Source organism: Eumetopias jubatus, unplaced genomic scaffold (assembly GCF_037043125.1).
Source record: "Eumetopias jubatus isolate StellerSeaLion01/CBP00866 unplaced genomic scaffold, mEumJub1_p1.0 scaffold_17, whole genome shotgun sequence".
Lineage (NCBI taxonomy): Eukaryota > Metazoa > Chordata > Mammalia > Carnivora > Otariidae > Eumetopias > Eumetopias jubatus.
The window spans coordinates 69,527,396-69,599,484 of record NW_028274823.1 but is presented as its reverse complement, the minus strand read 5'-3'; the positions used below and the strand labels follow the sequence as shown (position 1 = coordinate 69,599,484).

The window sequence follows — 72,089 nt, the reverse complement described above, 5'->3', positions numbered from 1 at the left end:
ACATTCTTTTCCTTTTGAAGCTTTTGTGATACATTGTTTTCATCAGGCAACTTTTTCCTCTTGAACAAACAACTCAAATTGTCCATCAGGACACACAGTGTCAAGTTAGTTCTTTGGCTTTGGTGGAACTTGGGGGCAGGTATGGGATAGAGTGTTCTTTTAGCCTCTGAGTTTCCTGGACAGACATTTTGACCTCGCTACCTCCATCAGCCTTCTTGTTAACTGTCTACAGACACCCAGAACGACAGACCCTCTCCTATCCCTGCCTGTAAAACTCTCCCAGGTAAGATGATCTGGAGAGCCCTGTCAGAAACCATGCCAATGTTGGCATCATCACCAGACTTGAAGACTTTGTGCCTCTTCCAGCTTCTGACCAGGTCAACCTTCTTCTTGCGAAGAACCATGGCTGTGAAGCCCCAGGGCTTACCCAGTTCTGATTTGGCTTGTTTGGTGCAGGGTTGTCACCTGCGCAGAAAAGCTGGCAGCTTCCATGGGAGAAGAGGTCATTCTTGCTGCAACAAGTATGCCTGATGGACATGTTTTTGATGTTGAAGCCCACATTATCATGAGGCTGAACTTTGCTTCAAGTGAAACATTTTGATGGACTCCTTGGTTGTGATTTTGACTGAGTAAAGGTGACCGCCACGTGTGGAATGTCAGTCTCCACTTGACCCACAGCGACAGCACCAATTGCCCTGGAGGAACAGACAGAGGCCCTGCCAGTAGGAGGAGGTCAGTAGTCAGCCCTGGTGGCCATTCTCACAGTGACATCCAATCCCTGATAGGACCTGGCTCCCACACGTTGTCACCTGAAAGTAACATAAATGCTAGTGGATCTGGGTTGTAGCAATTTTTGTAAATGTACATCTGATTTCTTTAGTGACTTCCTCATATTCTGCTTACTCTCCCCTCATGTCACTAGCCACATATTCATCACCCTCAGGCAACAATCAGGAGAGTCAACCTGAGATGTGGATATGACTGTGTTTTTGGTAAAGTGTTCTGAAGTGTGGTAGGTCAAATAATGGCTCCCGAAGATGTCCATGTCCTAATCCCTGCACCTGTGAATGTGTTACATTAAAAACAGAGAACCCAGGGGAAGTGGGTAGCAGGGCGATGGGGTCACTGGGTGATGGCATTAAGAAGGGCACTTGATGTAATGAGCTCAGGGTGTTATATGCAACTGATGAATCACTAAATTCTACCCCTAAGACTAATAATACACTGTATGTTAACAAACTTGAATTAAAAAAAAAAAGGTAGAGAACCCAGCAGATGTCAGAGAGATGGGAAGATGGCAAAAGAGGCAGGAGAGGTTGGAAGACTGAGAGAAACTTAGCCCATCATTACTGGCTTGAAGATGGAAGAAGGAGGCCATGAACCAGGAAGTGCAGGGAGCTTCTCAGTTCTGGGATTGGCTCTCAGCAGACAGCCAGCAAGGAAATGGGAACCTGGGTGCTACAATCCCAGGGAACTAAATTCTGCTAAGGACTTTAATGCTCAAGGAAATGGATTTTTCCTCAAGCCTCCAGAAAAATAAAGCAACCCTGTTGACACCTTGGTTTTAGCCCAGTGAGACCTATGTAGAACACATTTAAAATAATGCATTTGTGCTGTGTTCAGCCCCTAAGTTTGTGGTTATTTGTTATAGCAGCAAGAGGAAATGCATACTGACTTGTCGACGTGGTCACATTGTACTTGCTGGTTTCAAACTTCCACAAGGATTCATCAGTGGGGATTTGTGTTCCTACTTAGTTTTTAGTTTGTTTATGACCTGGTTGTGTTTGAAGAAGCCCCTTGCATATCCCTGGCCTTCCCACTTTCTTACTGATTCCACTACATTTGAGATCAGGCAGACAGCAGAGGTTGACTTGCCTCAATGTATGGGTACAAGGATTTGGAAGCTGATGTGCCTCCTTTTCCTTTGAGTTTGGGCTTAGTGATGGTTTTCATACCTTTATTCTAATAACAAGCAAAAACATTTGTTTTAATTGGTATTTCTGCTACTATATTTTTTTTAATTTTCAAGAGATTTCTTTCTTTTTCTCCAAAGTTGCGTGTGTGTGTGTGTTTATTGGCATACTGTTCTTGTTTCATAGATACAAAATCCTCTTATCTCTTGATTTTTCTTTTCTTCCAGCATTGTCTCTTGTTTCCTCTAACATTCCTTTTTTTTCCATCTGTTTTGTTTCTTGCCTCTCATGATAAAAACTTTCTTGAGGTGTCTGGTGACATCTCTTTTTGCTTGAAGTGAGATATTAAAAAGTTGATGGGAGCTAGCACCTGGTAGACTCTACCACCCAGGGTGGTGGTCAGCCTGCCCCTTTGTTCCCTTGAGAAACCTTCATGTTCTCCTACGTCTACATCCCTGTCTTGGGCTAAGAGAGACAAAAGTCATATACACTTGCAGAGCAGATTAACAGCAGGTCCAGTTGGCTTTGAAACTGCATATTTCATGTCTCAGTTTTTTTATTAATCAAAGTGTCAAAAGGGCTTTTCTGCTTCCTCTCATCTCCCCAGCTGCTGCGGGCACATTGCGATCACTGAGTCACACGAACAGGTAGGGTCCAGGGAAGGGAATGTGTGGGACCCACCTCAGAAGATGGGTGGGTCAGGCCTTTCTCAATTCAGGAGCAGAGAGCAATTCTCCAAGACCCACAACATCTCAGGGGGTTGGGGATCAACACCCCACACGCCTTCCTTATAGCTTTTTATCAACAAGTTAAATGAAGGGCACCTGGGTAGCTCAGTCGGTTGGGCATCTGTCTCTTGATTTTGGCTCAGGTCATGATCTCAGAGTTGTGAGATTTAGCCCCATGTAGGGCTCCCCGCTGAGCGGGAAGTCTGCTCGAGATTCTGTCTGCCCCTACCCACCCCACCCCCACTTGTTCACATACTCTTTCTCAAATAAGTAAATACATCTTTTTTTAAAAAAGTTAAATGAAATAATTTATATGAATATGCTCTCTCTCTTTTGGTGGGAGGTTATTTCCTTTTTGAAACTTTTGGAAGTGCAAACTATTCACAAAAATGTACACAGCTTGCAGTGAGCTAATTCAAAGTGAATTAGCTCATGTAACCATCGCCCAGCATCAGAAAAAGACCACCACCAGCCCCCCAGAGGCCCCCTGCATTCCCTCCTCCCATCATGATGCCCAGTGAAAACCACTCTCTGGTCTTCTAACAAAGTAATTATGCAGTAATTATCATATAAGTAATTATTATGTGAATAAATCATACAGTATATAATCCTCTGGGTCTAGATTATATTTGTGAGACCCACCCACACTGTCATGTATAGCTGTCATTCTGAATGTTTTTAAACTGCACAGCAATAGTTACATTTGGTTTTAGCTGTACCATTCAAATGTCATTTTTTTTAAGATTTTATTTATTTATGTGACAGAGACACAGCAAGAGAGGGAACACAAGCAGGGGGAGTGAGAGAGGGAGAAGCAGGCTCCCTGATGACCTGAGCCGAAGGCAGACGCTTAACGACTGAGCCACCCAGGCGCCCCTTCAAATGCCATTTAAAACAATCATTTCTTCTACTTGTCTTAAAAGCTACCAGCAGGAGCAAAGATTTATTTTTTAAACATATTCATACAATGGTTCTAAAATTCTTTCCTTTATGAAAAAGAAGTGGCAAAGGAGCCACGATTTGTCCTTCTCCTCAGAGCGTGTCAAATTCTCCAAGTGCCTAGTGGGTTTTGTCTGAGCATCTTCTTGCCTGCTCCATTCCCTCAAGTCCCCAAGAGGGCCCTCTTTCTGGAGGCAGACCCTCCCCCCAGAGAAGCATCCTCTGATTACCCTAAGAACTGAGAAGAGAACAATGACAGGAACTGATCTTAAATGCTGGGTTTTTTAAATCTATATGTATGTAGTAATGTAAATTAGCAGGCCCTGCTGTCTATCTCCGGGGGAAATATAAAAGATGAAAATGAATGGGCACAGCCTAACTACATGCTTATACCAGAGTCTACCATCCGGTACAGAGATCACTAAAATTAATGAAACTTTTATTTAGCTAATGAAATAGGCTGTGGCCAGATCAAATACCGGCAAAATTCATTAACTTCTAATTGAGGATGGAGGAAAGCCAAATTGCATTTTATAGGCTAACATTTTCTCAAACAAAGCAAAATTAAGCCACAGCCAAAAGAAACAGGAGATGTTGGAAACTTAACAGCAAGCTGCTGATACTTCCTTTCTTTTTACCTCCGTGTTACACGCTGTGCTTCGCCGTTGTACGAAATCCTATTCTCCCTTTGCAAAGGGACCCCACAGATGCTATAAAAATCTCTGTAAAGAGGGGCGCCTGGCTGGCCCAGTCAGAAGAGAGTGCGACTCCATCTCAGGGCTGTGAGTTTGAGCTCCATGTTGGGTGTAGAGATCACAAAAAAAAAAGAACCTCCGTAAACAAGTAAAGTACCTAGAACAGTGATATGGTTATTACCTAAATAGCACTTCATAAAACAGCAGACAGGGGAGCAAGATGGCAGAGGAGTAGGAGACCTAGATTTCGTCTGCTCTCAGGAATTCAGCTGAATAGGGATCAAACCATTCTGAACACCTACGAACTCAAAAGGAGATCAAAGAGGAGAGTAGCAACAACTATCTGAACAGAGAAGCGACCACTTACTGGAAGGTAGGGCGTGTGGAGAAGTGAATCCGAGGCGATATTCGGGAGGATAGACGGCGGGGGAGGGGCCTCCGCCGGCTGCTTCTGGCAAGTGATAGAGTCACGGAGCACAAAATCGGAACTGTTAGAAGTTGGCTCCGCTGAGGAACGTCGCTGCAGTGGCTAAGCAGGGGGTGGAATCCTCCCGGGACAGTGTGGTCTCAGGACCCTTGGGGTCACAGAAAGACCAGGGGAGCCTGAGTGCGCCAGAGCTCCCAGGGATCGGAGCAGGGAAGCCGGCTGCAGAGACGGAGCTGAGGCGCGGGCTCTCAGCTTGGGGTTGCCATAAACCGTGATCCGCGGCCCAGTCGGGCCACTGCTCCTGCAGCAGGGACCCAACAACCGGCAGATCGGGGAGACTCCCCTTCCTTCCCGGGGAGGAGCGGCGCGGGAGCGCACCACAGGGATCTGCTGGGTTTGGGACACTCCACACGGGGTCGGGTGCCAGAGATAGCAACGCTCGGTCACAGGCCGGGTGAGCACGGAGTGCGGCCGGAGACCGGGGACAAGGGAGTGACTGCTTTTCTCTGGGGGCACACTGAGGAGCGGGGCCCCGAGTTCTCAGCTCCTCCGGGTGGAGATTGGGAGGCCACCATTTTTGCCCTGGTCCTCCAAGGCTGTACGGAGAGCTTGCAGGGAACAAAAGCTCCTGAGATCAAACCCGAGCAGCTTGCTTAGCCCGGTCTGACAAGGGCGGGGCAATTCCGCCTCTGGCAAAGACATTTGGAAACCACAGCAACAGGCCCCTCCCCCAGAAGATCAGCAAGAACAGCCAGCAAGCCAAGACCAAGTTTACCCATCAAGGAGAATGGGAGAACTCCAGCGCTAGGGTAATACTGCACATAGAATTCATGGCTTTTTTTTTACCATGATTCATTAGTTCATCAAAGTTAATTTTTGTTAACTGTTTTTTTTTTCTTTTTCCCTTTTTCAACCAACATCTTATCAATCTCTTTAAAAAAAAACATTTTTTATTTTTCATTTTTAGAGTCATATTTTATCCCTTCATAGTAGTTACCCTTATTTTTGGCATACATATATGTTGTTCTCTCTTTAAAATTTTGAGATACAGTTTCTTCTAACAGATAAAAAAATATACCCTAAATCACTAGTGTATGGCTCTGTTCTAGTCTCCTGCCTGATCACATTCTCTCCCTTTTTTCTTTTTCTTTTTTTAAATCCTCTTTCTTTTTTCAAACAACTTCTTATCTTATCAAGTCCTTTTATAAAATCTTTAATAATTTTCATCTTTACAGTCATCTTCTATCCCTTCATTGTATCAACCCTTATTTTGTACATATATGTCTTTCTTCCTTTAAAATTTTAGGAGGCACTTTTTTCTAACAGACCAAAATACGCCCAAAATCTAATGTGTGGCACTGATCTATGCACTAGCCTGATCATATTTGATCACATTCTGCTTTTCTTGTATTGTTCTGTTTTTGTTTTTATCTTTTTTCTTTTTTTTTTTTTGCTTTCTTTTTTCTTTCTTTTCCTTTCTTTTCCCCTGGTTTCAGGTCTTTTCCCATTTGTATACAGTATATTTGCTGGGGACATTGTAAACCTGTTAGCATTTTGTTCTCTCATTCATCTATTCTCCTCTGGACAAAATGACAAGACGAAAAAAAATCACCTCAGCAAAAAGAACAAGAGGTAGTACCGTCAGGCAGGGACGTACTCAATACGGACATTAGTACGATGTCGGACCTAGAGTTCAGAATCATGACTTTAAAGATACTAGCTGGGCTTGAAAAAGGGGTGGAAGTTATTAGAGAAAACTTTTCTGGAGAAATAAAAGAACTAAAATCTAACCAAGTCGAAATCAAAAAGGCTATTGATGAGGTGCAATCAAAAATGGGGGCACTAACTGCTAGGATAAATGAGGCAGAAGAGAGAATCAGTGATATAGAAGACCAAATGATGGAAAATAAAAAGGCTGAGAAAAAGAGGGAGAAACAACTACAGGATCACGAGGGCAGAATTCGAGAGATAAGTGATACGATAAAACGAAACATTAGAATAATTGGGATCCCAGAAGAAGAAGAAAGAGAGAGGGGGGCAGAAGGTATATTGGAGCAAATAATAGCAGAGAACTTCCCTAATGTGAGGAAGGAAACAGGCATCAAAAACCAGGAGGCACAGAGAACCTCTCTCAAAATCAATAATAATATGTCAACACCCCGACATCTAATAGTAAAACTTACGAGTTTCAGAGACAAAGAGAAAATCCTGAAAGCAGCTCAGGAAAAGAGATATGTAACCTACAATGGTAAAAATATTAGACTGGCAACAGACCTATCCACAGAGACCTGGCAGGCCAGAAAGGACTGGCAAGATATCTTCAGAGCACTAAACGAGAAAATTATGCAGCCAAGAATACTATATCCAGTTAGGCTGTCATTGAAAATAGAAGGAGAGATAAAAAGCTTCCAGAACAAACAAAACTAAAGGAATTTGCAAACACGAAACCAGCCCTCCAAGAAATATTGAAAGGGGTCCTATAAGCAAAGAGAGAGCCTAAAAGCAGCAAAGATCAGAAACGAACACAGACAAAATACAGTAACAGTCACCTCACAGGCAATACAATGGCACTAAATTCATACCTTTCAATAGTTACCCTGAATGTAAATGGGCTCAATGCCCCAATCAAAAGACACAGGCTATCAGATTGGATTAAAAAACAAGACCCATCAATATGCTGTCTGCAAGAGACTCATTTTAGACCCAAAGACACCCCCAGATTGAAAGTGAGGGCATGGAAAACCATTTACCATGCTAATGGACACCAAAAGAAAGCTGGGGTGGCAATCCTGATATCAGACAAACTAGATTTTAAAACAAAGACTGTAATAAGAGATGAGGAAGGACACTATATCCTACTTAAAGGGTCTATCCAACAAGAAGATCTAACAATTGTAAATATCTATGCCCCGAACATGGGAGCAGCCAATTATATAAGGCAATTAATAACAAAAGCAAAGAAACACATTGACAACAATACAATAATAGTGGGGGACTTTAACAACCCCCTGACTGAAATGGACAGATCATCTAAGCAAAAGATCAACAAGGAAATAAAGACTTTAAATGACACACTGCACCAAATGGACTTCACAGACATATTCAGAACGTTACATCGCATTCTTCTCTAGTGCCCATGGAACATTCTCCAGAATTGATCACATCCTAGGTCACAAATCAGGTCTCAACCGGTACCAAAAGATTGGGATCATTCCCTGCATATTTTCAGACCACAATGCTTTGAAAATAGAACTCAATCACAAGAGGAAAGTCGGAAAGAACTCAAATACATGGAGGCTAAAGAGCATCCTACTAAAGAATGAATGGGTCAACCAGGAAATTAAAGAAGAATTAAAAAAAATTCATGGAAACCAATGAAAATGAAAACACAACTGTCCAAAATCTTTGGGATACAGCAAAGGCAGTCCTAGGAGGAAAGTATATAGCAATAGAAGCCTTTCTCAAGAATCAAGAAAGGTCTCAAATACACAATCTAACCCTACACCTAAAGGAGCTGGAGAAAGAACAGCAAATAAAGCCTAAACCCAGCAGAAGAGAAATCATAAAGATCAGAGCAGAAATCAATGAACTAGAAACCAAAAGAACAGTAGAACAGATCAACGAAACTAGGAGCTGGTTCTTTGAAAGAATTAACAAGATTGATAAACCCCTGGCCAGACTGATCAAAAAGAAAAGAGAAATGACCCAAATCAACAAAATCATGAATGAAAGAGGAGAGATCACAACCAACACCAAAGAAATACAAGCAATTATAAGAACATATTATGAGCAACTCTATGCCAGCAAATTAGATAACCTGGAAGAAATGGGTGCATTCCTAGAGATGTATCAACTCCCAAAACTGAACCAGGAAGAAATAGAAAACCTGAACAGACCTATAACCACGAAGGAAATTGAAGCAGTCATCAAAAATCTCCCAAGAAACAAAAGCCCAGGGCCAGATGGCTTCCCAGGGGAATTCTATCAGACATTTAAGAAGAATTAATACCTATTCTCCTGAAACTGTTCCAAAAAATAGAAATGGAAGGAAAACTTCCAAATTCCTTTTATGAGGCCACCATTACCTTGATCCCAAAACCAGACAAAGATCCCATCAAAAAGGAGAATTACAGACCAATATCCTTGATGAACATGGATGCAAAAATTCTCACCAAAATACTAGCCAAGAGGATGCAACAGTAAAATAAAAGGATTATTCACCACGACCAAGTGGGATTTATCCCTGGGCTGCAAGGCTGGTTCAACATCCGCAAATCAATCAATGTGATACAATACATTAACAAAAGAAAGAACAAGAATCATATGATCCTCTCAATAGATGCAGAAAAAGCATTTGACAAAGTACAGCATCCTTTCTTGATCAAAACTCTTCAGAGTATAGGGACAGAGGGTACATACCTCAATATCATAAAAGCCATCTACGAAAAACCTACAGCGAATATCATTCTCAATGGGGAAAAGCTGAGAGCTTTTCCCCTAAGGTCAGGAAGGCGGCAGGGATGTCCACTCTCACCACTGCTATTCAACATAGTATTAGAAGTCCTAGCCACAGCAATCAGACAACAAAAAAAATCAAAGGCCTCCAAATCGGCAAAGAGGAAGTCAAACTCTCACTCTTTGCAGATGATATGATACTTTATGTGGAAAACCCAAAAGACTCCACCCCAAAACTGCTAGAACTCACACAGGAATTCAGTCAAGTAGCAGGCTATAAAATCAATGCACAGAAATCAGTGGCATTCCTATACACCAACAACAAGACAGAAGAGAGACAAATCAAGGAGTCGATCCCATTCACAATTGCACCCAAAACCACAAGATACCTAGGAATAAATTTAACCAAAGAGGCAAAGGATCTGTACTCAGAAAACTATAAAATACTCAGGAAAGAAATTGAAGAAGACACAAAGAAATGGAAAAACGTTCCATGCTCATGGATTGGGAGAACCAACATTGTGAAGATGTCAATGCTACCTAGAGCAATCTACACATTCAATGCAATCCCCATCAAAACACCATCCACTTTTTTCAAAGAAATGGAACAAATAATCCTAAAATTTGTATGGAACCAGAAGAGACCCCGAATAGCCAGAGGAATATTGAAAAAGAAAAGCAAAGCTGGCGGCATCACATTCCGGACTTCCAGCTCTATTACAAAGCTGTCATCATAAAGACAGTATGGTACTGGCACAAAAACAGACACATAGATCCATGGAACAGAATCGAGAGCCCAGAAATGGACCCTCAACTCTATGGTCAACTTATCTTTGACAAAGCAGGAAAGAATGTCCAATGGCAAAAAGACAGTCTCTTCAACAAATGGTGTTGGGAAAATTGGACAGCCACATGCAGAAGAATGACACTGGACCATTGCCTTACACCACACACAAAAATAGACTCCAGATGGTTGAAAGACCTAAATGTGAGACAGGAGTCCATCAAAATCCTAAAGGAGAACACAGGTAGCACCCACTTCGACCTCAGCCGCAGCAACTTCTTCCTAGAAACATCGCCAAAGGCACGGGAAGCCAGGGCAAAAATGAACTATTGGGATTTCATCAAGATACAAAGCTTTTGCACAGCAAAAGAAACAGTCCACAAAACCAAAAGACAACCGACAGAATGGGAGAAAATATTTGCAAATGACATATCAGATAAAGGGCTAGTATCCAAAATCTATAAAGAACTTATCAAACTCAACACCCAAAGAACAAATAATCCAATCAAGAAATGGGCAGAAGACATGAACAGACATTTCTGCAAAGAAGACATCCAAATCGCCAACAGGCACATGAAAAAGTGCTCAACATCGCTCGGCATCAGGGAAATCCAAATCAAAACCTCAATGAGATACCACCTCACACCCATCAGAATGGCTAAAATTAACAAGTCAGGGAACGACAGATGTTGGCGGGGATGTGGAGAAAGGGGAACCCTCCTACACTGTTGGTGGGAATGCAAGCTGGTGCAACCCCTCTGGAAAACAGTATGGAGGTTCCTCAAACAGTTGAAATTAGAGCTACTATTCGATCCAGCAATTGCACTACTGGGTATTTACCCCAAAGATACAAATGTAGGGACCCGAAGGGGTACGTGCACCCCAATGTTTATAGCAGCAATGTCCACAATAGCCAAACTGTGCAAAGAGCCAAGATGTCCATCGACAGATGAATGGATAAAGAAGAGGTGGTATATATACACAATGGAATATTATGCCGCCATCAAAAGGAATGAGATCTTGCCATTTGCAACGACGTGGATGGAACTGGAGGGTGTTATACTCAGTGAAATAAGTCAATCAGAGAAAGACATGTATCATATGACCTCACTGATATGAGGAATTCTTAATCTCGGGAACAAACTGAGGGTTGCTGGAGTGGTCGGGGGTGGGAGGGATGGGGTAGCTGGGTGATAGACATTGGGGAGGGTATGTGCTACGGTGAGCGCTGTGAATTGTGTAAGACTGTTGAATCACAGATCTGTACTTCTGAAACAAATAACGCAACATATTTTAAGAAAAAGTAAAAGAAGAAGATAGCAGGAGAGGAAGAATGAAGGGGAGTATGTCAGAGGGGGAGACGAACCATGAGAGATGATGGACTCTGAAAAACAAACTGAGGTTTCTAGAGGGGGGCGGGTAGGCGGATGGGTTAGCCTGGTGATGGGTATTAAAGAGGGCACATTCTGCACGGAGCACTGGGTGTTATGAACAAACAATGAATCATGGAACACTACACCAAAATAAATGATGTAATATATGGTGATTAACATAATAAAAAATTAAAAAAAAACAGCAGTTTTTTTTCTGCAGAGCAGAGGCAACTGGCTGAGCCCAATTCTCAGATGCCCTGTGCCACACCTACGAGGAATCTCCAGGGCAGTCACCGCCTCTCCCTCAAGCACTCGTCCCTTTATTGCCCCATTCCCGCTCGCCTTTTACAGTATGTGCTGTCGAAGTGGACTGCACCCTTCTGGCAAAGAAACCAACTCAAGGGCTTTCCTTCCTGAAACAGAAATACCAACCAGTGGCAGCACTGGGGGAAATGTGGGGACCCTGATGAGGAGTTCAAGCTGGAAAACAGGAGATTCTCGGGGGCATAGCAAGTGCACGCTGCCACTGGCTGGCCCCACAAACTGGGATTAGCCCAGCAGATGCAGCAAGGCCCTTTGTAAACATGGAATTGCTTGGTCTTGGCTCCTCGCCCAGCAGCTAATTCATCAAAGGCGGAAGTGACCCTGTGAACCACTCTTCTGCCACTTTGAGGGCAGGAGAAGCGAAAATAAGGATGATACACTGCTTCGGGAAAAGTCAGATGAGAAAGCGAGAACATAGCTAACCTGAAGCAGTTTCCTAGAAGCAAGCATCTCAGTGTAGACCTCTGGGAAATCGCTTTCTCACGTATCTCAAGAACAGAAAATACACAATATGATACATACATTCCGGAATTAAAGCTGACAACTTTCACCTCACACCTTTGAACTTCCTTTTATTGTTTTCTACTCCAAAACGCTCATGGTAATTTGAATGACCACAGGTAATATCTCCCAGATTCTGATCTCTAACCAGACTGTGGGCCGCGATTCTTCCTGAGCACCGTCATGGGATTCATCTGCCCAGAGCAAGGCAACCTCCCTTCAATATTCCCTCAGTGGTTCTCTCTACTCAGCAAGTGCAAAAGCTCCTCCACTGAGCACACAGGGCCCTTCACAGTCCGACAGCACACCTGCCTCGACCTCACCCCCACCACTTCCCAGCAAAGCCTTCCAGTCCAGCCTGCCTGGGTCCCTGCAGCAGCCCCTGCAGAGCGTGCTTGGTCCCGGCTTTATTCAAGTCTACTCTCCTCCCCGGCCTCAGTTCTTTTGAATTCCAGTGGCTTGTCATGCTGCAACCCAGATATTATTATCTCTGCCCGTGGGCTCCTGGGCCGGGCATGCTTGGCAGGAGCCCTACACACGAGAAGGGACTTCACATTCTCGAGGCGAGACTGGACCAAGGGTGATGCTCATCCAGGATAGGCAGAGAAAAATTCCAAGTCCTAGCCCAAAGTCATAGGAGCCAATGCGGCATTTAGCTCAGATCCCTGGACACACTGTGGGACACCAGCCACCCCTCCCCCATGTGGGTGACATGTGGCCCCTCTGGCCCTGGCCGATGGAATGAGGATGGAAGTGACGATGTTGAACAGTATTCTTTCTCTCTGCTGTTTTGCCTTGTTTTGCAGACCATTTGCATACACAATTTGACTTGATTTATTTTCTCCCCTCTAATTACAGTTGGTATATTTATTTGATATTTGGTCACTCCCGGCCACAAGCTATTGACAAATGAAACACAGACTTCATTTATTTTAGTAATCTTGTAATACTACTGAGTGATGGTATCTGAGAGGCAGGATCTAGTGTGAGCAAGGAGCTCTGAGTTCTTGGGTCAGTTTTGTGACTGGAAATAGCATATGCCTCTTCTTGTTTAATTTCAGTAAACTTTTACTTTAGGATATTTTTCAATTTACAGACAAGTTCCAAAGATAGCACACAGAATTTCTTCAAAACCCTCCTTCATTCCTTCTATTGTTAACATCTTACAGTAATATGCCACATTTGTCATAACTAAGGAGCCAGCCTTCGTACATCACCGTTAACCAAATTCCACATGTTATTTGGATTCTACTACTTTCCCTCAATGTCCTTTTTCTGGCCCAGGGTCCCCCCTACAATACCACATCACATTTGGTTGGCATGTATCTTTAGCCACCTCTATGTTGTGACAGTTTCTCAGACTTCCCTTGTTTTTGGTGACCTGGATAGTTTTGTGGAGTCCCAGTCAGGGATTTTGTAGAATGTGCTTCAACTTGAGTTTATCTCATGCTTGTCTCATGATTCGACCGGGGTTATGGTTTTAGGGAGAAAGACCACAGATGCCAAGTGTCCTTCTCATCACAACATATCCAGGCCACCTGCCACCACTGTGACTTACACTGACGATGCTGGCCTTCATCACCTGGCTGATGAGGTGTTTGCCAGGCTTTTCTAGGAAGCTCCTTTTCCTCCCTTTTCCATACTCTTGGAAATGAGTCACCGAGCACAGCACAAATCAAGGGCTGGAGAGCTAAGCTCCAAGTGACAAATTCTGGTGGCCTTCAAAGGTTGGCTAAACAGTCATCTCTTTTATGAAATCTTTGTTGTCTCTTTCCCCATTTCAGGCAGAATTAATTATTCCCTCCTTCTCCAACTTAGAAAAATCATATTCATCCTTTAATATCTGACTCAAGAATCACCTCTATTATTAACATTTGTCTTTTTTTCCTTCCTTCCTTCCTCCTGCCCTCCCTCCTCCCTCTCTCTCCCTCCATCTCTTTCCATTTTTCTATAAAAATGTAAGTTGAACCTTATACTTTCGGTAGGGATACAACAAAGTAGACCTTGTCTTTGTTCTCATGCAGTCTCTAGTCTACCAGAAAGGACAGACACATAACTAAATAAGAGCAAGCTCCCTCCAGAAGGAATGGTTGTCAGTCTCCTTGGGTGCTCTGTCAAGGCTCTGGATCCCAGGCTCCATCTACAGAATTCCTCTCCTTGTACAGGAACGCCTCATCCAGCTTCCTGTCTCAGGAGGGAATTGTGAGCTTCTTAAGGATACAGATGATCTTAGTCATCTCTGAATTTACAATGCCTATGATCATGCCTGGTACATAATGAATGATCAACAAATACTTGTCACAGTGAATCTAAATAAATTGATATTATATGTTCTGTCTTGTAGGGTTTCTTGCTACTTGGTGAATTTTTGCATGAGACTTAAGAAACAAGTTTCCTGGCTAAAGCCAGCTCATAGGGGAACAACTGCATTTTATTTTTATTTTATAGCTTTTTTCACTTAATAAAAATAGGATCCATATCTAAAAAGAGGCAATGTTTGTACACTGTTGGAAAAGAAGGGCTTTTTCTGAGTTTTCTTCTGTTCAGAAATCTCCTAGACCTTTCCCATTGCAATGATTTGTGTATCTAAAAATTATAACTACAGTGATGGATTAATATTACATTTTTTGTAATAGTTACATGAACCAACAATAATAATAAACCTCATATTCTGTGAAAATGGCAAGAGAGTTAATCAGAATCTTACAAAGACTCGAAATATTTTGAGAAAATGATAAGTACAAAACAGAAGTATTCAACTTACTTATTGCATAATTAAGTTTAAAAATTCCAATCTAGGGGCGCCTGGGTGGCTCAGTCGGTTAAACATCTGCCTTCAGCTCAGGTCATGATCCCAGGGTCGTCAGATGGAGCCCCACATTGGGATCCCTGCCCAGCAGTGAGTCTGCTTCTCCCCCTCCCTCCCGCTCATGCTCTCTCTATCTCTGTCTCTCTCAAACAAATAAAGAAAATATTTTTAAAAATAAAATAAAATAAAAATTCCAGTCTAGTTGCAGTTTATTTTTTTAAAGATTTTACTTATTTATTTGACAAAGAGAGAGAGAGCACAAGCAGGGGGAGTGCCAGAGGGAGAAGGAGACTCCCAACTGAGCAGGGAGCCCAATGTGGGGTTCAGTCCCAGGACCCTGGGATCATGATCTGAGCTGAAGGCAGACGCTTAACCATCTGAGCCCCCCGGGCGCCCCCCAATCTAGTTGCAGGTTATTGATGACTATTTGTCTGTCGGGCCAGCTCAAGGATCTACTGTAATTGCCAGGTGAAGAATCACACTTTCTTTTTTTTAGAAACTGATGTTCATTTTCCCTCAGCCTCATTTCCACATTCTGTCTGTCCAGAGTCTGCGTGAGGACAGAGTATGACCGCTTTGCAGCTGTGTGCGTCATGTCGTGGCCTGGGCAGTAGGGCAGGAGCTGGGCTTCAGTAGAGAGCTGACCGTGGACAACCTCCGGCTGAGAAGCAGAAATTCAGGAGCTGGGCAGGTCAGTACCCCCTGAAACTCACTGGTCGCAGTCTGTATAGAAAGGTCCTGTTCTTCCTTTTCAATCTCTGCAGTCTCTGCAGAAGTAGAGACCAGATGTAATTTTCCATGGCTGGTGGCAACAGCTGAGACAAGCTGCAGAAAAGCCTGGGGGAGGGGCGGGTCGTGTTGTTGGGGGTGAAGCATAGCCCGCTGTTGGGGGACCCATGGCTGGGCCTACTGAACCTTCAACTATTGTGTAAAGAGATGCTGTCAAAGTAAAATAATAATAGTAATAATGCTAGCAGGCACTTATATAACCGTTACTATGAGCCAGGCAGTGTTCTCCCAGCTACATTAACACATTGTGAGCTACTTTTTTCTAATACCGCACACACCCCCTACCCACTGCTAAAAAGCAAAAGACTGCTAACTCTTAGATATTTCTGCCAAGAATCCATTTTCCTTTCAGGCTCTTTAAAATTCAGCTCTTAGCATACAAGAAGACAACAACAATGAAACGGGAGCTACATTAAGAGAGGTTATCAGGGACTTTTTAAAAAATGTATTTACATAATGTAATGAAACTCATGAAATTTTCTTCTAAGAGTCACAATAGGTTAAATGATCAAAAGCCAAAATCAAGTGATCCTTGTGAAGAAATAACATATAGCAGGGTTTCTGGGTGGCTCAATTGGTTAAGCGTCTGCCTTGGGCTCAGGTCCTGGAATCGAGCCCTGTGTCAGCCTCCCTTCTCATGGGGAGTCTGCTTCTCCTTCTGCCTCTGCCCCTGCCCCTGCTCATGCTCTCTCTCTCAAATAAATAAATAAAATCTTTAAAAAGAAAATATGGGCGGCTGGGTGGCTCAGATGGTTAAGCGTCTGCCCTCGGCTCAGGTCATGATCCCAGGATCCTGGGATCGAGTCCCGCATTGGGCTCCCTGCTCAGCGGGGAGCCTGCTTCTCCCTCTGCCTCTCTCTCTCTGTCTCTCACAAATAAATAAATAAAATCTTTAAAAAAAAAGAAACAAATAACATATAGCTAAACTGTAAATTCTTTTTGGATCTCACACTGTTATAAAGTTTTCCCTCACACAGAAGTGAAATTTTCTTCCCTGGAATATCCTTCTTTGTTCTCTGTGATCTCTCTTAGACCAACTCAAAAGCAAACATAGCAGTCATTTGTCCTGCATGATTTCCTTTCTTCCTTGCTACATCTAATCAATTATTAAAGGTCTTCTTTACATGAGATGTGTATATGTGTAGAAAATATATATTTACAGAAATGTATGCACCGTGTGGTTCAGCAACGGGTATTCTACGTGTGGCTATACAACTATACGACACTGGCCTTGATAAAATCCATATGAGAAGTGCTTTGGTGATGGGCCCTCTTCAGTGACACTGTCCTCACAGTGACAGCCTCTTTCCTCCTTGGGGTGCAGTCAGCATGCACGTCCTTTGAATTTTACTTTTCTCACAAGTAAATTCCATCACCCCAGTGTTTTTGTCTTTGGTTTGAATTTTTTTTTCCAGATTTTATGGACAATCTGAACAGCAGTAATCATAGGGGACATAATGAAGCTGGGGATCAATCAGTGTCCCAGCAGGAAAGAGATGACCCCCTCAAAGAGGCAACCAGAGACTTTAGAAGAGTCAGGAGAGGATTTAGGAAACCAATGAGCTGAGGTAAAGCCCCCAGGGCGAAGCAAGAAGCAGAAGCTTACCACCCTTAGGCCTGGAGGGTCAAGTAGGGAGCACCGATCAGAATTCTGAGCAATGGCTGCAGACAGGCCCTGGGGGTCCAAAGGAGGAGCCACTGAACACTGCAGGCCCACCATCTGTTAGGGAGGGAGCCAGGCAAAGAAGCCTCCAGCCTCGCTCCCCCATTGCCTGCCATCCGGCAAACCCAACAGGAAGCAGAGATCCAGGGGATGAGGAGGAAGAGGTCCACTCTCCTGTCCACACAGCAAAGCTGAGAAGGGCAGCCAAGAGATCTAGAAGAGCAAACAGAAAACTCAGCCCAGCAGGAAATGCACACACCATGTGCTTCACAAACATCTTGCCAAATCCGTGAATGGATGACAAAGGAGGTGCTCTGGAAATATAAGGTATTATAACTAACAGGAGAGCATTCATGATTTCTGGGTTTTTAAACAAGCAACACATCACATATTACTATTATCGAAAACTCCCTCTTCCTAGAACAATGTCTGTCTCTTATTAATCAGTAACTATTAAGGAAGAGTCTGAAAAGTCTGATTTTCCTCTCCATAACCCATCCCTAACCCATGCACGGAGGAATTGTCTTCAGAAGGAAGTTTCTAATGCCTTTAAGCACCTATTCGTATAAGCAAATGAAATACAGAGAACCAAGATCTACAAGGCGACTCCTCTGGCTCAAGTCCCCGTTCTGTCACTTGTGTGTCCTAGGGTAGATCCCCTGCATTCTGCATGCCTCGACGTCCTCAGCTGTAACACAGGGGTAATAATAGTGTCTAAGAGTCACACTTCGTAGTGGCTATCCTGCCTTCATCAAACACTGTTATAGAGCACTCAGTATGTTTCATATAGGCAATAACTTTTATGATTCCAACAATTCAAAAGCTCCTGCTTTGATCTGTAATCTCTAATTGATCTCACTGCCTAGTTATTAAAATCCACCTATCTAACCCATCGGACTGACACTTTAGCTCTGTTCTTCAGTTCTAGAGATTGTAACTAGAATAGGGCCGCCAGATAAAACAAAGGATTTTGAAATATAAATAAATACAGATAATAAAATACCAAGTCAAAAAAATGTAAATTTCAGACAGACAACCAATAATTTTTTAGTATAAGTATGTTACAAATATTGCATGGCAACCCTACATTGGAGGCCACCTCTCAAATCACCCTCAAGTCAAGCTTGGCCCCTTCAGTGCCACGGTCTTCTCCTTCTCTGGGCATCCCCAGGACCTGAGCACCAGCTCACCATCTCTGCTTCCCCAAAAGGGAGGTTTGGACAGAAACCCCCCAGCTGGGAATGAAGGGATCATTTTGCCCTCACTTGAGGGCACGGGTATCTTGGTGTCTGTTCTCAATATTGGACTAGCAAGATGAGCTGAATGAATAGAAGGAAAGTTTGATGGTCATCTTTTGTTCTCTGAGGATCTTCCAAAATTCCACCTTGGATGTCATGAGAAAGAAGTTTCCTCTCCCATCGCTTGTCAGTGGACTTTCCATAAACTTAAATGGGCTCTCTTTGCTTCGTGAAAGGATGAAAGTAGGGCCAGTCCTTCCAGTTTCTGGTTTGATAAGGACAGTTGGGAATCTGAAAGGCCTTGTTCCCAACGCCTCTTAATTATACACCGTTCCTCTGTACTTACTTTCTGAATGCTAGCATAGTCTGAGCCAGGTTCTTTAGGCCAATAATCTGGAGGCAGGTGGCCATGAGGTTGCTGGTCCTACTACAACCACACACTTATGTCCTCTGTTGTATGTGATGAGTTCAATAGCCTATCTCCACTCTCTCCCTCCCGCCACACACTGTGACCAGGGCAAAATTCCTACATTCTCTAGATAAGCACATCCTCTATGTTTGTAAGAATTTTTTTTTAGATTTTATTTATTTATCTGATGGAGAGAGACACAGCGAGAGAGGGAACACAAGCATGGGGAGTGGGAGAGGGAGAAGCAGGCTCCCCACTGAGTAAGGAGCCCAATGGGGGACTTCATCCCAGGACCCTGGGATCATGACCTGACCTGAAGGCAGATGCATAATGACTGAGCCACCCAGGCATCCCCATGTTTTTAAGAATTTAAGAGAAGTTTCTACCCTACACTGATGATCATTTTATTTCATGCATTCAAATCCCCTGGCTCTGCCATTTTCTAGTCATTGAACTTGGACAAATTACTTAAGCTCGCTGAGAGATGTAGAAAATAAAAGTTACCCTGGGGTTGTTTTGAAACTTAAATACAATTATTTAAAACACTGTAAAGTACATACTAGAGTCCAATACATATCACTGTTTTCATGACTGAGCTTTGAGCACATGGACCTCTCAGATTCACCAGGTTGGTGTGGCAGCCATGGGCCTCCACCCCCATCCCTGCACCCCACAAAAGAACTTGTAGCCCAGCCGGGAGGAACACAGAAGGAGACAGCCTCCAGCTACCAGCAGCCATTCGAGGGAGGGCTTGCTCTTCCTAGGCAGCCCCCAGCTGACCGAGAGGGCAGGGTACTAGGGTTGGTCTGCTCCTGACCGAAGTGGGCATCCTCTGAAGGGCACGAGTGCTCTAGAGCTTCCCCTAAGATTGACCAAGACTGTCTCATCTGCATCACCCTCTGCGGTGGCCCAATGCAGCCTGCTTCCTCCCTTTTATCTTCCACAGCCGTCACTCCCCCCAGTAAACATCTCACACTCGTAACCCCATCTCCTAGTCTGCTTCCTGGAAGACCTCAAGTGACACAGAGGGAGAGAGAAGACAGACATGCAACGACCACATGGAGGAAACAAAGGGCCCTGTTCTGGGACCTACCCATCATGGGTCCTCCCATTTAAGATCAGTTTACTGACCAGCACAGTGTCTCTCCTAAAGCAGTGGTACCTCACCTAGTGATTGCCATCACACACCTCAGGTTCAAACCCTAAAACTGAGCTGAGCTAAACCAATGACCCCATCCCTAGCCAGCTCTCGGCCTCTGAACTCCCAGTATCTGGTGAATTGTCAGAAGCCCAGCAACCACATCAAATGTTAGGAAGCATGAGAGATTTTTTTTTTTTTTTTTTTTTACCTAGAACTCCTTCCTGGTTCTTTTGTTCTCAAAGCTATCCTTTGAGGGAGGATTTTTTTTTTTTCCAGCTGAGGAAACTAAGGCATTAGAGGAGTTAAGTAACTTGTACAAGGTTCCACAGTTATGACGTGGCCGAGCATGGATCCGAGAGCAGGTCTGTCTGACCCGAACCACTTCTTACACTATTGCCCTTCAGGGGGATTCTTGTGTTCCCTCTCGCTGTGTCTCTCTCTGTCAAATAAATAAAATCTTTTTTTTAAGATTTTATTTATTTATTTGACGGAGAGAGAGAGAGAGTTAGCGAGAACAGAAACAAGCAGGGGGAGCAGCAAAGGGAGAGGGAGAAGCAGGCTTCCCGCTGAGCAGGGAGCCCGATGCGGGGCTCGATCCCAGGACCCTGGGATCATGACCTGAGCTGAAGGCGGACGCTTAACGGACTGAGCCACCCAGGTGCCCCCAAATAAATAAAATCTTTTAAAAAATAATAATAATAAAAATAAATAAATAAAAATACCAAAATATTGGGTGATAGGACTATGATTATTTTTCTCCTTTCTAGCTTTCTAGTTTTTCCAATATTCTTATGAGAAAATATTGATTTTATGAGTTAAAAGTATTCAAATAAACAGCTGCTAATGGTAGTTTCCAAATATAACTTCTTCCTGAATATGCAGTTTTCCCTGACTCGTTCTTTATTCACCCTCCCACAGCAGCCATATGCACAAGAATAACTTTTCCCATATTTGTTATGCATTAAATCATCAAACTCAAGGCCTGGCAGACCTGTGCTCAACACAGTTCTTTGGGGATAAAGGTCCCCAATTAATAAGCATTTGAGAACGGACGCATCTTTGTCAGTTGACGCTATTATGATATTGTGTAAATCGTGGCACACTGTGGTTAAAGGTTATGGTTAATAGTTAAAGTTAATTGTTATTGAGTCAATAAGAGATAACTCTGTCTCCCCAAAAGAGACTAATTAACTTGGGAAATCTCAGTAAGAGCAGATCAAAGAGGGAGCATGTTTATCTCATGACTTCCCATATCCAGCACAGGAAGTTCTTGAAGGGATTCAGGATCACAGTGGCAGGCACACATAGGTGCATAATAATGCACCTATGAGAGAGATAGCAGCCCACAAACTCTCATGGCCTAACTCACCTGAACCAACCTCTTTATTTTCTTCTAATTGACTGTTTTTCTTTTCCTTTTCCTTCTTTGCCTTTGCCTTTAACTGGTTTTGATTAGTGAGGAGTCCACTCACTGCACTGCTCATGCATCAGAAAGGGAGAGATTTTCTGTCTTCCTGGAAAAAGTGGTATTTACTCAGGACTCAGCCTGCCAGGCTCTTGAGACTCACAGCTGCCTCCTCTCTCCATGTCTCCTTGCAGAAGCTGCTGGGAGGCCTTGGGTGTGCACATGGACCAGATGAACCAGGGGTCTGGATTCAAAATTTTCCATACTTGGAATTTGGTGAGAATTACTGATTACTTAACTTGATATTGATTTTGCTTAAGATGAAAGCTCCTAAGCCCGTAGAGATCAAGGCTGAAAAGAAGTGTGATTATCTTAAGATAACGGAGAAAAGGGACAATAGGAGATTTCCTAGCTTCACCTCCTGGTGAAGTTGAAGAAATTAAAGCCCAAATAAATTAAACTCATTTTCTAAATGTATAGAACTGGTCAGTGGCAAAGGTAGGATGAGGACTCAGAAAGCCTGGTAATCCTGGGGTGTTCCTCTCTGCTCTGCGTCATGCAGCCCCTCCTGGGGGCATGCTGCCCCACAGCAATCCAAATACTCCTTTAAATCCCAAACGTGGGTGCATTAGAAACTGCACTCAAGAGAAAAGCAAGCTATGGTCTCAGAAGCATGAGCAGGGCTTGGCAGAACAATAACAGTCAAAATCAGATGGTCTCGCAGCATCCTGGGGCACAAGTACTTATGAAAATGCCTTTAGCAGAGGCGGAGCAAGATGGTGGAGGAGTAGGAGACCTAGATTTTGTCTGGTCTCAGGAATTCAGCTGAATAGGGATCAAACCATTCTGAACACCTACGAACTCAACAGGAGATCGAACAGGAGAGTAGCAACAACTCTCTGAACAGAGAAGCGACCACTTACTGGAAGGTAGGGCGTGTGGAGAAGTGAATCCGAGGCGATATTCGGGAGGATAGACAGCGGGGGAGGGGCCTCTGCCGGCCGCTTCTGGCAAGTGATAGAGCCGCGGAGCACAAAATCGGAACTTTTAGAAGTTGGCTTGGCGGAGGGACGTCGCTGCAGTGGCTAAGCGGGGGGTGGAATCCTCCCGGGACAGTGTGGTCTCAGGACTCTTGGGGTCACAGAGAGACCGGGGGTGCCTGAGTGCGCCAGAGCTCCCAGGTATCAGAGCAGGGAAGCCGGCTGCAGATACGGAGCAGAGTCGCGGGCTCTCAGCTCGGGATTGCCATAAACTGTGATCTGCGGCCCAGTCGGGGCACGGCTCCCCCAGCAGGGACCCAACAAGCAGCAGATCCGGGGAGACTCCCCTTCCTTCCCGGGGAGGAGCGGTGCGGGAACGCACTGCAGGGATCTGCTGGGTTTGGAGACTCTGCGCAGGATCGGGTGCCAGAGATAGCAATGCTCGATCACAGGCCTGGTGAGCACGGAGTGCGGCCGGAGACCAGGGACACGGAAATGACTGCTTTTCTCTGGGGGCACACTGAGGAGCGGAGCCCCGAGTTCTCAGCTCCTCCGAGTGGAGATTGGGAGGCCACCATTTCTGCCCTGGTCCTCCAAAGCTGTACCGAGAGCTTGCAGGGAACAAAAGCTCCTGAGAGCAAACCGGAGCAGCTTCCTTAGCCCGGACCGACAAGGGCGGGGCAATTCCGCCTCCGGCAAAGACATTTGGAAACCACAGCAACAGGCCCCTCCCCCAGAAGATCAACACAAACAGCCAGCAAGCCAAGACCAAGTTGATCGACCAAGGAGAATGGGAGAACTCCAGCGCTAGGGGAATACTGCACATAGAATTCATGGCTTTTTTTTTTTTTTTTTTACCATGATTCATTATTTCATCAAAGTTAATTTTTGTTGACTTTTTTTTATTTTTCTTTTTCCCTTTTTCAACCAACATCTTATAAATCCTTTTTAAAAAAAAATTTTTTTTTATTTTTCCTTTTGAGAGTCATATTTTATGCCTTCATAGTAGTTACCCTTATTTTTGGCATATATATATAAGTTGTTCTCTCTTTAAAATTTGGAGGTACAGTTTCTTCTAACAGATCAAAATATACCCTAAATCACTAGTGTATGGCTTTGTTCTAGTCTCCTGCCTGATCACATTCTCTCCCTTTTTCCTTTTTTTTTTTTCTTAAATCTTCTTTCTTTTTTCAAACAACTTATCTTACCAAGTCCTTTTATAAAATCTTTTATAATTTTCATCTTTACAGTCATCTTCCAACCCTTCATTGTATCAACCCTTATTTTGTACATATATGTCTTTCTTCCTTTAAAATTTTAGGAGGCACTTTTTTCTAACAGACCAAAATACGCCCAAAATCTAGTGTGTGGCACTGATCTATGCACTAGCCTGATCATATTTGATCATATTCTGCCTTTTTTGTATTGTTTTGTTTTTGTTTTTATCTTTTTTTTTTCTTTTTCTCTTTCTTCTTTCTTTCCCTTTCTTTTCCCCTGGTTTCAGGTCTTTTCTGATTTGTATACAGTATATTTGCTGGGGACGTTGTAAACCTGTTAGCATTTTGTTCTCTCATTCATCTATTCTCCTCTGGACAAAATGACAAGACGAAAGAAATCACCTCAGCAAAAAGAACAAGAGGTAGTACCGTCAGCCAGGGACCTACTCAATACGGACATTAGTACGATGTTGGACCTAGAGTTCAGAATCATGACTTTAAAGATACTAGCTGGGCTTGCAAAAAGCGTGGAAGTTATTAGAGAAACCCTTTCTGGAGAAATAAAAGAACTAAAATCTAACCAAATCGAAATCAAAAAGGCTATTGATGAAGTGCAATAAAAAATGGGGGCACTAAATGCTAGGATAAATGAGGCAGAAGAGAGAATCAGCGATATAGAAGACCAAATGATGGAAAATAAAGAGGCTGAGAAAAAGAGAAAGAAACAACTACAGGATCACAAGGGCAGAATTCGAGAGATAAGTGATACCATAAGATGAAACAACATTAGAATAATTGGGATCCCAGAAGAAGAAGAAAGAGAGAGAGGGGCAGAAGGTATATTGGAGCAAATTATAGAAGAGAACTTCCCTAATGTGAGGAAGGAAACAGGTATTAAAATCCAGGAGGCACAGAGAACCCCTCTCAAAATCAATAATAATAGGTCAACACCCCGACATCTAATAGTAAAACTTACGAGTCTCAGAGACAAAGAGAAAATCCTGAAAGCAGCTCGGAAGAAGAGATATGTAACCTACAATGGTAGAAACATTAGATTGGCAACAGACCTATCCACAGAGACCTGGCAGGCCAGAAAGGACTGGCAAGATATCTTCAGAGCACTAAACGAGAAAAATATGCAGCCAAGAATACTATATCCAGCTAGGCTATCATTGAAAATAGAAGGAGAGATAAAAAGCTTCCAGAACAAACAAAAACTAAAGGAATTTGCAAACACGAAACCAGCCCTCCAAGAAATATTGAGAGGGGTCCTCTAAGCAAAGAGAGAACCTAAAAGCAGCAAAGAGCAGAAACGAACACAGACAACAGACAGTTAACAGTCACCTTACAGGTAATACAATGGCACTAAATTCATACCTTTCAATAGTTACCCTGAATGTAAATGGGCTCAATGCCCCAATCAAAAGACACAGGCTATCAGATTGGATTAAAAAACAAGACCCATCAATATGCTGTCTGCAAGAGACTCATTTTAGACCCAAAGACACCCCCAGATTGAAAGTGAGGGGGTGGAAAACCATTTACCATGCTAATAGACACCAAAAGAAAGCTGGGGTGGCAATCCTGATATCAGACAAACTAGATTTTAAAACAAAGACTGTAATAAGAGATGAGGAAGGACACTATATCCTACTTAAAGGGTCTATCCAACAAGAAGATCTAACAATTGTAAATATCTATGCCCCGAACATGGGAGCAGCGAATTATATAAGGCGATTAATAACAAAAGCAAAGAAACACATTGACAACAATACAATAATAGTGGGGGACTTTAACACCCCTCTGACTGAAATGGACAGATCATCTAAGCAAAAGATCAACAAGGAAATAAAGACTTTAAATGACACACTGGACCAAATGGACTTCACAGACATATTCAGAACATTCCATCCCAAAGCAAAGGAATACACATTCTTCTCTAGTGCCCATGGAACATTCTCCAGAATTGATCACATCCTAGGGCACAAATCAGGTCTCAATCGGTACCAAAATGTTGGGATCATTCCCTGCATATTTTCAGACCACAATGCTTTGAAACTAGAACTCAACCACAAGAGGAAAGTCGGAAAGAACTCAAATACATGGAGGCTAAAGAGCATCCTACTAAAGAATGAATGGGTCAACCAAGAAATTAAAGAAGAATTAAAAAATTCATGGAAACCAATGAAAATGAAAACACAACTGTTCAAAATCCTTGGGATACAGCAAAGGCAGTCCTGAGAGGAAAGTCTATAGCAATACAAGCCTTTCTCAAGAAACAAGAAAGGTCTCAAATACACAACCTAACCCTACACCTAAAGGAGCTGGAGAAAGAACAGCAAATAAAGCCTAAACCCAGCAGGAGAAGAGAAATCATAAAGGTCAGAGCAGAAATCAATGAAATAGAAACCCAAAGAACAGTAGAACAGATCAACGAAACTAGGAGCTGGTTCTTTGAAAGAATTAACAAGATTGATAAACCCCTGTCCAGACTGATCAAAAAGAAAAGAGAAATGACCCAAATCAACAAAATCATGAATGAAAGAGGAGAGATCACAACCAACACCAAAGAAATACAAACAATTATAAGAACATATTATGAGCAACTCTATGCCAGCAAATTAGATAACCTGGAAGAAATGGGTGCATTCCTAGAGATGTATCAACTACCAAAATTGAACCAGGAAGAAATAGAAAACCTGAACAGACCTATAACCACTAAGGAAATTAAAACAGTCATCAAAAATCTCCCAAGAAACAAAAGCCCAGGGCCAGATGGCTTCCCAGGGGAATTCTATCAGACATTTCAAGAATTAATACCTATTCTCCTGAAACTGTTCCAAAAAATAGAAATGGAAGGAAAACTTCCAAACTCATTTTATGAGGCCAGCATTACCTTGATCCCAAAACCAGACAAAGACCCCATCAAAAAAGAGAATTACAGACCGATATCCTTGATGAACATGGATGCAAAAATTCTCACCAAAATACCAGCCAATAGGATCCAACAGTACATTAAAAGGATTATTCACCACGACCAAGTGGGATTTATCCCTGGGCTGCAAGGCTGGTTCAACATCCGCAAATCAATCAACGTGATACACTACATTAACAAAAGAAAGAACAAGAATCATATGATCCTCTCAATAGATGCAGAAAAAGCATTTGACAAAGTACAGCATCCTTTCTTGATCAAAACTCTTCAGAGTATAGGGATAGAGAGTACATACCTCAATATCATAAAAGCCATCTATGAAAAACCTATAGCGAATATCATTCTCAATGGGGAAAGCCTGAGAGCTTTTCCCCTAAGGTCAGGAACGCGGCAGGGATGTCCACTCTCACCACTGCTATTCAACGTAGTATTAGAAGTCCTAGCCACAGCAATTAGACAACAAAAAGAAATCAAAGGCATCCAAATCGGCAAAGAGGAAGTCAAACTCTCACTCTTTGCAGATGATATGATACTGTATGTGGAAAACCCAAAAGACTCCACCCCAAAACTGCTAGAACTCATACAGGAATTCAGTAAAGTTACAGGATATAAAATCAATGCACAGAAATCAGTGGCATTCCTATACACCAACAACAAGACAGAAGAGACACAAATCAAGGAGTCGATCCCATTTACAATTGCACCCAAAACCATTAGATACCTAGGAATAAATCTAACCAAAGAGGCAAAGGATCTGTACTCAGAAAACTATAAAATACTCAGGAAAGAAATTGAAGAAGACACAAAGAAATGGAAAAACGTTCCATGCTCATGGATTGGGAGAATCAACATTGTGAAGATGTCAATGCTACCTAGAGCAATCTACACATTCAATGCAATCCCCATCAAAATACCATCCACTTTTTTCAAAGAAATGGAACAAATAATCCTAAAATTTGTATGGAACCAGAAGAGACCCAGAATAGCCAGAGGAATACTGAAAAAGAAAAGCAAAGCTGGCGGCATCACAATTCCGGACTTCCAGCTCTATTACAAAGCTGTCATCATCAAGACAGCATGGTACTGGCACAAAAACAGACACATCGATCAATGGAACAGAATAGAGAGCCCAGAAATGGACCCTCAACTCTATGGTCAACTTATCTTTGACAAAGCAGGAAAGAATGTCCAATGGAAAAGAGACAGTCTCTTCAACAAATGGAGTTGGGAAAATTGGACAGCCACATGCAGAAGAATGAAACTGGACCATTTCCTTACACCACACACAAAAATAGACTCCAAATGGTTGAAAGACCTAAACGTGAGACAGGAGTCCATCAAAATCCTCAAGGAGAACACAGGTAGCAACCTTTTCGTCCTTAGCCGCAGCAACTTCTTCCTAGAAACATCGCCAAAGGCACGGGAAGCCAGGGCAAAAATGAACTATTGGGATTTCATCAAGATACAAAGCTTTTGCACAGCAAAAGAAACAGTCCACAAAACCAAAAGACAACCGACAGAATGGGAGAAAATATTTGCAAATGACATATCAGATAAAGGGCTAGTATCCAAAATCTATAAAGAACTTATCAAACTCAACACCCAAAGAACAAATAATCCAATCAAGAAATGGGCAGAAGACATGAACAGACATTTCTGCAAAGAAGACATCCAAATGGCCAACAGGCACATGAAAAAGTGCTCAACATCGCTCGGCATCAGGGAAATCCAAATCAAAACCTCAATGAGATACCACCTCACACCCATCAGAATGGCTAAAATTAACAAGTCAGGGAACGACAGATGTTGGCGGGGATGTGGAGAAAGGGGAACCCTCCTACACTGTTGGTGGGAATGCAAGCTGGTGCAACCCCTCTGGAAAACAGTATGGAGGTTCCTCAAACAGTTGAAATTAGAGCTACCGTTCGATCCAGCAGTTGCACTACTGGGTATTTACCACAAAGATACAAATGTAGGGACCCGAAGGGGTACGTGTACCCCAATGTTTATAGCAGCAATGTCCACCATAGCCAAACTGTGGAAAGAGCCAAGATGCCCATCGACAGATGAATGGATAAAGAAGAGGTGGTATATATACACAATGGAATATTATGCAGCCATCAAAAGGAACGAGATCTTGCCATTTGCAACGATGTGGATGGAACTGGAGGGTGTTATGCTGAGTGAAATAAGTCAATCAGAGAAAGACATGTATCACATGACCTCACTGATATGAGGAATTCTTAATCTCAGGAAACAAACTGAGTGTTACTGGAGTGGTTGGGGGTGGGAGGGATGGGGTGGCTGGGTGATAGACATTGGGGAGGGTATGTGCTACGGTGAGCGCTGTGAATTGTGCAAGACTGTTGAATCACAGTTCTGTACTTCTGAAACAAATAACGCAACATATTTTAAGAAAAAAGAAAAAGAAGAAGATAACAGGAGAGGAAGAAAAGGGGAGTATGTCAGAGAGGGAGACGAACCATGAGAGATGATGGACTCTGAAAAACAAACTGAGGGTTCTAGAGGGGAGGGGGGTAGGGGGATGGGTTAGCCTGGTGATGGGTATTGAGGAGGGCACGTCCTGCATGGAGCACTGGGTGTTATGAACAAACAATGAATCATGGAACACTGCACCAAAAACTAATGATGTAATATATGGTGATTAACATAACAATAAAAAAATTAAAAAAAAAAAGAAAAGAAAGAAAATGCCTTTAGGGAGGGAGAGGAGCAGCATGGGGAGTAAAACCAGCCATTCTGTAAGCCAATTCTACTGCTTTGGGAAATGGGTGCTTAACAGATTGTTGAGAGTAATTTCAGCTCTGTGTAGAATACTGCTACTCATAATCACAGTAGCAATGGTGATATTTTTAAGATTTTATTTATTTATTTTGAGAGAGAGAGAGACCTCACACATGATGGGGGGAGGGGCAGAGGGAGAGGGAGAAGCAGGCTTCCTGCTGAGCAGGGAGCCCAACGCGGGGCTCGATCCCAGGACCCCAAGATCATGACCAGAGCTGAAGGCAGATGCTTAACCCGACTGAGCCACCCACGTGCCCCAGTGATACTTTTAATATAAGGTTTTTAAAGTGCTTCATAGACTCCGTGCTCTATATCAATCCATTTGTCCAAATGCAGCTGAAATCTGTCTCTTTTGCTGGAAAAAGAAATATGGAAAGAACAGATGGAAACAACAGAAATATCCAAATTCCATCCATCCAGCTGTCTGGACACTCCCAATTTTCACCCAATTCTCAGCGTGTACTCTCTCCGCAAAGGAAGAAGATTCAATGAGGGGTTTAGGCAACATCCTCTGTCACCCATTTCAATAGTCAGACCCTCACTGAAATAATATAGGTGACAAGCCCACCTTTTATTCCCAGGATTCCTGGCTGCTAGGCTAGTTGTATTCTCCACCTGCATGATAATATATACGATCTGCCTCTCTTCATCCAGGACAGACATGCTCGATGGACTGCACCAGCCCTGGCAGCCTCAGAGTTTTTCCTTTCCCACATGAATCCACTTGGAAGGCCCCCAAATAAACATACCTTCCCGGGTTCACATACTTGTGCAACTCCTTCCACCTGCCACCCACATTTTCTCTGGGACTTGCTTTGACCCATGAACCTTAACAACCATGGTGAAAACACGCTTGGTAAGCCCTTGCACACTAGAGCATTCTCTCTTGGCACATTCACTCCTGGAAGTCAGTCGCCATGTTGTAAAGAAACTCGGGCTAGACACTGAAGATGAGAGGAGACAAGGAGAGAGACCCGGGATTTTTTTAGAGAGTCCACCCCAGTCGAGCTCCCAGCTGCGTGTGACCTCGGCAGAATATTTGCCCCATGAGCCCAGTCAACCCACAGGATCACAAGAAGGAATAAACAGCTGTTGTTTTAAGCCGCTAAGCCAGGTGATGGGGTGGCTTGTTATACAGAAATAGATCATTAAATTAGTACATCCCTACTGGGGGTTTTAAAGGCCCCTCTCTATCTTCTATATAAGAGCAGAAATGGAAAGGGGAAATTCAGGCTTAAAATACACCCACTGATTAATGGTTCTACCATTAACTCATGCAGAGTTCTTTACTTAGCAAGTTAGTCCTTTTGTTTCTCTCTCTACTTAATAAGGATAATAGCAACCAATCCAATACATGCTCCCCATGGGAGGTATGAGGTTAGAAGAGATGTATTTATTTGTTCATTCATAACACAATTTGATTAGGAGAAGATTTAGACAGATTGCAGTAATAGGTAAAATATTTTACATGCTCGACAAGTGAATGTGGTTCATAAATTTCAGATATTATGATATTTACCAACACATTTTCTCCTCTTATAAACCCGTTCTGTTTCCTGATCTCTTTTACCAACATTTGTATAAGAAAATTTTGGACTGTTTTATCTAAATAACTCCTTATCTAAACAATAATTGATTTCCTTCCACTTTTTCCCTTTTGAAATAGAAACACCTGACTTTCAACAACACCTGATCGATTTTGAGGATAAAGATGAGGTGGTTTCAGTTAGGGGCCTTGGTGACTGGGGACACGGGAGAGTGTCTAACTCTGGATGAGCTCTCAGCAACACAAGAGCCGGTCTTAACCATTATTGAAGATTGTTACAAAGGCAATAACTATTCATCCAATGGCCCCACCCTCATTCTCATCCCTTATATCCCGAAATAAAATGGCAAAGGAAGTAAATTTTGTAGATCAAATAAATGCGTTGAAAATCCACTTATCTCTGTCTGGTTTAGAGCAGTAATGAGCAACAAGAGCCTCTGTACAGCCCTTCTAGCTTCATGGTCTGGCCTGAGATTTCATTACAGAATAACAAGTAGGAAGATGAGGGAGAGCTAAGAAGATCAAAGCAGAGGGAGAAGTTTGGGGTTCTCGATGACTTGGTATATGTGTGATTTTTCTGTATGTTTACCAATAAAACATTTGCTAAATAAATAAAGCAAGCCAAACCCGTTCCATTGATCCTACTATGGGTGATGATGTTTTAGGTATCAGTGTTCTAAGTTCCTAACAAATACCTCTTTAGACACTTGAGCACACTCAAAATGGAATTGAAACCTGGCTGGCCAGGTCTGCTGTATTCTAAATCCATGACAAGTAATGGTAGGCAGGCTTCCTGATTTCCATGGTAAAATGTCAGTTTTGATATTTGCTCCTGAAGCACATGACTCTCTCTTCCACCAGCCACGTACAATACGGTACTTGTCTTAAGTTAACCCCTAACCAGTGATTATCTAGAATGTATCAAGGTGTGACTGATGCACATGCTGCTCCCGAAAGCTTCTGTGCTAAGGGATATTCTCGAATGTCTAAGTTCCTTTTGTGCTTTAAGCTGAAACACTCCAAAGCAGTAAGCTTGGACTATCAGAACCCATGCCCCTGTGGGAAGGCTTTCCACAGTGACAGCCACCATATGCCACATTAACGTCACACCTCCAGCTGTTTGAGAGGAAACGTTAGAAACAGTTCTGTGAAGACGGAGCCTGTTTCTGCAAAGCCAGGCAAAGATGTAAAATAGTCCCATTGCCATTTTTAGTACATTTCCTCCCCAGTTCAACCAAATCCTAACCAGAAACCCCTCTACTAATGTGAGAGAACACTGTCTTGGGAAAGGAAATTCAGGCACTTGGTATGATCACTGCATCTTCTCCCTTTGGGGACCTCCCTGGGATGCCAAATCATAATAATGCTGTTGTGGTATTTTGTTTTGTTTTTTTTTTTTTTAAGATTTTATTTATTTGTTTGACAGAGAAAGCAAGAGGGTACAAGCAGGGGGAACAGCAGAGGGAGAGGGAGAAGCAAGCTCCCTGCTGAGCAAGGAGCCCAATGTGGGACTCAATCCCAGGACCCCGGTACCATGACCTGAGCCAAAGGCAGACGTTTAACCAACTGAGCCACCCAGGCACCCTGCTTGTGGTGTTTTGAAGAATAAAGAGACGCAGGAGATTTGGATGTTTAATGATATCAAGGTAACACACATGAGAGGTGTTTTCACCAATGGGATCAGAAATAGCCAGTCATTGACTGCTACCCCAGTAGCTCTCCCCTCACTAGGGATGTCCTGGCACCTCTATCCCTCATCAACCAGCTAAACCACGGGGGGCCCTGGCAACGTTGCACACATCTGACCAAGACTGCTGCTGACTTGGGGCCCCTGGGTGGCTCAGTGGTTAAGCGACTGCCTCCAGCTCAGGGCGTGATCACAGGGTCCTGGGATCGAGCCCCGCATTGGGCTCCCTGCTCTGTGGGAAGCCTGCTTCCCCCTCTCCCACTCCCCCTGCTTGTGTTCCCTCTCTCGCTGTGTCTCTCTCTGTCAAATAAATAAATAAAATCTTAAAAAAAAAAAAAAGATGTCCACATCCTACACTTCAGATCCTGTGATGTTGTGGGTTACACGGCAAAGTAGAATTGAGGCTGCAGATGGAATTAAAATTGCTAATCCACAGACCTTGACAGGGGGAGATTACCCCGGACTCTCCAAGTGGGCCCCATATAATAAGGGTCCTTAAGTGGGGAAGAAGAGGTAGAATAGTCAGTGTTAGCGGGATGCCCTCTAAGAAAGACTTGACCAGCCATTGCTGGCTTTGACGGTGATGAAGGATCGGGAGTCAAGGACTGGAGGAGGGCTCGAGAGCTGGAGGAGGCAAGAACACGGCTCCCCTAAAGCCTCCAGGAAGGAACGCAGGCCTACCATCCCCTTGATTTAGTCCAGTGAGACCCATTTCAGATCGCTCACTTCCACAACTGTAAGGTAAGAAATCTGTTGTTTTAAGCCACGAAATTGGTAGTAATTTGCTACAGTAGTGAATGGAAACTCACGGAATGAGTCAAATTTGAAGTATCTGTGGGACATTCAGGAGAAGAATGAATGGAAATGTGATACTCTGCTCTGGAATGTGTCCTCCTTTTGGACGACAAGCATCAGGTTAGAAAGCAACATCAGGTTCCCGACCATGTGCCTCCTCCACATGTGGACTGTGTCCCTTCAGGATGCGGTTGTGCTGTTAGGACTGCACAGGGGAAACTGGTTGGCTGAGCTGGGCTGATAAACAAGGATTCTAAAAATGGCTCTAGATTCACAAAGCTGAGTGTGCTTGTCTGAAGCAAGAACTTCTTGCATGAAAGGAGTCAAGGGACAGACACCCTCACAGCGCGATCCCTGACTTCCACACAAATCTTACTTTGTCGTCTCACTCCACTCACCAAACCACCTTCAGAGGCTCAGTTCCACCTTCCTCTCCGGAGGGGGCTGGCCTGGGCTCTCCCAGTGGTGGCCAGCCCCTAGCAGTCCCAGCTGCTCAAGCAGCAGCATCTCTACTCCAGGGTCAGCCTGTGCAACGGCTGGAGTAATTCATACTGTTTTGCTCTTCTTTCATTAAAATGAGTGGAAATGAAAAATAATGTGCTATTATCCATCAAAAGCATACGGCTCACAAAAATTAGTAGGGCCGAAGATGAGAGCCATTAGGGGCCAATCGTAAGTTAATCACCTAGGCAGCCTGCTGTGAGAGAGATGAACAGAGCTTGCCAACGAGACCAGTCAGAGTGGACATTTACTGAGCACTTCACATTCACAACCCCACCAGACCACTGAGGTAGGTGCCAGGTTTATCCCCTTTATAGATTCTAAAGTTTAGACACAGAAAGTTTAACTTGTTAAGGAATCTCAACCAGTTAAGTGGCAGAGCCAGGATTCAAGCCCAAAGAGCCTGACTCTGGAGCCCAGCCCTCTCCTCCCCTGCCCTCCCATCACACTACGCCTTCCCTGATGTCAGGGGCCTCTCTGACCTCATCCTTTCCCTGACCCCCTCTCCTCCTCTGGGTCATCTCCTGCTCCTTTCCCAGGACTACTTTGGTCCTGTCCAAACTGGCCTCCAGGACATGCCAGACACTTGCTCTGCCTCAGGTCCTTTGCACCTGCTGTTCCCTTTAGAAAACTTTTCTCCCAGATACTCATTCTCTCACCTCCTTCAGGTCTTATAAACATCTCCATGAAGTACTCCCTGACCTCCTCTAAAAGGACTGGGTGGTCTGTCAATGTATCCTGGGAAGGCCTATCCTGGATACGGGAGGCAAACAGGGGCTGGTTGAAGGGAAACTTCCAGGTCCCTCTGAGCTGGGATCAGGCTGCCCATGGAGGCCAGTGAGGGCGAGCTGGGTTTTAGTACTTCTGGACACAGGCTGATGGCCAGGAATTTTAGTTGCTCTCTGCACAGTAACCCAGTGCATTGCGGTTGAATGTTTGGTGGATACGAAAAGTCAAAGTCTGGCCTCAGAAGCACCATGGGGAACGAGGTGGATAGGCCCCTCCTTCACTAGGTGACCAGGAGCCCTTCACCCTTGAGGCTTAAGGGTGGAAGCAGGACAACATCTGGGCTCCCAGAATGGTCCTGTCATCAGGGCCACATTCCCTGGTGTAAGGGCCACGTCCTGGTGGCATGATGATAAGGCTGACCCCAAATTCATATACCACATAGGCATCCCCTAGCCCTCAGAGATGGGGAACTCTGAGCCTTGCTGGCCTTCCTTGTTAAGCTGGTGGGGCTCGTGGCACCTTCTAATCCCTTCCATGGCCATTATAGATCTTGGACATTTACCCCACATGTGCACATGTATTCTCATTCAGGATTCAAATAGCCTGGGGAGAAAAGCAGTACTTTCACACATAAGGAAACCGAGGCTCAGATCTACTGACCTACACATCATCACACACTAAGTGCTTCTCTGGGCCTCGACTTTTGGCTCCAAGAACAGTGTTCCTGTCAGGGACACACATGGGCCACCAGCACACGATCCATTACAGACCCAGAGTCAGAGTGCTTGTATCAGACTCTGACCCCAAAATTCTCAAAACCCCATATTCAATAAGCATTTCATGTTGATTAGGGAAGACTCCCCAAACGCCTCTGGGGGCACGCCATGATGCTTCCCAACCAGCCTGCTTTTGACGTAGCTAAACTTTTATTCACTTCCAGTGACCTTCTTAGTAGAAAAGGCAAGTGCAGTTATATCCATAGGTCAGAATTTATTTCATACCACCTCGTTTATAGCATTTTCAAGGACAACGTTCTGCTCAACAGCATTTACACTTGAAAACAGAGAAGCACAACTTGGTAAGGCACCGGGTTACGACAGTCTGGGGAGAAGACCTTGCCTTCATTTTGGCTTGTGCAATACCTGGGTGGTTTCTCCTGAATTCTGTCAAGCACAGAGAACAATATTACAAAAGGTTCATTTCCACATACATGGTAAAAAGTGATAAAACAGGTGGGAAGTATATTGTATTTTTCAATTATGACTTGCCTACACTGTAGGAGTTAAGCTAAAGCGGCATTCTCTAAAGCACAACTCATAAAATCTCTGCAATACCAAGCTGCAAGTTTAACAGTGTTTGAGCTTTGAAGTGAACCAACTTTATGTTTAACTCAAGCACATACTTTTAAGAACTTTTCTGCTCAATCACACAAAGAAAGAAAAATGGAGGAAAACCTGAAGTACAATTAATCATACATACTTTACTATTCTATAAACTGCAGCAACATGTTAAAAATGGTTGTGTTTAAATGTCAACCCTCTAGATTTTTAGTGGGTTGTATCCAGTTGGGTTAAAAATAAACCACTTGAGGAAAGCTCTCAGAACTGGGCCACACAGGCGCACTCCCCTGCCAGGTTACCATCAGTGGCCCCCAGGCAGAGGGGGCCACGGCCCCCACCCCAGGGGGACCAAGAACAGCCCCATTTGCTGTTGCATGCATAAAATTTCTTTCAAGTCTTGTGTTCTATCTTAAAAATTACTTTGCACTGTACTCCATGACATTTGCTGAAATATAAAAATACTGGTTAAAATTACTCACCAAGTAAGTCTCCCACCACTCCCACCTCTGCACCCCAGAGAAGGTGGAGCCCAGCCTGGGACGCTGGCTCCCCACAAACAGGTGAGCCAGGCAGGCTTTGAGTCTGTTCGGAGCATTTCCACAAATGATGTAGTTTTATTCACTCAGGCTATGTAACTAAATGCTTCGGGAAACTATGACTGATACCAATTTCAATAATGAAAAATAGTGAACAATCCATGTATTTTAGTTTTAAAACAAAGAAATCAGTTAATTTTATTTACTGACACAAATCAAAGAAGCCCCTAAACCAATCTTTTACTTCTTCTATATGAAAACATAAATTTGCTTTTTTAAATACAAAAAAGACAATGCAAGACCCACAGAAAGACAAGACTTTTCCATCCACCAGCTCTACAGAAGTTTCCGTAGTTATTGAATTGATTTTGGTAAATCTGCTTCACCCACCGCAACCAGACATTATAATTTGTGGGGTAGGCTACCTTTTGGCATCTCAGAAGCATAACCATCACAAAGTAAACAAACCTACTCTTCTGATACTCAACTTTTTTTCTCAAGATGAAGCCCTAAAAACTGCCACCTTGAAGAACACAAATGTTTCACAAGCATATGGTTTTCTGGCTGTCCCCCCACAAGGATGCAGCTGAGAGGGGGAGCTGGGGTCCATACGCACACCCCGCTCCTGGCAGCCACAGCAGGCTGCCCCCGTAAGCCCTCCGACTCACAGCCCTGCTCTCTGCTGCCCTTTCCTTCAAAGGCATCTGTGGCTTTAACCGGTGGTTTAACAGGCTTCAAGAGACATTCAGTTTAAAACAGGTTTTAAGAAATGTTCGTGTTTTAAGATGGTCTCAAAACTGTGTCAAAATATACTTAAAATTCTATCGGAGTAGGATATAATCAAAAAGAGATCTGTTCAAAAAAGTAACAAAAGGAGGAAGCTGAGTTCCCCTCACATGTTTTTGTGGTCATGCTTTATCTCATTAACTGTTTAAAAGTCTGAATCAGCAGCAAATACAGCCATATACGTGCGTGCGTGTGTGTGTGTGCACGTGCGTGTGTGTGTGTGTGTCCATTTTGGCTGACTTAAGGGGAAAAAAGTAGATTTTGTCTCCTACAGTCGTTGGCTGCAGGCCTTTCAAGAGTATCCAGGTCCCTGCAGATGGTTTAGTTTATTTAGTTAGTACGGAAGTTTTAAAACAATTCCAATAGGTGCTCCCTAGTGTTCTAACTACCAGGGTTTAGGCAGTTTGGTGCACACATACGAACAGCAAACACCACATTCTGATCTCAACATGAATCGCTCCCTAAAGAAAATACAAGAGCTTCGGCGCCTGGGTGGCTCAGTTGGTTGGGTGACTGCCTTCGGCTCAGGTCATGGTCCTGGAGTCCCGGGATCGAGTCCCACATCGGGCTCCCTGCTCGGCAGGGAGTCTGCTTCTCCCTCTGACCCTCCCTCCTCTCATGTGCTCTCTCTCTCATTCTCTCTCTCAAATAAATAAATAAAAAATCTAAAAAAAAAAAAAAAGAAAAGAAAGTACAAGAGCTTCTAACACTTGCTTTACTCCACATGGCATGTTGGCCCTGTTTATATGATGTCAACACAACTGGTCAAAGAATGAAAAATCCCAATAAACTATGTTTTCTTTTTGGTGTACCCAGGGCCACAGGGTTAGCAGGATGTGCTTTGCTGGTTGATTTTAGATCTTAAGCAAGCAGGTATTAGCATATGACAAAAGTGACTGGTTTGAGGTGTTGTAGGCAGAGGTCTCTCATTTTTTTCTCAGATTTTAGTCCTTTGAAAAGTTTTTTAAAAGTGTGTGGAGTCTTTGGGCTAAGAGTGATTCTCACCATAGCTGCCCAGGCGACATAACGCACTTGCAGGAAGGAGCCCTTAATCAAGGCAGGGTTAACCACACCATTTCTTCTTTTGTTCTTCTGTACATTATAATGTAGAAAAAAAAATTTAATTCTTGACACACAGATCCGAGGTGTCTTTTTCATATTAGATATAAATTAATCCAGAGGTCCAGAGCTCTACATTTCCAGAGTTATGAAAAATGCTCCACTGACTTCAAAAATATCTTGCATAATTAATAACCAGCTCGCCCCTAAGTTCAAACAAACAAGAATATCCAAGGCAAGAAAGAAGACGTAAACTGAGAGCTGGACCTATGACACACACACGCTCTCTACACAGGTTCGGCACGATGAGAGGACTCATTCAGCTAATATATCTCCTACTGCGGGTTCCCGGCTGGCATCATACGAAACAGCAATACTTCTTCCACCAGGACTTGGAGAGGTTTTTCATTTTGTCTGGAGTCCTGCTTTTGGACTTCTTTGGCTGTTGCTGAGTGTCCGAGTACTGAATGCCCGCAACGATGGCCGCATCAAAGACCTCTTTGAGGTTTTTCTGAGTCAAGGCTGAACACTCAATGTAGGAGGCGGCTTTGATTTCCTCGGCACACAGCTTGGCCGCCTCTTCGGGCACGGGCTTCTCTTTGCATTTGTCCAGCTCGATAAGGACCTTGACGTCTTCTCTGAGATCCGACTGAGTTCCAACGAGGATGATGGGGGCTTTGGGACAGTGGCAGCGAATCTCTGGCACCCACTTCTCGCTGACGTTCTGGAAAGAGGAGGGGCTCACCACGCTGAAGCACAGAAGGAAGATGTCCGTGTTGGTTTAGCAGAGAGGCCCGAGTTTGTCAAACTCATCCTGCAACCAATTAAAGCACCCGAAAGTTAGCCTCTCAATCGATTCTCATCAGCAAAAAGACCATTTTACCATTTTTTTCCTTGAAAGGGTCTGGCAGGTCCGGTTATGGAAGGGCCAGTGCCTCGGAAAGCGATCCCTCCGCTTGCCAGCCCCAGGAAACCTGCCCAGTGCATTCAATGTTCATCAGTGTTCACGGCCCTCTGGCAACTCACCATAGGAAAAGTACTTACAGTGGGTGAATGGCAGGAAGCAAATTTACTTTCTCCAGCCTTCAGCCTACAGTACCCCAGATTTACTCTTTCAACTCTGGTACTTAGCTACACTTCTAGAATCAGGGTTAGCAGCCCATGGATCCCCAAGTCTCCGATCTGACCCCAGGGAACCCCAGTCTAACCCAGCTCCTCTCTTGAAGAATCCAGCCCTGCCCATTCTCGACAGCTGTGAGTGATGCCCACCTGGTCCCATCTGTGCTGCACACATTCAGGGCATGCACAGAGCACAGAGTAATGTCAATCAGACACAAGGACAGACCCAGAACTGGAGCTGAGGACCTCTGAGAGGCCACTCTCCTTAGCAATTCAGAGAGCCTATGCCTCTCAAAGTCACTTACAACAATGTGACTTACAATGTCACACTGGTTAATACATTCTCATTCTTGATTGATATACCTCTTTCTTCTTGCTTGATCTCTTTTTCTCCCTCCTTTCTTCCTTTTCAAACTTCCTTTCCCCTTCCCTTTTCCCTGCAAATACCAGGGACCTCCATGCAGCTTTGAGAAGATAACCAAGCATCATCCTGCTGAATACCTGCCAGAGTCATCCACTTGGCAGAAATGCGTGTTGGCCACCAGGCACTGTGCAGGGCCAGGGGAGTCAGCTGGGAACAGACAGACCTGGCCTCAGCCCTTGTAGAGATGGCCTCCAAACCAGCATTTCTTCATAGTCCCCTGCAGTGCCCTATTCAATGAACTGAAAGCTTTCACTCAACTCTCTCATAGGAAAATATTTACAACATCTCATTCCTATTTAAAATTTCTATCTGTAGGGGCACCTAGCTGGCTCAGTCAGAAGACATACTACTCTTTTTAATTTTTTTATTGTTATGTTAATCACCATATATTACATCATTAGTTTTTGGTGCAGTGTTCCATGATTCATTGTTTGTTCATAACACCCAGTGCTCCATGCAGGACGTGCCCTCCTCAATACCCATCACCAGGCTAACCCATCCCCCTACCCCCTCCTCCCCAAGAACCCTCAGTTTGTTTTTCAGAGTCCATCATCTCTCATGGTTCGTCTCCCCCTCTGACATACTCTTTTCTTCCTCTCCTGTTATCTTCTTCTTTTTCTTTTTTCTTAAAATGTTGCGTTATTTGTTTCAGAAGTACAGATCTGTGATTCAACAGTCTTGCACAATTCACAGCGCTCACCGTAGCACATACCCTCCCCAATGTCTATCACCCAGCCACCCCATCCCTCCCACCCCCAACCACTCCAGTAACACTCAGTTTGTTTCCTGAGATTAAGAATTCCTCATATCAGTGAGGTCATGTGATACATGTCTTTCTCTGATTGACTTATTTCACTCAGCATAACACCCTCCAGTTCTATCCACGTCGTTGCAAATGGCAAGATCTCATTCCTTTTGATGGCTGCATAATATTCCATTGTGTATATATACCACCTCTTCTTTATCCATTCATCTGTCGATGGGCATCTTGGCTCTTTCCACAGTTTGGCTATGGTGGACATTGCTGCTATAAACATTGGGGTACACGTACCCCTTCGGGTCCCTACATTTGTGTCTTTGTGGTAAATACCCAGTAGTGCAATTGCTGGATCGAACGGTAGCTCTAATTTCAACTGTTTGAGGAACCTCCATACTGTTTTCCAGAGGGGTTGCACCAGCTTGCATTCCCACCAACAGTGTAGGAGGGTTCCCCTTTCTCCACATCCCCGCCAACATCTGTCGTTCCCTGACTTGTTAATTTTAGCCATTCTGACGGGTGTGAGGTGGTATCTCATTGAGGTTTTGATTTGGATTTCCCTGATGCCGAGCGATGTTGAGCACTTTTTCATGTGCCTGTTGGCCATTTGGATGTCTTCTTTGCAGAAATGTCTGTTCATGTCTTCTGCCCATTTCTTGATTGGATTATTTGTTCTTTGGGTATTGAGTTTGAGAAGTTCTTTATAGATTTTGGATACTAGCCCTTTATCTGATATGTCATTTGCAAATATTTTCTCCCATTCTGTCGGTTGTCTTTTGGTTTTGTGGACTGTTTCTTTTGCTGTGCAAAAGCTTTTTATCTTGATGAAATCCCAATAGTTCATTTTTGCCCTGGCTTCCCGTGCCTTTGGCGATGTTTCTAGGAAGAAGTTGCTGTGGCTAAGGTCGAAAAGGTTGCTACCTGTGTTCTCCTTGAGAATTTTGATGGACTCCTGTCTCACGTTTAGGTCTTTCAACCATTTGGAGTCTATTTTTGTGTGTGGTGTAAGGAAATGGTCCAGTTTCATTCTTCTGCATGTGGCTGTCCAATTTTCCCAACACCATTTGTTGAAGAGACTGTCTTTTTGCCATTGGACATTCTTTCCTGCTTTGTCAAAAATAAGTTGACCATGGAGTTGAGGGTCCATTTCGGGGCTCTCGATTCTGTTCCATTGATCTATGTGTCTGTTTTTGTGCCAGTACCATACTGTCTTGACGATAAGACATACTACTCTTGATCTTGAGGCCTGTGAGTTCAAGCCCCACATGGGGTGTAGAGATTACTAAAAAATAAATAAGTTAATTAATTAAACTTTTAAAAAATAAAAAATAGAGTGAAATAACACTTCTATCTGTGGGTGCCAGCCTCACACACATGTCCTGTGATAGATAACTTCCCAGTGGCATGAAAAAGTGAAACGCCATCCAGGTTTTCAGTATGCCGTTGGCATACTCTGATTATTTGCAAACTCCTATTTACATGCACAGTATCCTGCATCTGTGGCCAGCCGTTCTGGAGGTGTAAAGGAAACCTGGATCTGTTTTACTTGAAGGCACTTTCATCATTTGAGGCTCCAGAGTTCAGTTGTAGGGCAACAACCAGCTAACAGTACAGAAGTCAACCAGCTCAAATGCTCAGGAACAAATCTGGCGTTTCGTCACTGCCGCCTGTCAGACTTCTATACACGGTGGTTAAAAAAGAACAACCTGGCTTTCTTAGTGCCAACTTTGTGCTGAAAGAATCGACATAGAAACTCCACCAGGTCAACGATGGCCCAGCAAAGATCTTGTAATAAAACATTCCCTCTGTTCTCAGAGGCCCCAGAGTAGCACAAAACGAGCCCCGCCTAAGGTCAGCTCCCTCAGGCAGCTGTAGCTCACTGTTAGAAGTCAGTCACCCTTGGCGGTGCCCTGCGAGCTGGGGTTGAATTACCAATAAAAAGAAAGGCAAGCGCAGGGGGGGGCTTTGGAAATCCAGCTCCCCAGACCTCTTGAGATTCTGGCTAAAGGGTTCAGGGAGCCAAGCAGAAATCAAACCCTCCTCCTCACTGCCTGACCAGAAACCCTAGATATTTGCTGAGATCAACACAACATACATCTGCATGACGAGGCCAATTGGAATGTACCCTCCAGGAGAGGTGTTCTGAGGCCCAGTGATTTACATGCACCTGCCAGGTCTGCAGGGAAGACATACAGAATTCGGTCAGGGACAGGGCGTGGTGGACAGGCCACTGAATAGTAGTGCTGGTCAAGCTGCAACCTGAGTTTTTGTATTTTTTAGCACAGAGATTTTTCCAAGTGCCTCATGGGTCAAAAGGCTGAGGAATTTTCAGCTTCTCCTGGCAATGCCACTGTGACCTCCTCTCATTTCAGTGACGGTCCCTTCTCTTATGCCAAAGGTATGTTCTCAACACAGTCCGTCTCTGATCTACTTTCACTTGAGTAAGACTGTGAGTCCAGTGTTAAAAACTCCCTTTAACATCTTCTATGCTCACCTACCTCCCTAACAAGAAAACCCAAAGACACAAAAAGCAATTTCTAGTTACTTATTCAGCCAGTAGAGCCATATTCTTGCTCTGAGCTTCCAGATGAAAAACCCGCATTTGGGCCCTGAGTTAGGGCTACCTGTGCTCACGCTCCCCTGGAGCTGGAAACAAGGTCGCACAAGTCACTTTAAGCCTATCCTGAGGACTGCCTGCAGGGCCAGGGGGGCGGGTGTTTCACTGGCTGAGTCATCATTAGGGAAATACAGCAGGTGTCAAATCAAGTCCCTTAAAAGGTTGTTTATCAGATCTGGACTAAGGAATAAGGAAGGTGGGAAAGAACTACCACTCTGACCAGCTTTGCTATTAGTCAAAATAAGTCCTAATGGATACTTGGAGAATAGGGGAAAAAAATAATCTTATCTTACCAGCTGTGTACTTTTCATAATTTTTGAGGTTGGTTTATGCATTCATTACATAATAAGGTATACTTTACTAACTAATACATCAGTTAAAAAATACAGTCAAACTCAATGAAAACATCACCGGGAGACCAGAAGAATAATTTCCAAATAAACTAAAGCTTACCAATTTGCACCAAAGTCCTTTTATTTCCCTAATTATAAACTTTTTTCATGAAAATATTTCCAAAATTATTCTTGCGCTTCCCCAGCTTTTAAAACAGACCATACTAAGGAAAAATCGACCTCTGCCTCAGTAACTCAGGATCATTTCTACAAAGTTTTTCTGATGGTTCTATGCCTCTTTCAAAACTGCCCAGTGGTTTTCTCCCCAGACCCACCTGTCCCGCACCCCAAGCCAACACTGCCTTCCTCCTTATGGCACTTCCCTGGTTTCTTTCACAAGTTCTACTAACTGGTTTATCTTCCCTACAGACTATAAGTCTTCTGAGGGGCAGGCCAGGACTTAAGGTTGCATTCCCCAGGACCCAGCCTTCATTTTATGTATCCATTATAAACCGTGATTAAGCCCTATTCTGCACCAGGCACCATGTGGGCCCCTAGGCCTAGAACCCCAACTCAGGAAGCCGGGTCCGTGACAAGAGTCAACAGCTAAAAGGAGAGCCCCATCAGTGGGCAGGGATGTGCTCTGAACTGCTTGCTCCTCCCCTTGAGGGTCCCCAGGAATTGTGCCTTCTGGGCTTCCTGTCTATGGTCTTATTCTTGGGCTATCCAGCTGCCCCTTCTGGCGTTAGCAGGAACATCTATAATTATCCATGTGCAACTCTGACCCCATTTTAAAGATCAGAATATCAGACATGTAGTAGGACAAAGGTTCTTACTTTATAAAAAGCAGTTAAGCTTTCATGACAAATACCATGAGGGCATTCAGAAAGATTCAATATTAGAAGAGCAGTGTTCTTTTGAGTTCTCTTTCCACAGGCAGGAAGATACCCAGTGCGTTTGCTTTTTTCTGCTGCCACTGAAGGGGAAACGGAGATGCTCCAGTGCAGAAGGGACAGGGCCACCACTAAGGCCACTCTGGCCACCACCAAACCCGTGCTGAGCTGGGGACCAAAGCTGCCCAGTCTTGTGTCACCCTGAGTTTTGAAAAATAAACCTGTGAATTTGCTGTCCCAGGGTAGGCAAGCAGTTTGCATGAGGCACTTGGGAATGCTGGAAAGCGAGCTTCTTAAACACAGATGGTCATGTGACAACACCTCAGAAAGTGAGGTGGGCACTTTTATGTGCCTACAAAGGGCCCCTCAGCATTTGCTCTAACAAGGACAGGAAAGACTCCATGTTGATGAACTGTCACCCTGACAGACTCAGGAGGTGGCACCCTGGGTTCACACAAAGAACAAGGAGACCTCAGTGACGAGCACCGTACCAAGGGACGACTGGCTGATGATGGGTCCCTGGAGCTCGTCAGGGAACATCCCAATCCCTGTCCCTCTGGGTCATCCAAGTGCTTCACCCTCAAGACAAGAATAAACGTTCACAATTTGGAAAGACTAAGTTCAGATTCATTCATTCCCCCAGCTCAGGAGACCTTCGACACTGTATCTCTGCTTCAAAGGATGGGGGTGGCCCTAGAGAGTCAAACCACGGCTCAGGGAGGGAAATACACCCACTGACAAACTCCATCTTTTTTGGGGGGGTGCCTGGGTGGTGCAGTTGGCAGAGTGTCTGGCTCTTGGTTTCGGCTCGGGTCATGGTATCAGGGTTGTGGGATCGAACCCCGTGTCCAGCTCCACACTCAGCGTGGAATCTACTTAAGATTCTCTCTCCCTCTCCCTCTCCCCCTCCCTACCATGCTCTTTTTCTCTCCCTCTAAAATAAATAAATGAAATCTTTTTTAAAAACCTCCATCTTTTTCTTGAGCACATTTAATATTTGGCGTGTTGACCTCTAAGATAATGATTCTATCACCATCTTATTCTGAGAAATGATCACAAAGCATCATTGATAATTTTTAATATAAACGAGACAGTAAATAAGATCAGAAACTCCTGTAAGAACTCCCGTTCTTGACCCTATTGTCCCCTTGCCCTGACCATGCAAAGCTGGGCCAAACCCTGTTTTAGGGGTGCAGAGCTATCTCCCTTCCCTGCCACCTTCTAAAAGGAGCAGGGCTGGGGCCACTTCTCGAGGCTTTAGAATGACCCAGTTATGGAGGGAGGTTATTCTGAGGCCCAAGGCCAGTTCCCTTCCCAGCCCTGAGCCGCGATGACCCACTAACCTGCCCAGCAGTGTCGCAGAGCTGGAGTCTCACAGGCCGCCCGTCCACAGACACCACAGCTGAAAAACAAGACGAAAGCAATGATCAGGGGGTGGGTGTCCTTTAACCCCTTTCAGGAAAATAGTGCTTTCAGCTGCAACTCCCATTCTCCCTCCAAACCCTTCAGCTATTCTGGGTCCCCTAATGAATTAAAGACTTGCCTAAAACAAGGAGGCCCCACCGAGGCATTTTTGTCTTCCAAACGTCCAGGGCTGGCAATTCATTGTATGGCCGGGGCTGAAGCTGCAAATCCCTGAGCCATTTGAGGGCACCCCAGAAGGGCCTGCGCTTTTCGCTCAGCCCTGGAAGATTTATTTTCCTGTCACACTCGTTTCAAACAAACCCAAAACAACACTGGGGGGCCGGGGGGGGGGGATGGGAACCAACCTTGCCGTTTTAACTCAGTGGAAAACCTCACAAATAATTCTGTTTTCCCTTGGGAAACGTTCCAAGACTTCATGGTTTATCATAAAATTGTAGCTTGTTTTGAGAACATGAGCAAACACAGGCAGCCTGCATTGTCCTGTTTATAGAAGAGGGCACTGCTTATCTCACCGCGTCAGCTCAAAGGGAGGGTTAACACAGAAAAGAAGGCCTGCCCACCTTTCCACTGGGATCTGGTACTGGGCAGGGGCCTGCATGGGAGCACAGCCGGGTTCTATTTGAATTAAGCACTCAGGTCCCTCTAAGTGCAACTTTCTAAGTTGCTTTTAATGTTTACACGAGTCAGCTGGGAGGGAAAAGGAGGAAAAAACAAAACAGTTTGGGTGTAAACCCATTAGTGTAGCAGTTTTATCAAGGGTACCTTAGAGGTGGAAAAGAGCAAGCCCTTGCCATCAGGACCTTCTAAGAGGTCAAGAAGCATTGTTATTGTTGTTGTTGTTGTCCTTTTAAGAGCAGAGAGTGCTTCACTGTGGATTTTAACTTTTTAGTAAATTTCAAAACCACCTGAAAAATCCTTTATCTTTGTTTCCACCAAACCAAAAAACATAGCACACCATACATAAGGGCTGTAAATAGCTTAAAGAGACACTGAAGAGATACTAAGAAACAGAAACAGAGCCAACGGGGGAGATGGAAGAGGGAGCAGTGGGAGCAGGGAAGAGGGACGCAGAAGAAACCGCGTTTACTCTCCAGGTTTAATCCAAACCTAAGCCCTTAGTGCTCTTTTCACTAACTCAACTATGTTCTGCCGTCTCTGTGGCTCTTCAAAGTGGAGACGCCCCTTCCCTGTGAGGGAAGCCACCAAAAGGAAGGGACTGACTCTCAGGGCCACAGGTAATGGCACCTGCGCGTCACCTTCCCAGGGAAACTCGGCAGCAGCGCCAGCAACGTCGACCTGACGCAACTTTTCTACGCAGCAAACTGACCAGGCAACGTGAACTCGACCTGTTCGTTACTAAATTGCCGTATCATTTCTTTCTGCACAGGCTCCGTCTCCCGTACCCCGCCCCCTCCGCCGGGCTCCACTCTTGGGGGCTCCCCGTCGCCCCGCTGTCCCTCAGGTGGCTCCGCGCCTGCCCCGTCCCTGAGGCTCGGGAAAGGTGCTGCGCTCCGCCCCGGGTCCGCTTCCCAGCTGGAGCCCGGCCGGCCCCGCAGCCTCCTCGGGGGCCCACGACCCTTGCGCCGCGCTCCCTCCCCCACACCCCGCACCCGGGCCGTCAGCACCGCGCCCGCGGACTGCGGCCACGCGCCCCGGCCCGAGAAGCGCCACCCCGCCCGGCTCACCCGAGAAGTTGTCGAAGGCGGTGGGGATGTACTCGGTGGGGTAGCCGTTGGTGGTGTAGCTCACCACCAGGCTGGTCTTGCCCACGGCGCCGTCGCCCACAAGCACGCACTTGACGCCGCGCCCCTCGGCACCGCCCGCGCGGCCCCGGCCCCCCGCGCGCCCCGCTCTCCCCGCGCAGTGGAACGGGCGGCGCCTCGCAGCGGCCGGGAAATGCGGGGTCCCCCTGCTGCGGGGGCATCGGTGCGCGCGCTCGGGCGTGCAGGCGCGGGCGAGCAGGGCCCAGCCCGACCGCCCCTCAGTCCCGGAGCCCTCCGGGAGGGAAGAGCTGTCAGCGACCGCTGTGAGCGCGTGCCCGGCCCCCGAGAGCAGCGCTTCCAGGCCGCACGCTCCCAGACAAAGGCTGTCGGGGAGGGTCGCGGCTCTGGGTTCCGGCGGCGCCACCTGGCTCTGCTCCGCGCGGTCAGGGGACTGCGGGCCGAGCGCCGTGGAGCCCGAGCGCTCTGTCTCCTCCCGGCTTCCCGGCGACACGACGCGTGGGGGGGTGGGCGGGGAGGGGAAAGAGGCGGGTCCAGCCCGGCCGCTCTGTCCCTGCGCCGAGGCCACAGCGCCCCCCGCCTGCGCGCCGGGCCCCTGCACCCGGGCCGGAGGCGGCGCTACGCCGGTCAGGAGCAGAGCCCGGACGCCGGCTCCCGGCCCAAACACGGGCTGCGGGGCGGTAGGAGGGGCCGCCAACACCCACTCTGGGGATGGATCCCCAACGCCCGTGCTGGGGCGCGGCTCCTGGAGGAGCCGGGTGGCCGAGGGCAGCATCCTCCCCGGCGGCCGAGACCGACTCCACCGCCCGAGGGCCCGAAGCGGTTCGGCCTTGTTGCGCCCACGCTGGCGGGGAAGCCTGAGCTTCCTCCTGTTGCCCTCTCTCCCCATCTCTCCTTCTCGGTCGCAGCCTGTGCTGTGGAGCCCCTTGCTGGCCACAGTGCTCCACCCAAGGGGAAATGAAGTGTCTTGGGGACGTGTCTGCAGGAGACGGAATTAAAAAGCAAGTTTTTAAAGTCTACCTACAGCCCATCGTGTGATTTTTCTTCTAAAATAATTTATCCTCATAGCATTTAGGAGCAAAATGATGTCAGGTCCAGTGTTAATGCTCGTTTGGTATATGCTGTGAGCCAGCAAATTAATTTATAGACCCAATTTCTTCTTTTACTTAAATGTAACTTGGTGACATTAATATTAATGGGGCGAGGGGGAGTTCCATTTACCTCTGACGTACTCTCTGCCTTCCTTCTACATTTAGCAAACAGTCCATTCAGAAAACAGCGAAGCCTCTCTGGGTCTAGTCAGGACACAAAGGCTCCTCAGGATTCACAGTGTGGTTTGAGCAGAGCACATACTACTATTAACATGAATACTGATGCTACAACAACAACAATAACAGTAACAGCAATAGCCAATACATATTGAGCCTTTATGTGCCAGACACTGTTGTAAGCACTCTGCCTGAACTAATTCCTTTAATCTTAATATTACTTATACCCATTTTACAGATGAGAAAATATCCGGCACAGACATTGAAAAAGTGCTCAGGGTTCAGCAGCTCATAAATGGCAGTGACAAGATCCAAACCCACATAGTCTAGCTCCAGAGCCTAAGCTCTTTTTTTTTCTTTTTTCTTCCAATTTTTTAATTTAAATTCCAGCTAGTTAACAAACAGTGTAATATTAGTTTCAGGTGTAGAATTTAGTGATAAGAGACTAAGTTCTTAACCAATTTCCTGAAAGCAAAAATAAGCTGGTGTGATAAACTCAGACTTGGAAGTATGACCATGGTTGGAATGCAGAGGTGGATTTATCAAGAGGCTAGATGCATGAACCCAGGGCCCCTCACTTGCAGAGAACCCCTTCTAAGGCCTTAGGGGCCCTGGCAATGTGAATTGTAAATTTTGCAGAATAACACTTTTTTAGGATTATTTATTTGAGAGAGAGCAAGAGCACAAACAGCGGGGAAGAGCAGAGTGAGAGGGAGGAGCAGACTCCCCACTGAGCAGGGAGCCCAAATCCCAGGACCCTGGGATCATGACCTGAGCTGAAGGCACATGCTTAACCGACTGAGCCACCCAGGCACCCCAAAATAACATATTTTTAACCACTACCAGTTTAAATGTGAAGTGCTTTTCTAGTCCTCTCATGGAAGATGTATTACCAAATTACAAAATTGAAGAAGTGGTCAAAGGGTATGCAGCTAGGAGGAAAAGGGGAGATACTGTTCAAGGGGCACAAAGTTTCAGTTTCACAAGATAAATAAGTTCTGGAGATCTAATGTACAACCATGTGACTATAGTTAACAACATTGTATCATATACTGGAAATTTGCTAAGAAGGTAGATCTTAAATTTCTCACCACACACACACACACCACACAAAGGCAACTATGTGAGGTGATGAATAATGTTAATTGCCTTGAGTGGGGGTGAATATTTCACAATGTATCTATGTATCAAATTATCAAGTTGTATACCTTTGATATACACAATTTTTAATTGTCAACTATTCCTCAGTAAAATTGGAAGAAAAGGGTATGCGGCTAAAAAATGTCAGAAAACAGTGTAGGGAGGTGTGTCAGGCAGTTTATTAAATGTTTTCTTGTGGATTTTTCTTGGAGTTTATGGTACTTGTTGGCCTTTTAAATTTTATAGCTTGTGATGCATTTCTTATTTCGAATAAATATTTATTTTTATACCTAATTGTCTAATTGGTATTCTTTCTCTTAAAGAAGGCCCTGAAATTTAATAAGCTTTTAGGCTGTACAAAATTTTGCTCTGCCCCTACATCTGGTCATGTTAGTTTTTGTATCCTTCTTACTCTGCTTTACTCCCTTTAAAAAAAAAAGTTTTATTCAATTTATTTAAACTGAAAAAAATTTCACCCATTTCTCCCACCCCACCCCACCCCCACCTCTTGCAACTACCAATCTGTTCTCTGTATCTGGGATCTTGTTTGTTTTTTGTTTGTTTGGGTTTGTTTGTTTGTTTAGATTCTACATATAAGTGAGGTCATACAATATTTGTCTTTCTCTGTCTGACTTATTTCACTTAGCGAAATGCCCTCAAAGTCCACCCATGTTGTCACAAATGACAAGATTTCATTCTTTTCCATGGCTGAGTAATATTCCATTGTGTGTATATATAACACATTTTCTTTATTCATTAATCCATCGAGGGGCACCTAAGCTGCTTCCATGTCTCCATTATTATAAATAATGCCGCAATGAATATGGAGGCACAGATATCTTTTTGAATCAGTGTTTTCATTTTCTTTGGACAAACACTCACCGGTAAGATTGCTGGATCATATGGTAGTTCTATAATTTTTTGAGGAAACTCCGTATTGTTTCCATAATGGCTGCACCAATTTACAATCCCACCAAATAATGTACAAGGGTTCCCTTTTCTCCAAATCCTTACCAATGCTTGTTATTTCTTGTCTTTTTGAAATAGTCATTCTAACAGGTGTGAGATGGTATCTCACTGTGGTTTTGATTTACATTTTCCTGATGACTAATGATATTGAGCATCTTATTATGTACTGTTGGTCATCCATACATTTTTTGGAAAAATGTTTGTTGAGATTTCCTGCCTATTTTTAATTGGATTATTTGAGTTTTTTTGCTACTGAGTTGTAGGAGTTATTTATATATTTTGGGTGTTAGCTCCTTATCACATAGATGATTCTCAATTATTTTCTCCCATTCCGTAGGCTGCATTTTCATTTGGTTGATGGTTTCCTTTGCTGTGCAGAAGCTTTTTAGTGGTACTCCTTTTTTGTATGCTGTGCCTTATGTTGAATATTGTCCCATCCCCACTCATTTTGACCCATCTTTCTAGATTCAGCTTAATAAACTTCCTGCAGCCTTATCAAAAATACCCAGAAACCTCAGTGTCAAAAAAAAAAAAAGTACCCAGAACTAATTCTTCCCATATTTATAAGAATCTTCTGCAGGTGATTCAGGAAAGCAGGCTCCACACCACACCATGTATTTCATTCCAGACCGAAAATAGAGAGATAGCCTGGAGCAGCAGAATGCCGACTGAGGTCAGGCACTGCAAGAGGCCCTTCAAAGTGTGTGGCTCCAAATCGAATGATATATTTTTGTTTGTTTGTTTGTTTACTGTCTGTTTCCTCTCACAAGTGCATGAGGTCAAGGACTTTTTTTTGTTTATCCCTATACCCCACACTTAGAATCATGTGGGGCAAATAATAGACTACTATTACTACTTTTCATGCTTTTATAAAGTATTTTTGGAACACATGAATCAAATCTGACTATGTCTTACAGCAATGAATAGGAAAGACCATTTCTTTGCTCTCTTTTAAGAATGTATTTACCCCTAATGTACTCCCATTTGATTTCACCACAGCTACAAAATTGGTGCAATGTCTCTCTCCATTATGTCTTGGGTGTAGGAAACCTGAGAAATCCTGGCAATTGCCCGGGCACAGAATTTCCACTCTGAAGATCTCGTCCCTATGTGGCTCTCCAGCCCAGGTGTGAACTCCACCCCACTCTGAAACCCTCCTCCAGTTCTTGCAGCATCCCACCCCACCCCACTGCCCACCACAGCCAAACACACCCAGATCAGGAGTCTGTATTCCTTTCCTCCTTCCTCCTCTGACTTGTCCCTGTTTATCACACAGGTCTCAGCTTAGATATCCCCTCCTCCAGGAAGTGTTCCCTGGCCCTCTGATGTTGATGTACTCGTGTTTGCCCTACCATAGCGCCTCCTGCTGAAATAACCTACTGATACTGGCTCTTCATCTCCTAAAAGGTGGAATCCTTGCTTCACCAAACTCTTTAACTCCAACACATTTTCCAGTGTTTTTTTTTCCATAAAGTTCTTCTACCTGTTCCACTAGTAAAGATTATCTAATTTTCAAATTTACTAATTCTAGTGACTTTATACTTTTTTATTAATGTAGAAAAACCATCTTAATGGAATTTTCACTGTGTACCTTTCACTTTTCTACCTTTTGACATATTCAAGAAGTAAGCTGTAATAATTTTTTAATTAATATATCTCTTGCCAGTCTACAATTTCCATCACCAAATTCAATACAAAGCTATTTTTCTACTATTTATAACATTTCACTATTTACCCATCTTCCATAAAAAAATAACAACAGATAACCAAATCAGAAGTGTATGGTTTCTGGATCTTTCATGTTAACAAGTCTTATAGCTATGTGTGTTTATTCTTTCTTTAAGCCACAACCCTTTGCCTTGGACAAATTGATCTCATATCTTTTCCTCAGCTGTGCCCTAATTTTTAAATGTCCTGTAAGAGTCCAAGAGACTCTTGGAAGAGAAAATTACTTCTCATAAACTGAAGATTCTGAGTTGGGTTGTCTATTGCCAACAGGACACTACGGCTTCCATTTGAGGCTGGGACGATGTTTCCCAGAACACCCTTCTCCGTGTGGTTCCAGTCTAAAGATGTCCGGTAAGAGGAGCTCCCCGGGGATTTGGAAGATGGGAGGGTGATAGAAGAGGATCATATGGCCAAGCATGAGGGCAGACAGAAGGGCCCAGCGTGCCTTCACGTTCCTCCCGCTCTGTGTGCACCTCATCTCCCTCACAGCAGCCCCCAGCCCACCGCCATTCCTGCCCCCACACAGGCTGCATCTCCCACACTCCACTTCTCAAGCTCCCTTTCATGGCCACATCTGCATGGCTACTGGGTTCTCTCTCAAGCTCTAGCAGGTACCCTGCGCCAGCTATCAACTTCCTGGCAACTTGCAAACTCATGAAAGTTCCCCTTCTTAACCCCTGTACATTGGAGTGGCTGTTTTCCTGACCATACCCTTCCTTAGTCTCTGTTTACCACTGGGGATGACATCCTAGGGAGAAAATTGACAAGGAAAGTAATCTTGGCATTTTTCACTAGAAAACATGGGGGAATCATATAAATGGCACCAAACCATTAGCTGGTCCACCAGTGAGTCCTTGTCAGCAATCACAAAGCCCTGAACTCTTCCATCAGCTAGTATTACGGTAAGGGGTCATGAACATGGTCCAACATGTTGGTATTGGTGCCCCTGTCTCCAGATGTCCTGTCACTTGCCATCACCCTTTTAAAAAACAAAATGAATAAATTAAGAGCTCACATTAGGAGGATGACATTTTCAGATGTGAACATCAATCGTTGATTTTGATTGTAAAAAATATTTCTGAAGGTCAAATGTCTATATTGTTTCTACTGGCCAGATTAGGCTAGGCTGTGGAGCAGTGAGAAGTAAACTCAAAATCTTAATGGCTGGAAACATAGGAGTTATTTTTTGGTCATTCAAAATTCACTGCAGATCTAGTGGTTCTCCAAGGCAACTCTCCTCCAAGTGATGACTCAGGGATCCAATCTGTTTGTGTCTTATAACTATGCCACCTGGGACATATGGTTTCCAGGAAAGAGAATATGGAGGGTCATGTGCCAACTATTAAATGCTTCATCTTGGGAATGACTCCCAGAGCTTACAGCTCTGTGTACCATGCATTTCTGTGCACGTACCCAGGCATGCAACAGCGATTTTCTAAGAGCTCAAAACTGGAAACAATCTAAGTGTCAAAACAGTAGAATGGATGAGTTAATTTTGGAATGTATGTTATACTATTCAATCAAGACAGTGAATGAACTGCAGATAAATACAACACTAATGAATCTCACTGATATAAGAAGTGAAAGAAGCCAGATACAAAAAAAAGCATAAACTATCTCATTTGATGTACAAAAAGTTTAGAAATGAGAAAAACTAAACAGCATTAGATGTCAGAATAATTGAGGATAATTGTTACATTTGGGAAGGAGAGGGGCCACGGGGGCTTCTGATGTTCAGATATGTTCTGAGTGGTGGTTACACAGGTGTTCACTTTATACTACTTAATTATTATACCATATTTTGGTTTTATTCACTTTAATGTATTTCATTATATTTCAAAATTATAATGGTTTAAAATATTCAAACCTACAAATAGTATTAAATAGGACTAACGGTTATTTGCATTTTAAAGAACTGTTTGCTTTAGCCTAGCACAGTGGTATACATATTGTACACCTTTTGAATGGAATACAAACTCTTATAGTAAAATTTCAATGTGGTTTGATTGACCAAAACCCTATTTATACAAAACTTTTCCACATATCATGAAGCACTACTGTACATTATTTACATCTCTAATAGTTTTTCTTTTGTTTTTTTTATTATGTTATGTTACTCACCATACATTACATCGTTAGTTTTTGAAGTAGTGTTCCATGATTCATTGTTTGCGTATAACGCCCAGTGCTCCATGCAGTACGTGCCCTCTTTAATACCCATCACCAGGCTAACCCATTCCCCCACCCCCCCTCCCCTCTAAAACCCTCAGTTTGTTTCTCAGAGTCCATAGTCTCTCATGGTTCGTCTCCCCCTCTGATTACCCCCCCCTTCATTTTTCCCTTCCTACTATCTTCTTTTTTTTTTTTTTAACATATAATGTATTATTTGTTTCAGGGGTACAGGTCTGTGATTCAACAGTCTTGCACAATTCACAGCGCTCACCATAGCACATACCCTCCCCAATGTCTATCACCCAGCCACCCCATCTAATAATTACTTTTAATATAGGCATCATCTTCCACAAGTGCTGTTTGTGGGTGTTCTAGTATTTTTAACAAACTGAACTGGTCCTGCAGGACTGTTGTGAAAGAGGTGAATGGCAATTTATAGACATAAGTTCCTGGAGGAAAACTAAAGCACCAGGGAGGGCCCTTGGAGGGACGACAGGCAACTTGGCACCAAGAGCTTGCTGGGGAAGAGGCCAGAATTGCCATTCATGTCGTACACAGACGCCCGTCCCCCGCCCCCCCCACTCAGTCTTGGTTTCTCTTCCTCTTTAAAATCCCCAGTTCTGGGTCTTCCCAGCTGTTGCAACTCTACCACTGATGAGAAACACCAAGTCCATTTCCTTAGACCTACTGCAACATTCCGGATCTGCCCTCCCAGCTGTTCTGACCCTTTTGATAGATAAAGCCTCCTTCCCAGACCTTTGCAGCAACTGATATGCTTCCAACTTCCCTCCCCAAACACACATCACAGAATCTCCCCAGGTCAAACATTTTCCAGCTGTCCAAATCCTTACAGATGATAAGACCTCTTTAGAAACCCCTCTTAGCTATGGCAAAACCTTGACCTCCTCTAATTTTTCAGCCCCCCTTAAGATAAGAACTGTTCATGTCACCATTTCCCGACAAGTGTAATCACCCAAGCCGGCAATTCTGAAATAATAGGACTGTCCTATTGTGAATTTAAAACCATTTTTATCTATTCATTAAGTTAATTCCATAAACATTGATTGAGGTCCTTTGTTAACTTGAGGATTTGTTCATGATCAAATATTTTGTTTGAAAATTTTTTCTGTAATTCTAAAATTTCATTAATTCGGATGGCTTTCTAATCAGTCAAAATTGGAAAGTTTTAAGTCACATTAAAAATATTTTAGGGGTGCTTGGGTGGCTCAGTCTTTTAAGCGTAGGACTTTGACTCAGGTCATGATCTCAGGGTCCTGAGATGGAACCCTTCAATGGGCTCTGCACTCAGCAGGGAGTCTGCTTATCCCTCTGACCCTACCCCTTTCCCCCCACCCGGCTCGTGCCCCCCCAAATAAATAAATAAAATATTTACAAAAGTATATTTTATAGAGTTATCCCTGCCTGGAGAGCCCTTTCCATTGTCTTTACCTAATTAAATCATAAGCATCTTTGTAGGTCCAGTTAGAGGTATTGCCATCATTCTGGCCTCTGTGCTCACCGCCTTGGGAAGTGCCTTCCTTGGTATTCTCATCCCTCACAGACAGCTGTCAGCTCCCACGAGCTCCACGAACATGGAGGGCAAAGAGAGGTGCACAATATCACCGGAGAGGATTCCAAAGCTGGGGGGAAGGGCTCTATGGCAACTGCCCCTAGGATTGCTGCCACTACACCCTTCTGGAAATGACTTCTAGAGCTCTGCACCTCCCAAGCATGACAGCGAACCAGATTTGGGAAACACTAGGTGAGAAATGCTTCTGGGCTTTTCCTCCCTAGGAATACAGACTGGGCCTAGTTGCTGTTGGGATCCAGTTTCTGTAGAATTTGAACTCTGCCCTTTGGGACTTGAGAGTGAAGAATTAATTCCTACCATATATCCTAAGGGAGTGCCTTCAAATTCATCAATCTGAAATAACCCAGAAGATGAATATGAGCAGCAGGAAGGATTTTGTTGATTAAAAATATTTGTTTTCTTTTCCTTTAATCCTTATAACAGTGGTCTTGAGATTTTAAAAGCAACTAAAATCAAATCAAATCAAATCAAATGCAGAGAAAGACTATCAGACAAGAAAAGACTCAAAAACCACCAACCAAAAATGGGTAACTTTCTTTGTTCCAGGAAAGGAAATGAAACCAATCAATTTGATTTGTCTGGCTTTGGCCCATATCTGTTGAATGCTTCTGTGTATCAAGGGGTATATTTAATGTCTAAAAGAATGGAGATCAACATAGTGAAAGAAGAGCCTCCAGATCATACATATTTAACATAAATAAAAACCTTACCGTATCTTAGGAGGGAACTTCAAAAACAACACCCACTAGATTTAGATTAATTCAAAAGTTCCCTTTGAAGCCACCATGGGTGTACCCCTTCTTCCCAGGCAGTGGGGCTTTCCTGTCTAAATAAGGGAATTATGTAGGAGGAATTCCATTAACTCACTCATTTAGCAAATATTTATTAAGCACCCACTGCATGCGAGGCCTATAGTGGTTGAGGGTAATGTCAATCAGCACAACAGACACAAACCACTCTTTCACAGAGCTGCAACCAAAATAAGTGAATATATATCATGTCAGAGGGTGAAAAGCACCACAGAGGAGGAAAAGCAGGGAAAAGGAATGGGACGGGGGTATGTTTTAATCAGGTAGTTAGAGAATGCCTCACACAGGTTACATCTGAGCAAAGACTTTGAAGGATGGAGGTCACTAAGTGTTTGGGTGTCTGGGGAAGGAACATTCTATTGTGTAAGTCATAGTGAGCTACTTTGATTCATCATGGAATGAGGAAGGAGCATTCTAGGCAAAGGGAACAGCAACAGCAAAATCCCTGCTAGCAGGGACTGTGTCAGTGGGTCAGAGAAACATCACGGAGCGTCATGTGCCTAGAAAAATGTTAGCAATCATCTTCCATGACCAGGCATAGAAAAAATGAGAAAAGGAAAATGCACATAGGCCATGGTAGACGTGGTGTCAATTCTTCATGAGCTGAAAGCTGCTGGAATTGAGATGGGTAGTAGCATCATCTGACATAGGCTCCCAGGATCCCTGGGGCTACAGATGAAAAGCAACTGTCAAGGACAAGGGGAGCAGGGAGACCAATTAGGAGATGAAGAACTTGACCAGGAGTGCAGAGGTAGTGTTGAGAAGGTTTTGGACATACCTTGAAGGTAGAGCCAGCATGATCCTCCTGGTGCACTGCGTCTGGGGTTTGAGAGTACACAAGGAGGCAAGACAATTCCAAGGATCATGGCCTGACAAACTGAAGTTGTCATTAACTGAGATAAGGAAGACTCCAAGGGGCTGGTTCAAGGAGAAAGATTAGGAATTTGATTTGTACCTATGAGGTTGAGTTGCCTATGAGATGTCCAAGAGCAAATATTGAGTAGACAGTTGAATATATAAGTCTGGAGTTCAGAGAGAGGTGCTGTCTGGAGATGATAGCACATGGATGAAGGAGAAGAGGGCATTAGATCATCAAAGGAGTGTAGACCAAGAAGAGGAGAGGACCTAAGGCTGAACTCTGGGACTCCAATTGTTTTTTTAAGATTTTATTCATTTATTTGACAGGGAGAGACACAATGAGAGAGGAAACACAAGCAGGGGGAGTGGGAGAGGGAGAAGCAGGCTTCCTGCTGAGGAGGGAGCCCGATGCGGGGCTCGATCCCAGGACCCCGGGATCATGACCTGAGCCGAAGGCAGATGCTTAACGACTGAGCCACCCAGGTTGCCCCTGGGACTCCAATGTTAAATGAAAAGGAAAGACATTTAAAAAGCTACAAATATTAAGAAAGACCAAATATCAGAAGCTGGGAAGGGAGAAATGGAAAAGTAACTGCTAAGTGCACCACATGTGTGAGTAAGAGCTTATCTGCATGGGTACCTACCATCTCATTGCACAGTAAGTCATTTGGCCCCTTTGAATTTGAAACAATCTGTCTCCTTTATTTATAAGGTGGCCAATAATAAAGACAATACGGCACTGTAGCTACCCTATTTACAAACTGATTGCTTCATTGATTTCTGGTTCTGGGTAGAATGTCAGGGAAGGAAGGGATAACCAAAGTTGAGATAAAGTCTGGACAATCATGGGGGAGTGTCCTCAGCACACAGCCTGGAACCAAACAGTCTGCTTTTCTTTGTCCAGCACACCCACAGGATCTGCACGTTGATCTGGCTGTGTCAGTAAACAGACCTGCCCGGAGTTCATTTTGCCTGATAAAATCCACGTGTGTTCCAAGCTTACTTAAGGGAGAGAGATAGGGGTTTTGGGCTCCACTTTGACTAAAAATGAAACTCCAGTCAATATCCTTTTAAAAAGCATTAAAATATGTGGTTTATCTTAGGAAGAAAAATGTTCTCTTGGATCCTCTGAAATGTGTGAAGCTTTTGTAGTCACTGTTTTGGAAGACAAGGTAACAAATTCTCAGTCCATGGTGGGAGTTGGGAAACCAGAGATGACATGGAGGCATCAGTGATCAGTGACTTGCACTGCAAAGGACTGTGGAAAGGATTTGGGTGGCAGAGGATGGGAGGATATAAAGTTACTTCATTAGAGGGAAGCAATAGTTACTATTTATTTCCCTAGAGCATGTTCTGTTGGGGGTGGGGTGCAGGAGATGGCTTTCTGGTCAAATGAACCCACATTTGACCCCGATAGTGTCACACACCTGTGCAAGTCATTTTACTTCTCCAACTTTGAGTCCCCTCATTTGTAAAGTGTGTGGATTAGTTTGCTGGAGTTGCTATAACAAAGTACCACAGACTGGGTGGCTTCAATAACAGGAATTTATTTTCTTACAGACCTGGAGGCTAGAAGTCCAAGATCAAAGTGTAAGCAGAGTTGTTCCTTCAGAGGCTTCTCTCCTCTGCTTGTAGATGACTGGTTCTCCCTGTCTTCATATGGTCTTCCCTCTGTGCTTGCCCGTGTCTTCCTCTCCTCTTCTTGTAAGGACAGTAATCGGATTGGATGAGGGCTCTCCTTAATGACCTCATTTTCTCCAGTTACCTCTTTAAAGACCTTATCTTCAAATACTGTCACATTCTGAGGTAGAAGGGGTTAGGGCTTCAGCACATGAATTTTGGGAGACACAATCCAGCCCATAACAATGAGGACAAACTACTAGTAGACAGTATTATATTCTGTTTTGAGTATGTATTATGTATACATAACAATATATATTATCTATTGAAAATTATGTCTGATAACAACAAAGCTCTGTTTTTTAAATGTTTATTTATGTACACAAATTTTTTTTTGCTTAAGTGCCCATAATCTATTAGGAAGTCTCATAATTACAATGTGACACCAGAATAGATGTTTACAAAAGCATACTTAACTCTAACTTATTTAAGGTATGGGAATATTTTAATGTAATTTTGTTTAAGATTATTTCAGTTGTCCTTGGGAGCAAAGACTCTTCTCAAAAGATGCAATAACTGGGGCACCTGGGTGGCTCAGTCAGTTAAGCATCTGACTCTTGGTTTTGGCTTAGGTCATGATCTCAGGGTCATGAGATGAGCCCCATAACAAGCTCCATGCTGGGCATGGAGCCTGCTTAAGATTCTCTCTCCCCTTCTCCTTCTGCCCCAACCCCCACCCCTGCACTCCTGCTCTCTCTCTCTCTCTCTCAAAACAAAACAAAACAAAACAAAAACCGATAGCCAATGCTTCTTGGTGAAGCATTAAGGGAGAGAGTGCTACCGTGTTAAGAAAAATTAAGATAAATCATTTTTGGAGATGTGATCCAAAGGGCATAAACAGACTGGCCAAATTGAATTTAGCTGTAGTTTTGCCATTTGTTAATTGTGTGACTTTCACCCCCAACAAATTTTAGCTCCCTTCTCCTTGACTAGTGTGGTAACATGCTCCAGAGACACAATACTGTGGTAATGATTTTTGGGAAACACATAATTTTATGAATTAAAAATTCAACAGTTTTGTTTTTTCTCTAGAGAATCAAGGCACAAAGTAAGTGATCAATAAACATTGGATGGATGGATGGATGGATGGTTGGGTAAGTAAAATAATACAGGACATAGGAAGATTTTTTTGAGTCTTACTTGACCTAAACTCTAGCCAAATACTGATGTCGCACATGAAGCCAACAGGAGGTCTCACTCCTCCTGCTACTCTCCCTTAACCCCTCAAGGTAGGTGCTGTGGAATTGATGCTATTAAAGGCTAAATTTCAGGGTCCCTGTCTGGCTCTTAATCTCGGGGTTGTGAGTTTGAGCCCCACATAGGGTGCAGAAATTACATACATATGTACCTACATACATAAATAAAGGTATATTTAGTTTTAAAGCCACACTACCTTTTGTTCTATTGGACACGTAGCTGAAGCTGATTTAGGTTGGCCTTGCTACCAGGTCTGGTGAAATGCTTGCTTCCTCTCAAAACCTGCCTCCCCATCTAGTAAAAGACTCAATGCCTCCCACATTAAGCTTTCAAGGTCATCTGCAATGTGGTCATTCCTAGGGCATGTCCCAGGAAGAGATGTTCATGTCCTTCTATGACCATTCTAATCTTCCCCATTACACTTTGGTCTCTAGGTTTCCGGTTAAGAAAGGCAGTTTTCTAACATCTCCCAAATATTCTACATCTGAGATTTAAGACGCTTTGTAGCTACTTTGCATAATCTTCCCGTCCCTCCACTCCTAAAGTTCCCTAAGACTGTCTAATATTTGTCCCAACCCATTTCTTCATCCAGTTGATAGGGCATTTCTTACTTTCAATGAAGTGCAGCTTTTTCTACAGTCTCCTAGGCTGGCATTTGGCATAACTTCTTGTGGTAGCTGGTCCCCAATGATGTCACACCCTGTGTAGTCCTTTCCCACACTAGGTAGGGATGATTCATATTCATATTATTCATAGGATATTGCAGAAATGAAGGAGTGTGGGGCGCCTGGGTAGCTCAGATGGTTAAGCATCTGCCTTCGGCTCAGGTCATGATCCTGGAGTCCCGGGATCAAGTCCCACATCGGGCTCCCTGCTCCTTGGGAGCCTGCTTCTCCCTTTGCCTCTCTCTCTCTCTCTCTCTGTCTCTCATGAATAAATAAATAAAATCTTAAAAAAAAAAGAAATGAAGGAGTGTGACTTCTAACTCTGTCTTATAAATCCAGCTACCATGTCATGAGAACACCAAGCAGACATATGGAGAGGGCCACATGACAAAGAATGGAGGCCTCCTGCCAACAACTATGTGAGTGAGCCATCTTAAAATCAGGGAAGCCTTCTGAAGAAACACAGCCTCAGCCAATAGCTCAACCACAATCTCACAAGCAAGAATCATCCAACTACTAAGCTGCTCCCTAATTCTTGTCCATAAACTAGGAGATAATAAATGTTTTAAGCTATGTTCTGGGTTGATTTGTTAGATGGCAATAGGTAACTAGTAAACCTCCTAAACTGCCCCAAATCTTAAAAGTGGATTCCATCTGTCCTTGAAACTTATTTGCATCATCCTGACATTTCCTCATGTCTAGAAACAAACTCTTGACTGTTCCTGTTTCAAAGTTCTGTTTCCTCTTAGCCCATTTATTAGAAACCCATGAATGGATAAACATTTTTTGTAGAGGGTGAGGGAGCCCGAGGTTATCTCTTCCTCTCCCTGTCACAGATTCACACATAAATTTCTAATTTAAGTGACCCCAAGAAAATGGTCCTATTTTTTTAGTACCAAATCATCTTTACTGCAGTATATAGTCAATATTTTACATATGGAATAAGAACAAACATAATTTTCACAAAGAAAGGGTACCTGGGGTGGCTCAGTCAGTTGGGTGTCTGCCTTCAGCTCAGGTCATGATCCCGGAGTCCCAGGATTGAGTCCCACATCAGGCTCCCTGCTCAGAGGGGAGTCTGCTTCTCCCTCTGCCTCTGCTCCTTCCCCTGCTCATTCTTTCTCTCTCTCGCTCACTCGCTCTCTTTCAAATAAATAAATAAAATATTTTAAAAAATTTTTTTCACAAAGGGAGTCGATCCAGGTGAAATGATCTATAGGTATGTCCTGTATTACATTTAGACATGACACTACCCTGTTAATCAAATGTGCTAATGAGAGGCTTAGAATTATTCTGATCCTTTGCTTGTCTCTTCTTCTGATCCAGAATAAATTTTTTTAATAGCTAGCCAGATTCAAGGGGACTGTGTTGGGTCCCAGAACACAGAACTGGATTACACTGACAAAAGACTGGGACACTGCTCTCATTAATGGAGATGACTGGCCAGCAAGCAAGTATCATCTCTGATAAGATCGTTTCATTAAAGCTGATCTCAACTTTTTCCTATACCAAGATGCCAGAAGGCATGTCTCCAGCATCATTCTGTAATAGTAGCTCGCCTTGGCAAAGGTTTTTCACAATAATGGATCAGGGTGGTAAGTGATAAAGATACCCTTCTCCCCATTCTACCTGCCCCCCTCCATGGTAGAACTAAATATCCTCTCAGGGGCTGTATAGTTCACAGGTGGCAGATATTCTCCCTAACCTCTGGGAATCTACACTGAAGGGACCCAGAAGCAGAAAGAGGTCATTTCAGTTCTGGGAAAGCTGTTGCTTATACAGACTGTGTTTTGAGACTTTCTGGCTCTGTCTTTGTAAAGTACCCTGTACTTTTTGGCAGCCAGGTGATTGACACACAGTGTTATTATAAGAACAAGTGGAGCAATTCCAGGCATCCTTTCAAAGTAGGTATATCAAAAAGGCACTTTTCGATGGTTTTAAAGATCCAAAACTTTTTGCTCTTCTAAAATCCTCCTGGGAAAGACAATGCTTTTGTTTCAATGTCATGAAAAGACTGACCCTTAACTCCAGTTCCTCCCATCTCTGTTACAGACTACAATAGTATGTCCTCAGCGTGGGCCTCCTGATGGGCCACAGCCCATCCGTGTCAGGGCACCTGCACAAGTGTCAGCTGCTTCCAAGCTTTCTAATCCCAAGACAAGAAAATAAAAAGGAACTTACTCATTCAAAGGTTAAGAAACTGGAATGTGTGCCTGCATAGAATATGAGCCCTCCCGATCTTCATGATATTCCCTCGTGATGGATTTCAGACTACACCTGTGTGAAAAAAATTTACAGTTGAACTGAAAAAAAAAAGTTTTTGCATGTGTAATAGTAACTGGTTTCCACTATTCTGGAGAATAAAATATAAAAATAAATATAGACGAATCTGCATGCTCATTTAATACATGTTTATTGACTGCCAACCATAGGATACCCACTGTATTAAGTGCTGGAGGTTCAACAGTGAACAAAACGAACATGGTCCTTTTATTCATGAATAAATACAGATAACAAACGCCAGACAATATTACACTACAAATGTTTAATATTGTTAAACATGTGTTAACAATATTAATTTTTAAGAAAGAAAAAGAAATTATGATAGTTCCTGACTTTCTTATTTACACCTGCTTCCCCAATAGCTGGCATCCAGGCTGGCACACAGTAGGAGAGGGTTTCAATGCCACCAGTTTTTTATAAACAGCAGAGCACCAAATATATGGTTTTGGAGGTCAGTGTCATAGCCAGGGTTGTCCCAGGTGGTGCTCCAATGGGGGAGCAGAGCAGAGCCCCAGGAGCAGGCAGCATGGTCTAAGGATCCCCTGGGTCACACAGAGAGAAGCAGTTCCCCTGCTTGGAGTGCATTTGGTAGAGGTGATATGGCCTCTCTGCAGCCAACACACCCTACGGGCACCATTTAGCTGCCCAGCTCACCAGTATAGGAACAAAGATGCCAACTGAGGGCAGCAGACCCTTGTGTCAGTGATTTACCATAAACTCCAACCTGCTGCGTGGCCATGTGACTATTTACTGGGACAAACCTGCACCGGCCACAGTTTAGCAAGACCCTCCCCCAGAGGACCAGTTCAGGTCTGTGCCATGGGTGTCTCTGAAGTGTGGGGTTTTGAAACATGGCCACACCTGAGATAAAACACAGGAGTGCTATGTCACCTGGCAGGTGGACAACTCAGTCAAGGATAGGGTGAAGGCAGGGATCTGACAGAAGCTGGGAACACAGGAGGGGTGATTGTTTGCACATCTGTAAGGGCATCCTGAAGACTGGTGGTCATGAATTTCCCAATCCAGAGACAAGAAAGTGAGGCGAAGCCATTTTCACCCCTCTCCCACTAGCACTGACGGACCTCAGTGAGCTCAACAGTGCCTCCAGGTGGAGAGAGCCACTACACCAAGTCCCACCCTCCCTGAGCCCTGCAGACACATCTCCACTAGGGCAAATCCATCTGAGACTCAGAATAACAATCCCCTCCCCCAGAACATCAGCACAAACCTCTCACCCACACCAAGTCTACTGATCATAGAGTGCTGGATAACTTCAGCTCTAGGTGAAACAGGATCTAGCTGCCTTTAGTTTTTATTGTTGTTGTTCAGTTTTGAGGTAGGGGTTGTTTTATTTTGTTTTGGGTTTTTTTGGATAGAGAAAGAGCAATTTTAAAATTTTTATTTTTTTTAATTTTTATCTTTTTCTCTGTCTTTTTTTTTATCAAGCATCTCTTAACAAGCAAACCAAAACACACCTAGCTTCCTTTATTTTATTTATTTTAATTTTAACTTTTTATTTTATTTTGCTTTTTTCTTTTGACCTCCAAAATGACAAGACAGAAGAATTCACCCCAAAAGAAATACCAAAAAGAAATGATGGCCAGGGATTTAATCAATACAGATATAAGTAAGATGTCTGAACTAGATTTTATAGCAATAATTATAAGGATACTAGCTGGGCTTGAAAAAAGCATAGAAGACACTAGAGAATCCCTTACTGCAGAGATAAAAGAGCTAAAAGCTAGTCAAACCAAAATTAAAAATGCTATAACCAAGATGCAAACTCAAATGGATGCCATAACAATGAAGATGTATGAAGCAGTGGTATAGAAGATAAAATTATGGAAAATAATGAAAATGAAAAGAAGAGGGAAACAAAGGCAATGGATCATGAAGGTAGACTTAGGGAACTCAACGACTTATTAAAATGGAATAACATTGGTATCATAGGAGTCCCAGAAGATGTAGAGAGAGAAAAAGGGACAGAAAGTCCAATTGAGCAAATTATAGCTGAAAATTTTCTTAGTCTTGGAAAGGACACAGACATCAAAATCCAAGAAGCACAGAGAACTCCCATTAAATTCAACCAAAGCCAGCCATTGCCGAGGCATATCATAGTCAAATTCACAAAATACACAGATAAGGAAAGAATCCTGAAAACAGCAAGGGAAAAAAAGTCCTTAACCTACAAGGGAAGACAGATCAGGTTCACAGCAGATCTGTCCACAGGAATTTGGCAGGCCAGAAGAGAATGGCAGGGTATATTCAACAAGCTGAATGGGAAAAATCTGCAGCCAAGAATACTTTACCCAGCAGACTGTCATTCAGAATAGAAGAAGAGATAAAGAGTTTCCCAAACAAACAAAAACCCAAGGAGTTTGTGACCACTAAACTAGCCCTGCAAGAAATATTAAGGAGGACTCATTGAGTGGGGGGGGGGGGGGAAGACCAAAAGCAACAAAGACTAGAAAGGAACAGAGAACATCACCACAAGCACTATCTTTATAGGTAATACAATGGCACTAAATTCATATCTTTCAAAAATCATTCTGAACATAAATGGACTAAATATTCCAATCAAAAGACAAAGGATATCAGAATGGATTAAAAAAAAAAAAAGACCCATCCATATGCTGCCTACAGAAGACTCATTTTAAATCTAAAGACATCCGCAGGAGCACCTGGGTGGCTCAGTCAGTTAAGCAACTGCCTTCAGCTCAAGTCATGATCCCAGGGTCCTCACATCGGGCTCCCTGCTTAGCAGGGAGTCTGCTCCTCCCTCTCCTTCTGCCCCTCCCCCAGCTTGTGCTCTCTCACTCACTCCTCAAATAAATAAATAAAATCTTCCGTAGATTGAAAGTGAGGGGATGGAGAACCATCTATCATGCTAATGTATGCCAAAAGAAAGCTGGAGTAGGTGCACCTGGGGGGCTCAGTTGTTAAGCATCTGACTTCGGGTCAGGTCATGATCCCAGGGTCCTGGGATCGAGCCCCACATCAGGCTCCTTGCTCTGCGGGAAGCCTGCTTCTCCCTCTCCCACTCCCCCTGCTTGTGTCTCTCGCTATGTCTCTCTCTGTCAAATAAATAAATAAAATCTTTTTTAAAAAATGAAAAGCTGGAGTAGCCATACTTATATCAGACAAGCTAGATTTTAAACTAAAGATTGTTAACAAGAGATGAAGAAGGGCATTTTATCATAATTTCTATCCATCAAGAAGATGTAACAATTGTAAGTATTTATGCCCCCAACTTGGGATCACCCAAATATATAAATCAATTAGTAATGAACATAAAGAAGCTCATCGATAATAGTACAGTAATAGGGGGTGTCTGGGTGACTCAGTCGGTTGGGCGGCTGCCTTCGGCTCGGGTTATGATCCCAGGGTCCTGGGATCGAGCCCCATGTCGGGCTCCTTGCTCAGCAGAGGGCCTGCTTCTCCCTCTCCCTCTGCCTGCCTCTCTGCCTACTTGTGCTCTCTATCTCTCTGTCAAATAAATAAATAAAATCTTTAAAAATAATAATAATAATAATACAGTAATAGTAGGGGATTACAACACCCCATTTACAACAATGGACAGATCTTCTAAGCAGAAAATCAACAAAGAAACAATGGCTTTGAATGACACACTGGAGCAGATAGACTTAATGGATATATTCAGAACATTTCATCCGAAAGCAGCAGAATACACATTTTTTTCCAAGTGCACATGGAATATTCTCCAGAATAGATCACATACAGGGTCACAAATCAGCCCTCAACAAGTACAAAAAGATTGAGATCATACCATGCATATTTTCTGACCACAAAACTATGAAACTTGAAGTCAACCACAAGAAAAAATTTGGAAAGACCACAAATGGAGGTTAAAGAACATCCTATTAAAGAATGAATGGGTTAACCAGGAAATTAAAGACAAAATTAAAAAGTAGATGGAAGCAAATGAAAATGAAAACACAACGGTCCAAAATCTTTGGGATGCAGCAAAGATGGTCCTAAGAGGGAAGTACATTGCAATACAGGCCTACCTCAAGAACCAAGAAAAGTCTCAAATATGCAACCTAACCTTACACCTAAAGGAGCTAGAAAAGGACCAGCAAATAAAGCCTAACACCAGCAGAAGAAGAGAAATAATAAAGATCAGAGCAGAAGTAAATGATACAGAAACAACAAACAGGGACGCCTGCTTGGCTCAGTCGGTTAAGTCTGCCTTCAGCTCAGGTCATGATTTCAGGGTTCTGGGATCGAGTCCCGCATCGGGCTCCCTGCTCAGCGGGAAACCTGCTTCTCCCTCTGCCTGCAGCTACCCCTGCTTGTGCTTGCTCTCTCTCTGACAAATAAATAAATAAAATCTTTAAAAAAAAAAAAGAAACAAACAAAAAACATAGTAGAACAGATCAACAAAACTAAGAGCTGGTTCAAAAAAAAAAAAAAAACTAAGAGCTGGTTCTTTGAAAGAATTAAGAAAATTGATAAACTCCTAGCCAGACTTACCGAAAAGAAAAGAGAAAGGACCCAAATAAATAAAATCATGAATGAAAGAGGAGAGGTCACAACCAACACCACAGAAGTACAAACAATTATAAGAGAATATCATGGAAAATTATATGCCAGCAAACTGGGCAATCTGGAAGAAATGGATAAATTCCTAGAAACCTACAAACTACCAAAACTGAAACAGGAAGAAATAGAAAATTTGAACAGACACATAACCAACAAAGAAATTGAAACAGTAATAAAAAATCTCCCAATAAATGAAAGTCCAAGGCCAGATAGCTTCCCAGGGGAATTCTACCAGTCACTTAAAGAAGAGGGGCACCTCAGTGACTCAGTTGGTTAAGCATCTGCCTTTGGCTCAGGTCATGATCCCAGGGTCCTGAGATCAAGTCCTGCATCAGGCTCCCTGCTCAGCAGGGATCTGCTTCTCCCTCTGCCTCAGCCCCTCCGCCCGATTTGTGCATGCTTTCTCTATCTCTATCTCTCACTCACTCTCTCTCTCAAATAAATAAATAAAATCTTTAAAAAAAGAAGAGTTTATACCTATTTTTCTTAAACTGTTCCAAAAAATAGAAACGGAAGGAAAACTTCCAAATTCATTCTACAAGGTCAACATTGCCTTGATTCCAAAACCAGAAAAAGACCCCACTGAAAAGGAGAATTACAGGCCAATATCCCTGATGAACATGGATGCAAAAATTCTCAACAAGGTACTAGCAAATCGAATTCAACAGTACATTAAAAGAATTAATCACCACGATCAAATGGGGTTTATTCCTGGGCTGCAGGCTGGTTCTGTATCTGCAAATAAATCGTGATATACCATATTAGTAAAAAAAGGGGGGGTGAGAATCATATGATCCTCTCAATAGATGCAGAAAAAGCATTTGACAAAATACAGTATCCATTCTTGATAAAACAAAACAGAACAAAAACCTCAACAAAGTAGAGATAGAAGGAACGCACATCATAAAGGCCATATAGGAAAGACCCAAAGCTAATATCATTCTCAATAGGGAAAAACTGAGACCCTTTTCCTTACAGTCAGGAACAAGACAAGGATGTCCACTCTCACAATTACTATTTAACATAGTACTGGAAGTCTTAGCCTCACCAATCAGACAACAAAAAGAAATAAAAGGCATCCAAATCAGCAAGGAAGAAGTCAGTCTTTTACTATTTGCAGATGACATGATACTCTATGTAGAAAACCCAAAAGACTCCACCAAAAAGTTGCTAGAACTCATATATGAATTCAGCAAAGTGTCAGGATATAAAGTCAAAATAGAGAAATCTGTTGTATTTCTATCCACCAATAACGAAGCAGTAGAAAAAGAAATCAAGGAATTGATCCCATCTGCAATTGTACCAAAAACAATAAGATACCTAGGAATAAACCTAACCAAAGAGGTGAAAGATCTGTACTCTGAAAACTATAGAACACTTGTAAAAGAAATTGAAAAGGACACAAAGAAATGGAAAAGTAACCCATGCTCATGGATTGGAAGAAAAAATATTGTTAAAATGTCTATATTACCCAAAGCAATCTACACACTTAATGCAATCTCTATCAAAACACCACCAGCATCTTTCACAAAGCTAGAACAAACAATCATAAAATTTATATGGAACCACAAAAGACCCTGAATAGCCAAAGCAATCCTGAAAAAGAAAAGCAAATCTGGAGGCATAACGATTCCAGAACTCAAGCTATATCACAATGATGTAGTCATTAAGACAGTATGGTACTGGCACAAAAACAGACACATAGATCAATGGAACAGAATAGAAAACCCAGAAATGGACTGACAACTATATGGTCAACTAATCTTCAACAAAGCAGAAAAGAATATACAGTGGAAAAAAGACAGTCTTTTCCACAGATGATATTGGGGAAACTGGACAGCAGCATGCAAAATAATCAAACTGGACCACTTTCTTCTACCATACACAAAAAGAAATTCAAAATGGATGAAAGACCTAAATGGGAGACAGGAATCCATCAAAATCCTAGAGGAGAACACAGGCAGCAACCTCTTTGACCCCAGCTGTAGTAACTTCTTACTAGGCATGTCACCAGAAGCAAAGGAAACAAAAGCAAAAAATGAAGTTTTGGGACTTCATCAAGATAAAAATCTTCTGCACAGTGAAGGAAACAATCAACCAAACTAAAAAGCAGCCTACAAAATGAGAGAAGATATTCGCAAATGACAAATCTGATAAAAGGTTAATATCCAAAATCTATAAAGAACTTATCAAACTCAATGCTCAAAAACCAAATAATCCAATTAATGGGCAGAAGACATGAATAGACATTTTTCCAAAGAAGACATCAAAATGGCTAACAGACACATGAAAAGATGTTCAACATCATTCATTATCAGGAAAATACAAATCAAAACCATGATGAGATACCACCTCACACCAGTCAGAATGGCTAAAATTAACAACTCAGGAAAGAAGAGATGTTAGCAAGGATGCTGAAAAAGGGGAACCCTCTTGCACCATTGGTAGAAATGCAAACTTGTACAGTCACTCTGGAAAACAGTGTGGAGGTTCCTCAAAAAGTTGAAAATAGAAGTACCCTACACCCCAGCAATCACAATACTAGATATTTACCCAAAAGATACAAAAATACAGATTTAAAGGGGTACATGAACCCCAGTGTTCATAACAACATCATTATCAATAATAGACAAACTATGGAAAGAGCCCAAGTGTCCCTCTACAGATGAATGGATAAAGAAGATGTGGTATATATATACAATGGAATATTACTCATCCATCAAAAAGAATGAAATCTTGCCATTTGCAACAACGTAGATGGAACTACAGTGTATTATGCTAAGTGAAATTAGTCAGTCAAAGAAACACAAATACCATATGATTTCATTCATATGTGGAATTTAGGAAACAAAACAGATGAACATAGGGGAATGGAAAAAAAGAGAGTGAGAGAGAGAAAGAGGGGGAAGCAAACCATAAGAGACTCTTAACCAATAGAGAACAAACTGAGGGTTAATGGAGGGAAAGAGGTGGGGGATGGGCTAAATGGGTGATGGGTATTAAGCAGGGCACTTGTTATGATAAGCATTGGGTGTTATATGTAAGTAATGATTCACTAAATTCTACTCCTGAAACCAATATTACACTATATGTTAACTAACTAGAATTTAAATAAAAATTTGGAAGAAAAAAATATAATTAATCACTAAAAGGAACCAACTATACTTGGAAAAATAGTTAATACCAGGTTTAAATTTAAAATGTTTCAGTTTGGATTGTCTGGGTAGCTCAGTCATTTAAGTGTCTGTCTTCAGCTCAGGTCATGATCCTGGGGTCCTGGGTTCGAGCCCCGCATTGGGCTCCCTGCTCAGTGGGGAGGCTGCTTCTCGTGATCCCTCTGCTCCTCCCCATCCCACCCATACTCTCGCT

At 43.4% G+C, this 72,089-nt stretch overlaps 1 protein-coding gene across 1 annotated transcript; it reads right to left on the bottom strand.

Moving 5' to 3' along the window:
• Nucleotides 1–38,867: 38,867 nt before the first annotated feature.
• Nucleotides 38,868–48,000, bottom strand: LOC148162181 (rho-related GTP-binding protein RhoU-like). Its single transcript, XM_088019966.1, is given in 4 exon segments — nt 38,868–39,323; nt 45,995–46,053; nt 47,762–47,916; nt 47,918–48,000. Coding segments are annotated over 4 exon segments (753 nt in total).
• Nucleotides 48,001–72,089: the final 24,089 nt, after the last annotated feature.